Here is a 72,089-nt window from a genome sequence, read left to right as displayed (position 1 = left end):
AAGATGAACTCAAAGAAAGGTTTGAAAACAGCCACAATTTCAAACTCCGGCAGCCAAGACTCAAGCCGTGCACTGCAAGACAGCCAGTGGCATGACAATGCCACAGCCTGTCATAAAGGACACGGAGAACGTGACCCCCATGCCACTGACAGCTTCCACACCGACAGCTGGAAAATGCCATGGGACCAGCCACACTTCTCAAGAAACCCACCAGAAAGAAACATCTGGGATCCAAACTGGACAGCCAAAGTCCACCAACCAACACATTCAAATGCATCCACTGTGGGTAAGCGACAGCGGAACCCACCTCTGCATCACTCAGTTAAACAAAGCACTGAGAACAAGAACGCCCAAGAACAAGACAGTTCCACCTCAGAAGACATGGAACAACTGATGAGGCAAATTACAGCGTTCTTTGCAAACAACATAAACAGCGACGATCACAAGGATCAGTCACCCTCGTTATGACTAGAGACGGAACGGAAGGTCAGTGATCACCTGATCCACCTTCCAAATGGAGATGACTGCCATCTGTTCTACAACAGCACAGAACGAAGCGGTCTCTTGCAGCCAAACACCGCTGGAAACTCAATAGTACCAGAGAACACAGTTCTGGTTACTCATCACCCACCAATAAACCCAACGAGTTCCCATCTCAAGAACCATGCTTGTGCAACAGTAACAACAGTAAGCACAGAAGGTCAGACAGTCTGTCACAACCAGAAGGCATTACAAAAGGAATGCAACGTAGGAGACAAAGTTTTGCACCACAGCTCAACACAGCCATGTCAAACTTCCTCCTACCTTCTGCCAAAGAACTTCCTGCCTCACTGGACTGACTCCCATCAAATTAGGGATGATCTCTCATCCCAAGTCCAAGATGCAAAGAGCCAATCTTCATCTAAGCCCTTCAAGAAAAGGGGGGAGCAAGACAGACTGAACCAGATCTGACCATACCTACACTGCACTACATTACATTTTACACTACACTACATTAACATACTCACCAACATGCTCTTCCTACAGACAGATATTAGTGTCAGAACCTAGCTCAACATCGACTTAGCTACATTCACCATAAGAAACATGCAACCATCTGCCCAACAAGTAGAACACCTTTCATTAAGCTGGTACAAGACATCTTAGATGCACGCAGTAGTGTTAGCCATACCAGGAAACACTTAAGTGTTTTATTGTGTTTTGTTTTCCTCTTCCTCTCTTTCCCTTCTTCTTTATAAGGTAAAATACCTGTCTGCCCCATAAGGGTCAAGGTCATGACATTAGGATTGACGCACCACGCCTAAGGTCTGAAAGCCATTTGAAAATTTAAATGTGAGCCCGAGAGAGCTCCATGATGGGTCACATCATTTTTACCACAAATGATGTCACCAGAACAACCTAGAACAATTTAGAAGATAAGGAAACAAACAATTTAAATCACACAATTTGATCCAAGCATTAACATACTGAGACAATGTAAAATAACAATCCCAAAATTGAACTTAATCCATCAGTACTCAGATAATCTAATGCCCTGCACCAGTATAGTGGTCAATCATGGAGGTGTTGTTTTGTTGTTGCTTTGTGTGTGTCTGCTTCTGTCCATTTTTCCACAGTGTCCGCCGATGTCTTCATCTCAACACATCGCCGAACAAAGGGGGGATATGTAGCAACTGTGGACGAACCAGACAAATGAATGATGATTCTTTCAAAACATAATTCTAATTCAGAATTGAGGTTCCGGCTCCGGACCGTCTGCAGATAAAGCCAGGCTGATTACTTTTACGACACATGCTTCCTGATAGCAGAAGCGACATACCAAAGGGTCACCCAAGAAGACAGAGAGACAATCCAGACCCTTTTGTTTCCTTACTTCACAGGAGAGCCAAAGAGACTGTTGAACAAATAAAACTGCTTCAAAATTGTTCCAACAATTTTAACGGACTTATCAAACATCTTTTAACTACATACATTTTGCATTATGTGTCCACAAGTACTACCTGTAAACAGTTAGGCTTTAGAACACTCACAATTCGTGTAAATGCATTAACTCTTGACTGAATGACTGGAAGTATGCCTTATTTGGACTTAATTTGATTCTTTCTCCCTTTCCTATATTCTGACTTGAATGAAATCTGTTTAAAATGTATTGTATTCCATTTAATAGCAATTATGTTAAAGTGGCACTCTGCTAAAGCAGAGACAGACCGGGATGTAACACTTAGGTTTTATTGGGGGCAGAGGAAGGCCCTCTTGAAACGGGTCAATGTCTGATTGGCCAAGACTCCTCTGAGGTGTGACAAACAACTCAGTTTAAATAATCATATGGCAAGATAGAGAAGGAGAGAAGTTGGTTAGTAAACGAACTGGAGTTGGTTAGTTCTGGTAAGAGAAACCATGACCAGAGTACCAAGAACAATGGAGTAACAAGAAGAACAGACCAGCCGCTCATTCAAGCCATCCAACCTTCACTCACTTTTCTTTTCTTTACCGCTGAAAGTCTCGTGTCCTACGTTTCGCCGCAAAGTTCAACCAACGACTTTTGCCGCTTCAACTCCAGCGACAAAGAGACTTCCTTCATTGTTCCACACGGACCTGATCTGGACCAATCATCGACTTGGGAAACCCCTCTCTGCACGACGAGGGAAATTCACCTTTAAGTCAACGCAAGCAAGTACCTCCAGACCAAAACTGAACTGGTGCATAAATGAATGATTCATGGTTCGTTCTGGTCCTTGAAATGCATTGATAGGAATTCGGTTAATCAGATCACTCTCTCTCTCTCTCTCTCTTTCAAAACTCTTTCTCTCTCATTTCCTTCTTACTGCAACGCGTATGAATGTGTGTGTGTGTATGTGCGTGCCTTTGTGTTAGATTAGTTTGTGTTAGAATAAATAAAATCTCTTGTAGATTTTAAAAGGAAAGTGTCTTGTATTATGTGCTTTATGATTTAATGTCTTAAACTGTGATCAAGTTACCGTGCTCTAATCAGTGTTTTCACGATTGTTGGATATTTATATCCGTTACAAGAGCTTATTACGGCTCGAGCAAATGAACGCTGGACGAATCAGTTGCTCGGTCGTAATCTAAACAACTCTTTATAATTCCCTAAATATTTCATTTGAGCTAATTTTACTTCCTAGGGTGTTTTCCCTACATCTGCTAACCCTCCTTCACCCACGCAGTCACAGCATGTTGCCAGTTCCGTGGTCAATCCAGCACCCTACTCTGGATCGGCAGAGGACTGCAGTGGTTTCCTTCTTCAATGTTCTCTAGTGAGCATCTAGAGATGCAGCCACACCACTTCCGCACCAATCGAGCCAAAATATCATTCTTAAAATCTCTCCTCACTGGTAAAGCGATTTCAGTGGACCCAGTCGATTTGGCATTGGGATGGACCAGTAACTTAGTCACTTGATAATTTCCTCTCTCACTTAAAAGAAATGTTTGGGCATCCTGTTGGTGACTCAACAGTGAGTGAGCAATTATACAATATTCTGCAAGAGAAATCTTATATAAATCAACTATGCTCTCAAGTTTTGCACTTTAGTAGCTAGAACGAAGCAGCATTAATGACCACCAATCCCCAAGGTTTGGAGCCTTCGTTGCGGCTGCATTATGCGGCTGCTTATGATGACACCACGGGTCTAGAAAGATTTATCAACTCTCCATCCGTGTTGTTCATCGTATGTCCACTTCCGTCCAGGAATCAGCCAATACTCACCATCTATGAGCTCTCCAGAACCAGGACATGAAGCTATGTACTCATTTTGACCCTCCCCTGCAGAGCATCACCATTGGCTCACCCAGACACTCTGCTTGCATTACGGTGGTTGACGACACACAGTGTCCCATTTGAGCTCCATGTCTGCTAGTGAGTTTTGTAGCCAGTCCCATTGTTACACTCTTGCCTTTATTAACCCGAGTGACTCTAAATACTGCTAATGTATATACTATGATTGTGTCACTGATACTGTGATTTCAGTATCCGCTCTCCTCAAATCGGTGTCAGTCTGCAATTTCATCTCTGGGGAGCTCTGCCACAAACTCAACCTCTGGAAAAGAACCCATGACTCTTCGTTCCACATATTAACTGGTCAACCCTTAAATCGAAGAACCATTCACCTCTTTGTAGGACCCATCAGCCTTTAAGTTGGTCTGTTACACATGAAGAATATTGTGCTTTTGGTTCTGGAAAGCTCCACCACAGATGTCATCCTGAGGCATACTTGGCTCATTCACCATTCATATGTCAGGATGTCTTCTGCCCCCAACAGGCCACTTAATTATATCCTCATTGACCTTGTGACTGTGCAATAAATCTTCTGCTTGGTGAGACAGTGCCCTGCTGAAAGATTTATCCATTATCAAAAAGCAAAAGGCCATGGTTACATCCAGCCATTGTCAAGGTTATATCCATCCATCTACCTCCTCTGCTGCTTCAAACTTTTTTGTTGTTGTTGCAAAAACAGGCAGAGGCTTGCGACCTTGTATAGAATACCAGTCCCTGAACAAGGTAACTGTCGAAATCTCTTCCCCTTGTTTGGCTGCCCTGGAACTACTGCGTGGAGTGACCTGGATCTACACAGTGCATACAAATACCTCATTTGGATCCGTAGTGGGGATAAATGGAAGACCGCCTTTGTGACCATTAAAGGCCACCATGAATCATGTTGTAAGGTCATGTCATGAATGTCCTCTCTGTGTCCCAAGGCTTCATTAATGAGGTGTTCGAGGAGTACCTCCACAAACTGGTTTACATCAATGATATTCTGGTATACGGAAGCTGGCCGAACATCGCCATCATGTTGCACTAGCATTGAGTAAGCTAAAGAAATATCTTCTGTATCTGAATGCAGAAAATTGTTCGTTCCACCATCCAGTGCCATCCAGTTCCTGGGATACAACATCAGCTGTGAGGTTATCCAGATGGACGAGGGGAAATTCATCCATCATCTATCATAACAGTACCCTGACATCTCCCCTAACAACACTTGTCAAATGAAAGCCCAAGTCTCTGTCCTGGACCATGGAAGACTTTGACGCCTTCCAGAAACATCCATTCTGATCTGCAAAAACTATTCACAGTGAATGTCAATGCATCTACTACAGGCTTGAGGGCTATACTTTCTCAGCAGCAGGGGAATCCTCCTCGTCTACAAATAGATGCACTTTCCCATATTCATTCCCCCTCTAAAAGTCCTGATAAACTCAAGCCCATCGTTTCATTCAAGATTTATGTGTCCCTGGATGAGGACAATGCTGAAGCCACCAACACTGAGCCAGCTCCTCCAGGGTGTCCATCAAACCACACTGTAACACAGTTCGCTGATAAGGGAAGTAGGAGGCAGGACCGGCGAACGTTTCACGTAACTTTAATATCAAAATAAACACACAAAAACTCATGGGACAACAGCTGCATACACACATAAACAAAACATAAAGTCCAGACCTGGTCTTCTTTTCGTCCACTGTCGTCAATCCATGAGAAACTCAAGGCTGGTGCGGCACGCAGGTGATGCTCATTAACACCACTGGCCTCGCTCTGCTCTCACGGCTCTCGGCCCCGTGACTATCCTCAAACTTACACTGCTCACTGCACGCAAAACAATAAACAGCACCAAACAATGAGAGTGATTTTGAACTTAAGAAAGCTGATTAATAAAAATACATATGTGGAGGGACATTAGCAAAACAACCTCCAAATACATCTGCATAAACCGGTGCTTGCTCTGTCTAGCTCTCTCACATGTGCGCACACATGATCACCATGTAAAGCACTTGTTAATTGTGGATCGTTTAAAAACAAATACCGGAACATAAAAATCCGAAATCTGCCATTTTCCGGAACAGGATCCAGCTCAAATTAAGCGCTGCCTGAAGATATTATTTCCGACAGAGGGCCTCAATTTATCTCTCGTGTGTGGAATCCTTTTCCTCCCTTCTAGGTGTGACAGTCAGCTTATCTTCTGGCAATCATCATCAAACCAGTGGGCAAAAAGAGAGGGAAATTTAGGTGAATTTTAATCAGGAAGTTTCTGAGAACCTTCTATCATCACCGCCAGAACACCTGGAATCAATTTCTACCCTGGACCGAGTGCACACAATATTCCCACTGCCAACTGTCTACCAAACTCACCCCATTTCAATGAGTATTCGGCTTCCAACCACTGCTCATTCCATGGTCAGGAGAACTATCTGATTTACCAGGTGTTGACCACTAGTTTAAAGTCATCTCCAATGGCCAGTGCAACGCTAAAAAGCAATGCCGATGCCGGAGGTCAAACCCTCCCACATACCACATACCGGAAAGAAGGCATGGCTCTCAACGCAGGACATCAAGCCTCCTATACAGACTTTGGTCCCTTCACCATCCAAAGACAGATAAATCCTGTGACATTCTAGCTTCAGATCCCTCCTCAGTACCAAATTCATTCCACATTTCATGTATCTAGACTAAAACCTTATCAACCCTCTATCTCACCCTCTTCCACAGAGCTTGGTCCAGTGGGGGCTGCTCCTAGAAGATGGTCTCGCCTACATCAAGGAGTACCTTGTAGACTGGGAGGGCTATGGACCAGATGAATCCTTGGTACTTCAAAATGACATTCTAGATCCATCCTACTCTGCTTTCCACCTTCCAAGAGTCACGTCCATACTGTCCTCCACGGGGAAAAGGTCGACCATGGCTTTGGAAGCATCGGTCCACAAGAGCGGCCCGTGGGGGGGATAATGCACACCAGGCTCCACTGCTCCAGATATACAAACATCAAACTCTACAGTCTAATAACCAACCATAACTGTTAGTTAGTATTACTCCAATTCACTCCACAATAAAAATAGGTCTCATGTATCAGTCAGTGTCTGGCCTCATTTGGGATTACAGACTCACCTACCCACATCCTTTCTACTCCAGCGAGGTCCCTTACATTTCTCTAGTTGTCTCCAGTGTCTGCTCCTTACCTTTTGTCTCGTCTCCTGGAATCCTTCAGTCATCGTCTGCACCTGGTGAAAAGAAATAAATTAATGTCCAGTTGTTTCATGCAAGTGCTGCTTTACAATTAAACTGAATTTTTTCCTGTGTCTCCAATTGTACAAATAAACTGCTTGTGGTTCACTTACCTGTGTGAGTCTGTGCTATCCTTACAACATGGTTTTGTAAGCTCAGAGTACATCACACAAATACAAACATCTTTTGCACTTGTACTCTACATCAAAAATATTAACAAACACGCTATTAAATTTTGGCTTAAGTTTTGACACTTATTTTCTGGCTTTTATTTACAAATACAAGTCAATTGACTGGTTGCATTCACAGTACAAAAGGGTTGCATTGGTGTCTTATATTTAATTTATGCCACCCAGAAATACAATCATTACATAGGAACAATGATCTTGGTGAAAGCTACGCAACACCCTCAAACTCTTGCAAAAGAAAAACAAACACTCACTTGTATGCATTAATGTGTCTCTGAAATACAGCTGCACAATTAATCATTAAAATATTGCAATCTCGATTCAGGGGATCAAGATTGGATCTTATTCCGTGGGCATCTGACAACAATTCACAAATGACAACAATTCACCTGTGTCTATTTAAACATTTGACAATGTTACTGGGATATTTAAATCTGCATTTGCGCTGCCACTGCCACCGGGCAAAGCAGTTATATATAGGAAACAGCTTCACAAACAGTCTTTTTTAACCACACAGTATTGTTATTTCTGTGTTACAAATATTCAAATTATCACAGAAGTACTGGAATAAAATTATAGTTTGGATACACTTATGTCTACGGTAGTGATCAAAATGGAGCAAATCACTTTTTCAAAATAACTTGATGCTTCAGATAAAGATTGTACAATTACATCGTTACACCAGTAGGTAGCAACAAGTGACTGTTAAAAAATGTATTTGTCATTGAATCATTCATTAAAGAGATTTGCTCAAAAAAGCTGATTTACCATGTAATGAAACAAGTGAAGGCTTTATAAGTGAGTTATTAAATCATTCAAACTGTTTTTTAATAATTCATTCAAATTAAACATCTTTAAAAAGACTGCAGCAATCAACATTTTGTCAGTCCTCTAGTATATCCTGTTATTTTGTTTAGTTGTGTTACGAACCTCTATTTAAATTAGCCAGAAAGGGGAACAACATAAAGGACACGTGAATCCAAAATACAATGCAAAAACAAACAAACAAACAAAAAACATTTATTTATATAACAAAACTAAACATAACACAAAGGAAACATATCAAAACAAGAAAGAAAAATTAAAATGTTTCCAAAATAATTAACGAAAGATAATAAACACAAACAGACAACAGAACAACTCCAAAGTATAAATGCAACAAAGATTAACAAACCAAAATTAAGAGAGAGAAAAAAAAGGGTAATAAAGCTTGTTTGCCGTTAGATCTCCTTCCCTTGCCATGCTCGGCTTCAGCGTCCTAATATAGTTAATCAGCACTCATGCCATGAGACTCAGGTGCACAGGGGTGGACCTAAACAATCAGACTCAGAGAGAAAGATTAGGGGAGACATGACGTCGAACACACACTCAAGGCGTAGGCAGTAACAAGTTATCTGTTCAGAATCACTGGAGAATCTCTATTTGAAACAAACAAAAAATGTGATTCCCAATTCTCAACTCTGAACTAAAGTACAAGATCTCACAGTTTAAAACATCTTTCATAGGAAAGTGCCACATGCTCTCATGAATAATTAGAAGACATCATCTTCTAATAGGATAAGATCACAGTCTGTAACCTAATCACTCAACACGGTCAATCACTTGGGCTCTCTGGGAGATCCTCACACCACATTGAAAATTCATTACTTTTAGATTAAAATATTGTGGATGTGCAACATCACATTCTTGATAGCCCTCATTTTGTTGATTTTTTTTTTTTTTCTACTACATCTACATATCAAAGCAATAATCTGTTCCAGTTCATTGAGAACTGCATATCACACTAAATGTGCCACCACAAAAATCTATAAAAAAATTGATGAAATTTAGAATATTTGGAAGTTGTTCTTTATTGCTTTGTACTAGCACAGGATGGACAAATTTCAGATCATGTCTCCATATTCTCTTATGATGTCACTAATGGAGCTGTACAAGTGTGCAGTCGTATATTTCCTGTCCTTTTATATATAAAAAAAAAAAATAGCTTTTTGCTTTTTCCTTTCTATCACCATAACATATAATGCCAATAAATGGCAACTGCAACCGTAGGTTAGTGGTCTCAATTCGCCGTTCTGAGGGGAGTTTCCTTCTTTATAGTAGAATAGGCTAGTTGAGAAATGGAGAAAACTGCCAACATGTGTAATAGATGTCAGAATAGGAGAGCAATTTACAGTAAGTGGGTTTAACTTCTTTCTGTCTTATCTTGGTGAAATGGTAAGAATCCGGAAGATTACCACCTAAAGCGAATCTCAATTGACAGCCAGTAGTGTTGTCACCGTATCCCTGACAATGCTTGATTACTCACCTCTATCAACTTGAGAGACACTTACCTTCATGTTCTGAGCGTCTATCTAACTGACGTCTGCCTTTGTGCTGATAGAAATACCTAATAGACACATGAAACTCAAACAAAGCTGCCTTTTTTCGATGTGGACACCACACAGCTAGAAATAGAAAAGATAATTTAGTGGACCATTTGGATGAGGGTTATGGGAGTGTGCAGTTATTTTTGAACGCAGTGACACCTGTGTGCTTACCTTGTGGACAAGCCTTCATTATGAAGAATGTGGAGGAGCCCATAGAGAGAATCGCAGCGTTGAAAAGAAGATACAATGAAACAGAGATTCAAGATTCCACCCAGTGACCAAGTAGATCAACCTATTGCAGTTAGCAATAGGTCTTAATAGGTCACAATTCCACACTTGTGAAGCAGAAATTTCGATAGATCTGTTCAATTTATGGTCCCAAAACAGAAGAGAAATAGTATTTTTCAAGCCATGAGCTTCCTTAGTTATACCTTATGGGTTTTTAGTAGGGCTGCCCCCAGCTAAAGAGTTTTCTGGTCAACTATTAGTTGTTCATTTAAGCCATTAGTCAACTAATTGCATGTTTATATTAATTTAATTACTTAAATATATACTGAAGAGAATGCTAAACAATAATGAGTGTCTAATATATATATAGGCGTAATATATTCTATTCCTGTACACGTATAAAGCTTTATTTATTTATTTATTTATTACAGGGACAGTGCATATTAATAAACTTTTCTGCCAATATGCCAGAGTTAGCCAGAAGGCTATTTTTCATCTGCAGTCCCAGGACAGATGTTAAAAGTCACCCTAAAAGACAGTAAGAAAACATATAACAATAAAAAAATTACAATACAGTTTGCCGCAAAGCACCGGCAAAAGTAATGATTATGAATTTGTTGGGGAAAAATAGCAAGTACACAAAAGTATACAAGAAAAAAAAAAAATACACAAATAAAAGTAGATCCTTTCGAAAGACCGTTTCGAATGATGTATTGACCAAAAATGACAGAGTATTTTAAGTTTTTTATGCTGTTATCAGAAAAAAAAATGCCTTGCAGTAAGCATGCTAATACTTCAGCTTCCATACTCCACACAAACACTTGGATATATTGAATAATAGCGCACATTTATCCAAGTTAATGTTAGAGCGAGCAGCCATGTAGAGTTGCTAAGTTGCTACTACAAGTTTCAAATTATAAGCTATATTTGATCTCAATAGATGATAGGCGAAAGTTTGGATTTCCTGCCCGATATATTGTTATTACTAGAAGGACCCACTGTTAAATATCTATCCCTCACAGACTGCGTGACTTCGCCAAAAATGATTTTTTTTTTTTTTTCTGCGACTAACTGACTAACTAAGCCCCATCTAGTCGACTAACGATTAATCAACTATTATTGTTTCGGAACACAGACTCACAATGTCAAAGTGAATATGAAGCTTAATTGATCAAGGCAGGTATGACAAACAAGCAGGTGAGTAATGTAAAATGAGCAGGATAGTAATAATGAATGAGTATACTGACAGTTCTTTGTTTTGCAGATGGATGGAGGAGATCGTGAAGCTGAGCAGTCAAGCTCACAGTTCGGTGAGTATGGTGGAATGGAATGGAGTCCTGGAAGTGATGATGCTAGAGAGAACGAAGACACACAGGAGGATGCTGGAGACACAGAGGATCGGGAGAGATGTAGGAACGCTGGAGCATAGAGGTAAGTGGATCTTGGAGTATGAAGTAAGTCCTTCTCGAAGCTGAGACCAGACAGAGTGCTGTGGTGAAGTGTGTGCTTAAGTACTGCTTGTGATGATGATGATGATGGTGATGATGTTCAGGTGCGGGTGATTAGTATTCTGGTGATTGTGACCTCTGTGATTGGGTGGTGATGAAGTCTGGCCAATCTCTGAGAGTACTCTGACAGTACTGGTGTCTCAGCTCTTTGGGCATCAGCCTGGATCTGCTGGCTGCGCACTGCCCACTGCAGGTGGTGATGTGCAATGTCCCAGACCCTCTCACTCTCTCGGAACCAATGGTCGACGGAGTCCGGAATCCGAGGCTGGAATCCGAGTACGCACTGGAAGGGAGGCAATCCAGTGCCAGCTTGGCAGAGAGAGTTCTGCGCGTACTTGGCCCAGCCTAAGAATTGGTTCCAAGAGTTCTGGTGGCCGTGGCAGAAAGTTCTCAGGAAGCGCCCAATCTTCTGAATCTTCCTTTCAGCTTGCCCGTTTGACTGTGGATGGTATCCTGAAGACAGACTGGCGGCCACACCTAGGATCTTGAATATGGCTTTCCATACCTGGGTTAGGGTTTGATGAACTGCAGGCCTCTGTCTGACATGATGTCCTCTGGGATACCGTAATACATGATTGAAGAGGAGTTCCGCTTTAGTCATGGCAGAAGGTAAGCCCTTCAGAGGAATCAGACGACATGATTTAGAGAATCGGTCAACGATGACTAGGATACATGTACTACTTTCCGATGGAGGTAGGTCGGTGGCAAAATCTACTCTTAGGTGTGACCAAGGGTGTTGTGGCACAGGCAAAGGAAGAAGTTTACCATTTGGAAGATGGCGTGGGATTTTGGGGATGGTGCAGTCGGGGCATCCCTGAATGAACCTTCTCACATTCCTGGCCACGTGGGGCCACCAGAAGTGATCTTGCAGCAGTGAGAGAGTATGGTTGGCCCAGGGATGGCCAGTTCCCACAGAGGAATGAGCCGAGTGCGTGAGGTTGTTACGTTGAGCTCTGGGAACATAGGTGTGGCCGGGAGGACACCCCAGTGGAGATGGCTCGGAAGCATTGGAGGAGGAGATCTGTTGGTCGGGGGACCACTGGATGGGAAAGAGAGTTAGTTGTGTAGGCAAGATGGACTCAGGCTCTTCGGTGCTCTCCTCTGGGGTATGGAGATGGGATAGAACATCTGCCTTAAGGTTCTTGTTGCCTGGGCGATAGGAGATGGAAAAAGTGAACCGTGTGAAGAATAAAGCCCATCTTGCCTGTCCGGGGTTGAGACGTTTCGCGTCCCGGAGATAGTGGAGATTCTTGTGATCAGTGAGAACGGTGAACTTCTCCTTGGCTTCCTCCATCCTCCACTCCTCCAATGTGAGCTTGATGGCCAGTAACTCTCTGTTCCTGATGTCGTAATTCATCTCCGCCAGGGAGAGCTTCTTTGAAAAGAAGCCGCATGGATGGAGTCCTGCTGGATTCCCCTGCTGCTGAGAAAGCACAGCTCCTACCCCGGTGGTGGATGCATCGACTTTGACGATGAAAGGCTTGTTGAGGACAGGATGTATGAGGAGCGGTGCATTGGTCAAGGAGTCTTTGAGGCTCTGGAAAGCCTGGGTGGTGGCTGGTGTCCAGGATAGAGACTTGGGCTTATTGCGGAGAAGGTTGGTGAGTGGAGTGGTGATGGAGCTGAAATTCTGTATGAAGCAACAGTAGAAATTTGAGAATCCCAGGAAACGTTGAAGCTCTTTGATGCTTGAAGGTGTTGGCCAGTTGCGTACTGCCTCGACCTTCCCCTCGTCCATCTGGATGCCGTGTTCACTGATGTTATAGCCGAGAAACTGGGTGGAGGATTGGTGGAAGGAGCATTTCTCGGCTCTGAGGTAGAGTTGGTGTTATCTCAGGTGTCGGAGGACCTCTGCAACATGCTGGCGATGTTCGGCCAGGTTCCGGGAGTAGATTAGGATGTCATCAATGTAAATGATCACAAAGCAATGGAGGAACTCCCAGAGCACTTTGTGCATGAAGTCCTGGAATACGGAAGGGGCGCTGACCAGGCCATACGGCATAACAAGGTACTCGTAGTGTCCAGTAGGGGTCACGAAGGCTGTCTTCCACTCATCCCCCTCACGTATCTGGACGAGGTTGTATGTGCTGCAGAGGTCCAACTTGGTGAACATGGCTGCTCCACAAAGTTGTTCCAGTGCTGCTGGGACGAGGGGAAGAGGGTACCGGAATTTTACGGTGATCTTGTTGAGTGCTCTGTAGTCAATGCAGGGCCGCAAGCCTCCGTCCTTCTATGCCACGAAGAGAAAACTCTAAGCAGCAGGGGAAATGGAAGGGCGGATGTAACCCTGTTGAATAGCCTCTTCTACGTACTCCTCTGTGGCCTTCTGTTTAGGGAGAGAGAGGATAAATCTTTCCGTGGGGCACTGGCTCATCCGGAAGGACGTTGATGGCACAGTCCCATGGCCAGTGCGGAGAGAAAAAACAACGACGCCCGTATGGGGCAGAAGATGTCACTAAGAAGGGCGTAGCAGGCTGGACCTGGTAATGAGTCTTAATGGGCCTCTTCTTGAGGTTGAGCTGGCGGCAGAGGGATTCGGAGATGAAGTTTCCAGCTGACCCAGAGTCGAGAAGGGCATGTACTGAAAGGAAAACATTGGAGGCAGTAAGAATAACTTCAGCAGTGAGTGGCTTGTTATTAACAGATACAGAATGGATGACACTCACCATAGGCCAAGGTGGATGAATGGGACAGGCTGTGATAACATGTCCCCCAGAACCGCAATACAAACAAAGACCCTGGGTCAGCGTGGATAAGGTGGAGAGGGCTGGCCTGCAGGGCTTCCAGGCAGGGCTGCATACAACAATCGGTGTGGATGGAGACATGGATGAAGCGCTCTAGCCTGATGGTGTCGTTGTATGCAGCCAGATGCAGTCGCAACCGAGGATTTAACCCTTGACGATAAGTGGTGATGAGAGAGCACTCATTCCAACCACTGGCCACTGCTAAGTTCTGAACTGAAGAGCATATTCAGAGACAGACATTTCTCCTTGAGAAAGATGATATAGTTGCTCACCAACATATTAATCGCCGTCAGGAACCCCAAAGACCTCACGAAAATGAGAGGTGAAGCGATCCAGTGTTTGTGTCACCATACCACCTTGATTTCATATCTTTTGGGCCCAGTGGAGTGCTCTTCCTTTTAGCAAGGTAATGATGTAGATGATTTTCGCTCTCTCGGTGGGGAAACAGTGCGACTGCATCTCTAGGGCCAGCGAACCCTGAAGGAGGAATCCATCGCAGTCCTCCGCCGAGCCAGAGTACGGCGCTGGTGAGGCCATGGGACTGGATACCGGCGGTGAAGGTGAAGGCAGTGACGGGTTATGCGCAAGTAGTGCCCGAGAGTGCTCGCTTGAGAGCGTACAGGACCTCCTGGAAGGAATCCGGTGCACTCATATTCAAACGGTAATTTGGTCTGGTCTTCTGTTATGGAACACAGACTCACAAAAATGTCAATATGAAGCTTTATTGATCGAGGCAGGTATGACAAACAAGCCAGTGAGTAATGTAGAATGAGCAAGATGGTAATATTGAATGAGTATACTGACAGTTCTTTGTTTTGCAGATGGATGGACGAGATTGTGGAGCTAAGCAGTCGAGCACACACTTCGGTGAGTATGGTGGAATATAATGGAGTCCTGGAAGTGATTAAGCTGGAGACGAAGACACACAGGAGGACGCTGGAGACATAGAGGATCGGGAGCGATGTAGGAACGCTGGAGCTTAGAGGTAAGTGGATCAGGTAAGTCCTTCTCGAAGCTGAGACCAGACAGAGTGCTGTGGTGAAGTGTGCGCTGAATAATGCTTGTGATGATGATGGTGATGACGTTCAGGTGCGGGTGATTAGTATTCTGTTGATTGTGACTTCTGTGATTAGGTGGTGATGGAGCCTGGCCGATCTCTGACAATTATAGGGCAGCCCTAATTTTTAGAAAGGTGGGTTTTGATTTGTGCAAAATAAGGTATACATTTGGTTAAAGTCATGAGCAACAAAAGTAGCAACAAATCTTTTCTTATGATTTGTGATGTACACCCGAGTGTAGCAGATTATCAAAAAAAAAAAAAATTGTAGGGACTTATATGCATCAGTTGTTGAATGGACTTCCATTTCCAGGTCCAGTTATGACATTTTGAATAAACATTATAAGGTCAATATTTTTGAAACATGCACAGATGAATTTTCACAATAAGATCTATAAAATGCATTCAGAAAATAGATAAGGTGAATTTCAATTTAATGCTGACTTTAAAATTACTTGAAGAGACCTTCAAATTTTGTTGTAACAAATTACACACAGTCAGACCACAAACCTGTGTTCTCAAATCTAGGTTTTTTAATTAACGAACATTAAAAATAAACTTTATTTTTACTTTATTTTTTATTTAAACTGAAAATTGCTAAAATCTTAAAGGAAACTCATTAAAGGATCCAGATTAAGACTTTGTGGCTAGCTTACAAATTGACCTCATGGCAGAAAAAAAGAAGAAGAAAAAAACGCTTTAGCCTGTAATAATAACAGTGGCAATGGAATAGCATGGAATATTGTTGTTTATTGATGTGCGAGTATTTTTTGGTTATGAAGTCAGTCAATGCTTTATTGTTAAGTATATCGGAAATGAAATGTGAAATGGCTTCTCAAAAAAAGCAGGACGTGACTTGATTTTGTCTTGACATGACAGTTTGAAGAGAATCGTATGAATGTTTAAGGGTGTTTTCACACCTGTAGATCGATTGCATTGTTCCGAAACAGGGACTTAATTTGTTACAATGTTGCCTTTTCTTCTTGGTTCAGTTCTCTTTCACAAGGCAATATTTCAAAACACACCAAAATGTGTTTATGCAAGTCACATGCATGTACAACTGTCCCCTTATTGATCAAAGTTTCCTCTGCGTCATCCATCAAGATTATTGACTAGTTCACTTCATGAGCTTATTGTGGCTTTTTTTTTAACTGTCGAGACACAGGCAAACACTATATGAATGTAGCCGTCATTCCTGCTGTTAAATCATATTCTACATTCGTATTAATTCAAGCGCGCTCTCTGTATCTCACAGAGCTGTTTTTGTAGGCTGTGTCGAAACCATATATGAATGTTATAATGCAGCAGAGCGGGAATCAAGGCTTCGTCGGGACCGCATTCTTGCATGGAGAAATGCAATTACACAACATTTTAAGATGAAAAGGTGCTCTTTGGTTTTTAACTGCAGTAATTAATGTGCTCACTCACAGAATTGGACACTGCTGCATTTTACAGTGCTCAGCACAAATGAGTACACCCCCTTTAAAAAGTAACATTTAACAATTACACCTAACAATATCTCAATGAACACAAAAACAATTTCCAAAATGTTGACAAGACTAAGTTTTATATAACATCTGTTTAACTTATAACATGAAAGTAAAGTTAATAATATAACTTGGGAGAACAATATTTTCAGTTTTACTCAAATTAGGGTGCTGCAAAAATGAGTACACCCCACTCAAAGTCTCTGGAGCAAAGCTAAATTTTAGACTACAAATGTCTAATTTAACAAGAATTCAACCACAGGTGAGTCTAATTATTCATTACACAGGTGTCCAGCAGACAGTTGACTATAAAAGGGTGTTAAAACCCCTTCCCATTTCATGCTGTCAGCAATGGCACCACATGGAAGAGAAATGTCACAAGACATAAGAAAGAAATGAATTTCTTTACACCAGAAAGGTGAAGGCTACAAGAAGAACAGCAAAGCTTTACTTAGTCAGAATACTGTAGCAAAAGTGGTACAAAAATTTAAAAAAGATGGAACTGCAACCATCTCACAGAGACCTCCAGGTCGTCCACAGAAGTGGTGCTGTCATTAAAAATCATGGAGGCCATACAAAGTACCAGATGTAGTAGTTTTTGTTGTGGGGTGTAGTCATTTTTGCATCACCCTAATTTGAGTAAAACTGAAAAATGTGTAGTCTAAGTTATATTATTAACCTTACTTTCATGTTATAAGTTAAACAGATGTTATAAAACTTAGTCTTGTCAACATTTTGGAAATTGTTTTTGTGTTCATTGAGATATTGTTTAAAATGTTACTTTTCAAAGGGGGTGTACTCAAGGGTATGCTGAGCACTGTATATAACACATTTCCCTTTATGAAATATGATATAGTTTGGTTCTTTGGTCAGTTGGGTCGGATTGCTTTCACACCACAAGCAAACCACCTCAGAGTTCGTTTGCAATCGGGCCGAGACCACCTCATTCAGGCAGTCTCGGAGCATTTTATTTGGTGTGGGTCCGAGCACGATTGCTATGTTCACATGTCTACAAGAACCGAGCCAAGGGAGAAAACGCACCAGGTACCGAAACAAACACTGAGTCAGCAGGACCCATCAATTGCATCTGGTCCCTGTAAAAAACAACAACAAAACAACTGTGAACATGCTGATATTGGGAGCAATTAGGGCTGCACTAGGGCAGCCTATAACTATAAATTGAGTTATAGTTTGGAGTTTGGAGTAGAAACGTAATGTTTGGCGCATTTTGCGTAAGTGACTCAAACTCACAGTGCTTACAGAGAACATTTACTCTATGAAACATTATTGTTTAGTACATTATAAACACATACGTTTGAGCAGATATCCACAAATATAGTATTTCACAGTAAACACTGGAACATTCTAATTTTCATCATCTTACAGTGTACACACTCATATTACTTTTTTGTCCTGTTTTACATTATAGAGCATAAAAACATCATCGTTACATACATGCATATTTATTTAGAATAGAAAGGTTTCCTACCTGCCAATATTTCATATTTCAACATGTTTCTGTTGACAAAATTTATTCTGGTGATAGTTCAACTAGTAAAATGTGTACAAGTTTATGTAATGATAACACACTCCCCCGGTTTCACAGACAAGTCTTAAGCCTAGTCCCAGACTAAAATGCATGTTTGTCTCTGTCTGTGAAACTGGGCCATTAAGTAATACTTTACCTCCACTTATTTTGTCTTCCAAACTCAATGAAAAACGAAGATGAAGATTGATGGTTTATTTATCAAGGTGATGGGGGTGTTTACAGGTTAGCACATGGATGATTGGCGTGAATGCTGCACAGCGCGTGAATGTGGTCACATTATAGATAATTAGCAGTCGCGTGAGAAACCGCACCTCTCGTTGGCTTCATACAGATTATATAAATTTGTTTTCAATATGACTTACTTCAAAAGTTGACATTTCAAGCTTTCTAAAGACATCTTTCATGTCAGTGTTGCAAGTATTCACTGAGTTTCAGTTCATTTTTGTGATGCGCTTCAGATACCAGACAAGGAATAAGGGTCTTATCTAACGAGATTTTCGACAAAAATACAACTGTATGCTTTATATACTTACGGAAAAAAAAACTAAACTGGCGCCGCGTTCGTTCCGCAAGTAGAATTGGGAAGGCGTAGGACAAAACAGCGTAAGCATTTTGAAGAATGCAGAAAGCGGAAGCACGTGCAAGGCTATATTTTGTGTTTATAAGGAATACAGTTGTATTTTTTTTTTTTTTTTTTTTTTTTAAATGACCGATCGTTTCATTAGATAAGACCCTTATTCCTCGTCTGGTATCGTTTAAAGCCCTTTGAAGCTGCACTGAAACTGTAATTTTGACCTTCAACCGTCTGGAGGCCATTGAAGTCCACTATAAGGAGAATAATCCTGGAATGTTTTCATCAAAAGCCTTAATTTCTTTCCTACTGAAGAAATCTTGGATGACATGGGGGTGAGTAAATTATCAGGAAACTTTTATTTAAAAGTGGACTAATCCTTTAAGGAGAAAATACTCAGCAACGGTGTTGACTGATGGATTTGCACATGGTTTTCAGTCTATGGTGGCTATGATTATACAACTAGCCTGGGGTGCGTTTCCCAAAGCGAACTATGGTCGCAAGTTCCGTCGTTACCAATAGAGTTCAATGGGACTTACGACCATAGTTTGCTAACGATGCTTTCGGGACACACACCCCTGGTCTGGTGCATTCAGTCATATACTATTTAAATCAAGACCGCAATTCAACTCAGTAAAAGTTGGAAATCGAGGTTTTTATATAAAATGTAGCCTATGCCTGCAGGAACAATTGATCATAACTTTTCTAGGTACGTTAGTCTTATGAATCATAATTTCCCTTAAAGTATTCAATTATATTACATTACGTCAACATGTTTTGTAAAATGTAAGAATAATGGTCTTTGTCGTTTTTACCTTTTATTTCGTGTGAATGTCTGTTGCAGAGTAAAAACTTGTCATTTGTATCTATCTTTCATCTCGTGATAAATGTTAATGTTTCTGAGGTAAAACGTGGTAACGTTAGTTGTACACTTTATATCAGGTTAACGTGGTTAACGTTAAGTAAAATGTGTCTTTTTTACCTTTTCTCCCCGGTTTCAGCTGTATTTCTTTCCGAGGTAAAGTGTGTCTCGCACCGCCTCAGAGAAATTCGCGCCCTTCAGTTAATCTAACTCTCTCGCGCGGTTTCCTGGGTAACGGTGCGTATGGCAACCACTGTAAACAACGCGCCCTACCGCACTGAGCTGAACAGCGAACAAAACCACCAGCTATGGCTTTCTGCAACACCGAGTATTTCGACCATATCGGAAATATTCAAAAGAGCATACACGAACGGTAAGTACGCAGTGTACTCTTTTCTTTAGCTTATTCTCAATAAATGCTCTATTGTCTCGATTAAATGTTAGTAAATCAAAGTGGGCCTTGAATGAGGCAGCGCGGTAGATTTCTGCTGTCGCGGACTGTAGCTGTCGTGCTCGGTGAGCACGAGAGTGAAAACCAATGGGACTGCGCCGAACGACTCTATAGCATATAGGACTATTTTTTTAATAATCATATCATCTGTGTGTAGTAGTGAGCTCAAGTAGTAGGCTATGTCGGATTTCTTATCTGTCTATATCTTTTGGATATCGTCTTATCAGAATTAATTTACTAACGTACATTTTAGGAAGATTGATTCAGAATCCGTATATCACAATATTTGTTCTATCACTCACTCGTTAGTTTTTTTTTTTTTTTTTTTTTTTTTTTTTTGTGAAAGATGTAAAGTTATACTTCATGTAAAGATGTAAAGAACTATTACTCTACTATTATAAAGTTCGTAAATATTTGGTAACCGTCCCTGGATTCCTCTTGTTATATCTAGCTAACGTTATATATTTCATAAGATCTTATACATCGATGTTGTTCATTGTTTGTTTGTTTGTTTGTTTTTGATCTAATTTAGTATTGTAGTATAAATGGAAAGTTTTTTAAAAATAATAATAATAATAATAATAAGTTACATATGAGCTCTGATAGCTGCAGGTGCTATATTTTTGTGTTTAGGGAGAGAAGAAGACATGAATTGGAAGAAGAACTGTTTGCCTACTTAAGATCAGAGGAAAGACTGTAAGTATAAAAACAGTAGACCCTTACATTATGAAATTAATAGTAAATATCTAAAAACATATATATATATATATATATATATATATATATATATATATATTTGTGTGTGTGTGTAAATTGTAAATTTGTATATGATCATTTATAGTCTACCCTACACCACCAATAAAATAAATGTATATATTTACTGTACAGACATAAAAAAAGCCTGTATCTTGATGAATCCTGCTCAAGAAGCAAATGTATTGATGTTTTCAGGGCATCTATCTCCCAACACCGACTTTCAGATGACATTTTTAGGGATTCTTTTACTACCTGAAAGAAGTCAGAAAGAAATATTTATCATCTTTTACTATGGTATTATATTTATTGTGTTTTCACTTATTTCTTTGATTTATCATTGGCTTTTAATCCTCTTGTGTATTTTTATTTTTTTTTTATTTTTTTTTTATTGAGTCTATATTGTAGTGACATACGCCTTTTGTTGCTACTTCAATTTTTATACTTTTTTATTGTTTAACCCATATAGCAGGTGTTCTGCGTAAAAATGGTTATTTCAGGATAAACCAACACACTCACTCATTGATGATTTGGGGTCATCTGTTTCTGTTTAAGTACTTGAGACCAGTTTGTTTTTATGATGGCTCAATTAAATGCATTTATAAAAATAAAGAATTTTGATATGGGGCCATGATGGTCAAGGATGTGTGAGAGGTTAGTAGATCAGCATTTATCATTCATTTTAAAATTTTAGCCATCATTATCCATTTTCGCCCTTTGCTAGTCACAAAACTGCATCTTAGCTGTGGAGAATCCATTAGTACTACTGTAAAGTGGCTCTTGACAAATATGCAATTTTTTAGTTTGTCCTGCACAGTGAGGAGCAATTAGTAATACTAATAAGCTAGCATTAACCTATTTATAGTAATGTTTGACCTATTTGTTACAGGTTTCTATTTATTTATTTCCATTAATACAAAGTCAGTGCAGCCTCTTTCTAAAAAGAGAGTAGCAAAGCTGTCCGTTTCATGTCTGTCTCCTGCTCACAGGACTAAGTCGAAGTGTGCCAAGATGCGCTGCTATTACAAGGAGCTGCACGAGAGAGAGCAGCAAGCAAAGACACGCAACCTTGAGCTTCTTGGGAATGTGGAGAACTTGGCATCGAAATTGAAAGAATTCTCCATTGATTGTAGCAGGCTGCTTCAAAAGAGGGTAATAACCTTGAGCAGCTGAATCTGTCCCAATATTCATCATATGTGCTTCCCAAAATAGTACTGACTCTGTGTGAATTATGCAGTTTTTATCTTTGAACATTTACTTTTGATATGGTTTAGACAAAATACATTGCTTTGTTATTTTAGTTTTTGTTATGCTCATGTCAAAGCACATGTTTGCGTTGTTCTGATCAAAGAGGTGAAATGAAATGCGTAGTCTTGTGCGTTATAGTTCTCATGACATGCAGTGACCCAAATGATAGCTGCTCGGTACCAAAAATGTTAGTGTAGTCTGAACGTTTGCATTTCACAAAACAAATAAGGCTTTCTTTTGAGGCACAGATTTTTTTTTTTTCCGTAGACATATATTCTGAGCCTCAATTAGACCATTGCCATAATCCTGTAATTGTCTGTCTAATTGTCTTCCAGTGTTTAAACATTCACACTTATTGTTGTTTGGGAACAATCATAAACACTCCAGCATTCATTTATCACTGCACGCAAATGAGAAAAAGAAAACAACAGCTCCGTCAGATTGTCACTTAAAACTGAACAGTGCTCCACAGCTTAATATCAAATTAGACAAATTGTTTAATTACACTACCACAAATTAATCGCCCTGTATTCAGATAGTGAAGTGCCTCTGAATTTCCCTTTTTGTGAAAGGAACCCGTTTTTCTACTTTTTGAGCATGTGTGTTGTATTTTGTTTTGTTGCTGCAGTGGTAGCTTTGAATTGCAGTTGTAAGAGATACCTGCTAATCTAGCTGCCAGTCAAAGAATATCACTTTTACTACACTAAATTGAATTCAATTGCTTAATTGCTCAAATTCATCACCTCATATCGTCAGACTCAAATTACTCTTTTCTTCCCTGTCGTTTTTCATCCCCACTCTGATTTTTACAATGCTAATATTTGTCTGCTTGTAACTGCGTGGACCACTTTGGGTGTTATCGTGTGTAAAATTGGTGCAAGTGGTAACTCTGGTCCCTTTTGGGAGTGCAGATATTGTCTTACGGGAATGAAGTGGGAGGTTGGAGGTAATCCCAGCGCCCTCATCGCTGCCACTGGTTAACTCGCCAAACTGATTAAGAGCCTTGGCAGGCACTATTAAGGGCACTCACAAAGGAATACACACTCTGATTGGTGCTACATTTAGGGGCATAAACATAATCTTTCTCTTCCATTGCTTTGTTTGTAATGTTTAATGAAAGAACAGGTTATAGATTTTAGTAAACTGAAATTGCTTGTGTGATGTGTCTCGTAAGTGTGGTCACTCTGGCTGCCATGTTATTAAGCCGGTGCCGTGTTACAACTAGGGTTTATAAGCAGATATTTTTTGTAACTTACATAGTTGAAAACGATCTATGTTAGTAATGATTTGACTTGAATTCATTTCAGTTGGAGTACAAGAATCATATTACCAGACTGAAGAAAGACAAGAAGAAAACGGGGAGCAGGGGGGAATCAGAAGCGGACGAGGTAAGAGGAAATTATCATGTCATCTATGGAAATTACAGTTCAGTGAGGAATTTACAAAGCTATCTGTGTGCCTTTGATAAAACTGCAGTGCAGTGATGGGATCCAATGGAAGTGTGTCAGGGTTTTTTTTTTTTTTTTTTTTTTTTTCAAAAGAAGAGAGTTGAGAGTTGTAGAGAAAAATACCACAACCATTATTCAGCTCAGCCTCCCTCTTCAGGAGACACTTTTGACAGTTTATATGGGGTATCAGTGTTCAAAGGCCACAATTAATTTATAATCAAAAGCAAATTGGAAAGTGCTTGAAGTAATTACTGTTTTGCTCAAATGACTTCAAATGACTGCTTTGGTTTTACAAAGGAGTATCACAGTCTTAAAACAAAATGATATTACACATTTTTAAAAGGCCATTTAAAATTAGAAGAAGAAGAAAAAAAAACAAATGGAAAGGAAAAAGTATTACGGAAGCCGCTAACAGCTAATGCAATCCAACTGACCGTGTGTCATATTTTTTCTTTGTGACAGTCTGCAGTATTGCACATCACATGTATGACAGCTAAAACAATATGCGTCCAAACTCTTTCTGTCAGTCGCTTGAATAAAAGTCGCTGTTGTGTAGATTGCTCAGCGGTGGTCGTGAGGCTGTTCATTTTTCTCGTCGTATCTGTAGTGCCGCAGGTGTCTAATCCTAGCTGCTTTGCCTGCGCCGACAATGTAGTTCAAGCCCGTGGCTGTAGCTTTCCCTCTCTTCAAGCGACTCGAGCTCTCTCGGATGAAATGTGGAAGACAGCTCATAATGACTTAGAGCATTCCATCTAGAGCAGTCACTTGTGACTGTGCCGCATCCCCCCCTCCCAAATCCCACCCCCCCTTGCAGCCTGCCGATATTGTAATGAGCAGAGATGGGAGGAATCACTCCATTATGCATAGGCGCCACCACTGGCTGCGTGCATGTCCCCGAGGCTGCAGCATTCATTAAGGGGAGCTTACCAGCCTGAAAGCTGGGAAGCCATGATAACGGGATATGATTTTCATATTTAATATATTCCTTGGAAGAGCAGGCGCGTGCCGCAGATTGATAGAAGAATCAATTGCTACTTTAGCGAAACACTTTCTACTTTGCCCTGCAGCTAGCGATGGAATCACTCAGCCAAGAAATTAACTTTTCCTCTCACTCCATTTCTTTTTTCCTTTCTTTCTTTTTTTTTTTATTTTTTTTTTTACTTCTACACTGGATCTGCCAGACAGACCGCGTGGTTTACAGTGGATGTTATTAAGCAGCTAACGGGTTGGTATTTAAGACCCTTATCAGAAAAGAAACAGAAGCCATGTTTTTTTTTATTATTTTTTTTTTTATTATGTGTGCTGATTTTTTTCCCCTTACCCATCCGTAACCATAGTGCAGTATTTCTGTCATGAAGCAGAGTTTAGGAGCATAGGATTGTTAATAAGATTAAAAGTTAAGACACTGATCTCAGTGCACTCAGCTGAACAGACAGTTGGAAGAAAATCTAACCTTGACCAAAAGAAATCTTTGTCGGTGTGTAAAAAGCTCCAAAAGTGATACCTTGAAATGTTTAGGATTAAAGTTTATTTGAAAAGAAGCCACTGTAACCTGAATTGTCAGGGTTGCGTTTTGGGGCCAAGGACTAGTGGAAGTAAAGCAATGAGAGAATGATGTAGCAGAAATGTAGCTCCCACTTACTGGCAATGAGATATCCTTGACCGCCCAATTAATTTTAGCACTTTGTAAACCTCTTGACTCGGTGTACTTGACATGCTTTTTTTTGTTGTTTTTCTGTAGTTCTACTTTATTTCTTTTCTGTGAATATAGAAAAGTAGGATATTGCATTTCTACAGATGTATTTGAAAAATGTTTAACTTTTTTTTTTTTTTTTTTTTTTTTGTCAAAACTTTCCTAAAATCTTCCCATGGGTATTCAAAAGGACATGCATCAAATGGTTAGTTCCCCTCAAAATGTTAGTTTATCCAAAAATGAAAATTCTCTCGCCTTCCTGTTTTTTGTTTTGTTTTTTGTTTTTTTCAAACCTGTATGACTTTATTTTCTCTGTTGTACACAAAAGAAGATGCCAGAACATTCACAATATACAATAGAGGGACTATTGGGACTGACTCTAAGGATCTGAAAAATGGCACAAAAAAACACACACACAAAAAAAGTACTTCACATGACTAGTGTGTGATATTCCAAGTCTATCTTAACGGGTTGCTACATACCAGTTTGAATGTGCAGAATGACGGTATGACAAAGGGGAGAATTTTCAGTAAATACCTTAAATTTCTGTCTGTTTATAACACAAACCTATGGCTTTAGAAGGCCTGAAATATAGTACACAAATCTTTTGTAAATTCGATATGTTTTTTTGTCATTTCTGGAGTTTGAAAGCATCCATTCACTGTCACTTTAGAGAGAAGAGCAATGGGAATATTCTTCCTAAATTTTTATTTTTGTGTTCCACAAAATACACTGTACGAATATACAGAGTTTCCAGCTGTTTGCACATACTATTCTCTACATTGCTGCTTTTCTTTGTTTCAAATAGCAGACATAATATTTATCTATTTCTGGTCCTAATTAGGAGATGACGAGTACATGAACCGCTGTGCTGCTTATAGGCTATTTATCAAGCAGTAAAAATGCTCACAATTCCCGTGTCCAAAACAAGGCATCTGTGGATGAAAATCCGAAACAAGGACTGATGTGCTGTACTTTCCCGTTTCAGTTTTCAATATGATCAAGTGTTTACATGTCCTTTTGATCGGATTAGAAAAGGTTTAAACCACCACTTAAAATCAGAATTTCTGATTTTTAAGTGGTGGTTTAAACCTTTTCTAATCCGATCAAAAGGACATGTAAACACTTGATCATATTGAAAACTGAAACGGGAAAGTATTCATCGGATTTGGCCAGTTCATTCTTTTTGACATGGTTACATGTGACGCATGTGTGTCCATAGTAACGCATATACTATTAAAGTTTTTGTTAATATTTTGAATTTGAAAAATTTGAATTTAAAAAAACTGCGTGATCTGCTGACAACACACAAATTAAAGAACACAGACTTAGCCGGATCATTTCCATAATGACCAACGCAATCTACCAAGAGCAGCACAGATTAGCGTCTGGTTTAAGACATGTTTTTTTGGTCGGTAAATGATGCAAAAATACCAGTAAACTGACTTGCGTAAACCTTAGTAAATCACCTTGCATGATTCATTTAAATACTCTCCTCCCATAAATTTTGCGTCTAAACAGGAAACTCCTACAAATGCATATGCAACAAGGTCAGCTGCAAAAAATACTAATAATTATCCACGCCTTTTCAGCACTAATTTTTCACTGCTTGTCTTTAGTAAATCCTGACAGTATTTTTATTTTATTTTTTTCAGGCCAAAAGAGGATTTTCGCTGGCACAAGCTGTTATTGAATCTGGCCCTTAATGTATAATATCCCACATTTCTGCCACAATCCCATGGTTTCCGTTAGTGTTACTACAGTAAATCATGGTGGATTGAAATGCCTTCTCACTGTATCATTGTGGTTCAGTGTTTCTCCTGTTTTCTGTGTCAGTGTTGTTGAGTGTCAGTGCTGTTTCATCTGTCTTTAAACTAGTTGAAATCATGAGGCATTTGATTTGTGAGTCGTATGTGAGAACTTTGCACCGAACGTGAGCGCTTTTCACTGGTTTCTTAAAGCTCTGTTTAGTGGTTGTGTGATTGAGACAGTCAGCAAGTGAACGCATTCGCTCTAAGCTTGCGCTGCATTGTGTTTTGAGTCGAACTGATAAATGTTCCGTGTGGCACACGGTTCAAACTATCATCTCTTTGTCATTCCTCATTTGGTGTATTTGGCGTTTATGTTTCTCATATGCAACAGAAATGGCAGCACTTATTAATTATTGCCACCAGTGCGACCGTCTGCAACACGCATGCGCAGCATTGTTTGCATAGTGCAAAAACATTACATTGAACACTTATATAACTCTTGTTATAATTTTATCAAGGAAAATAATATCGTTCAATCGCCCCTCCCTAATTGCCATCAACTCCTGTCTGCCGCCACTTACATCTACCATATCTCTTGTTTCACTTGCACAGCACCTGAGCAGGTTCCAGCTCCCCAGCACACGGGGATCATCACAGAGTGCTGTCATCTTCACGGGTCACCAGACCTCCAGCCACTCATCAAGAAATGATGTCGTCACAACCACACGTTTACCATCTCAGACAGAGCTGATACCTAATCATCCTTCACTCTCTCCTCTACAAAGTGGCCTTTGTATGCACTCCCATCTTTCAAAAGCCAGCGGCACTGCCATTTTATCTGATGACATTCTAAACTCAGGTGATTTCCTTGAGGGCAGATGTTTGAGTGACATGCATGAAAAGCAGATGGAGTCTGATTGGGACATCTCTCAGAGGGCAGGAGAGCAGCATAGATGGGAAGAACTAAACTCACCTCACACAACCCTGAAGGATGCTGAAGTGTCCTCTCGATCTGTGACCGTGAAGAAGCCTGCAGACATTGTGTCATTTGAGCGGTGTCCGACCCGCAGTCCTTCCCCAGATACCACTGATCCAAGAGATTCCTCACAGTACATGAACTCTAGAGATGAGGATGAGGAAGTGTCTGCAGAGGATGAAGGTGACTCTGTGCCAAGACATCAAGCTCTTCCAGGTTTGAAATTCCTGCTCAGTTACTTTTAATTCCACATTGCCAATAAACACATGTATTGGCATGTCTTGCCAAGATTCATCAATGTTTTATCACTTTTTATTGATCAGCACATTTAAAGAATTATAAGTACTCATAGTGTTCTTATACACATTTCAGATCACACTAACAGCAAATGTCCCAGCATTCTCATTCCAGCTGGTGAAATTAAGCCAGACCTCTTGATGCATGAGGACAATGATGTTTCAGTTTCACCAAGTCAAAGTGGGCATAACACCTTGAAAGGAGATGATGTAATTCAAAAGCAGAGTGTAATACCCATTCAAACCGATGGTGGCACACACAAGCAGGCTAACACACGGCAGCATGGAAGGCCTGACTCTCTCGAATCCTCAAACAGGTACAGTTGCTTGAATTGTATGACTGTTTTCTTCCTTCTGAAAGCAGCTAGAAACTCTATAGACCTAAAGACTGGCCCACTGAATGTTTGCTACTCAAAAACAGATTTCCCATTATCGATGCAATCACAGTATTGTGTTAACTTATCTAAGTATTATCATATAGATGCACCTGATTATTTCTCTAGTTTAGAAGATATATTGTCAGGGTTCGCACAATGTGCCTAAAGTGCTTGAAATACTTGAATTTGACTTTTTGAAATTTAAGGCCTGGAAAACCTTGAAAATAGTGATATTCCTGAAAAGGTACTTGAAAAGTACTTGAATTATTGGAAGACGAAGTATAAATGAAATTCGTTTTTAATTGTTTTAATAAACATAAAATCTTTTAATGCATAATTAATCATGCTTAACACTGAGAATTTGAATAATTGTAATGTGATGATCAAGTGCAGATATCTAAATTACAGAATATCATTGTGCGGTTGGCAGGTGGATGATTTATTTTAAACAGTGGATTCAGATACAAGTCAATATAGTATTTTTCTTTGTTCAGTTTGGACGCTGAACATGGGTTGGAGCTCTCAAAGTGCACCAGATTAATGAATTTATCTTTTAAAATGTACAAAATGTTCTTCCAGGGCGGCATGCCCCCAGACCCCCCCAGAGGGATCAAGGATTTTACTACATCTGCCTTTTTTTAAACATTGCCATAAGCTTTATTTGGACAATCACTTTTTTTTTTCATGTGGAAGTCTGTAAAAATTACTTGTTCACCTGAATGCCAAACTCATACATTGGGGTCGTGATTTATTCACGGTGGAAGAACGTGAGAATGTGTGCGCTGCTCACATGGTCAGTAGCATGATTGTCTGCTGTGAATAAAATAGCACATGCCTTGAAATAATGAAAATAAATTCATATGTAACGTAATAAAAAATATCCTATTTATAACTTGATTATTAAACCTCCTGTTTAAAAACGGTGATATTAGCAGGGAATATGATAATGCAGAAAACCAAAAAAGTAGTGCTTGATGATGCAGAGATTGAGCGCAGAATTGTGGGAGATGTCGTCTTCACCTCACAGCCAGGGGAAAAGAATCCAATGGGACTCGGGCAGAAATCTTGTTCATGGATAAAGTATGAAGCAGAGCAGGGCCTAGTGCTGTTGGAGCTGAACGAGGCCGCTGGAGAGATTGCTAATGAGAGACATGCACAACAAACGCCTCGAGGGCAGTGGAGCTTTTATTATGCCACAGTCGCCGCTTTTGCTTTTTCCGGTCAAGCGTATGTGGGGTAACGCAGTGCTGTTTATCATATTAGATACATTTGAGTGTGTTGAAAATGATGTTATAACATTACTCTGTGCGTTCGCTCAGCAGCTTCTGTGAGACCCTTGTTCTACTTCTGACTGTATTAGCTTTCATACAATCAGAATTAGAGTTTCTACTAAAAGCACAAACCACAACAACTGGGAGGTCTTTTCTCTGTGTGTGGTTTTCTGGGATGGGGGATGTGTGTACATGTGCACATGGGTGTACAGATATAATGAACTGGGGTTCTGCAGCCAACAACCTCACTCAGCGGGGCTCAGTCTTGGCTTTAGGACACCTTGTAAGGATGGCTCAGACCTTGAATCCAACATTATTGGCCTAATCCCAGATAATGCTGTAAGGGAGCAATTTTCTCCTCGGGAGATTTGACCCCAAGTCCCAGGAGACTCTCTATTTCTTGACTTCATAGAATGTTCTGAAGAATGAAAGTCTGAGCATCATGAAGGCTCTGCTCAGGCTGATAGTTAGTAGGTTTGCATGATGTGCATGGACTTATACTACTTATATTGTGTATATAAACAATACTAGTTATAATATATACACAACATAAATGCATGCACATCTTAAATGGATATAAAACATTTGAAAATAAACAAACTTATGAAATATTGTGATAACTCTAAAAATACTATATCTAACTGCATGCTTTCTTCCCTCAAAATTAATAAGTAACTAACTAATGATTCCAGTAAATGGCAAAGCTTATCGGTAGCGGCGATATTTTAAAAACCTGTTCAGTAGAAATGTGTGAATATTGGTTAAAAATATTGGTCAAACCGATTATCTGTCTATTTTTACTCACTTTTTATCAACAGTGCCACTCATAAAAACAATTTGTAGAGTATAAGCATAAGACTTGCCAGTGAGTTGTTCCGTCAACCCAATTGTAAAACATGTTCCTGTGGTTATAGACATCACATTAGAAAAAGAAACTATGGAATGATATGCATCAGTTAAAACAATGTGTCATGATGAACTTCATAACCCTCCAGGACAATGTAATTTAAGGTTTATACTAATTACTCCAGTCATAATCCTTAGAGCTTTTTGCTCTTTAATATTTCCTTTGTATTTCTGCATTGAATAAATAGATTTATGAAGCCTGCTTTATCAGTATTACCCAGTGTATACATGGAGTGGATTATCCACTTTAATGAGATGGTTGAATACATACATAGCACAAAGGTATGCATTCAAATTCTGCATTTTTGGCAAAAAAAAAATGTTTTGCTTCATGCATAATAAAGGTCCTGTGATCAAATGAGATGAGTATCAAAACTAACATCCCCTTCACTTTAGATGCTAATGTGCATGCAAAGCCCCAGTGGTTTCCTATGGAGGTGATTGTAAAGTGTTTCCTCGTAATTTAAGACCTTTCAATAGATTTAAATGACATTTTATTGACAAAACGCACCACTTGGGCTACTACATTTATCCATTTTTTTTTTTTGTTTCCTGCTGTCTATGATAAATAAATATGGTTTATAGTGATTTCTCTGGCATGTTATTTGTCTTTGCGAATGTTTGCTTAATCATGATTTTGAGAGTTTTTTGGCCTTGTGAAGAGGCCTGGCTAAGAACAAAGCTCTTGTAACATTATTGTGCATGTAAGCGAGAGAAGGAGAAACCATTAGTATCAGTCTTAGCATTTAGTAAATACTGTGTCGCGCATGTTGTGATGCGAAAGTGGAGTCAAGGCTATCGTGCGCTCAGGTCTAGAGAGGAGAGTGTATCATTGTATTCTTTTGAGCTTTCCCTTCATGAGGCTGTCCTCTCAGCCTCTCAAATGACGGCACGATGTTGTGTTTTCAAAGATCTTGATGTGCTTCAGTTGATCTTTCGACTAACCCATTGTGATTTTTGTAAAAGGAGAGACCTTGTTACATTCTGTTTCTAAGGTGGACTAGAATATATGCTAGAGGAACCATTATTGCTGTTACGGAGCAAACAAATAGCTGAAATATTGAGAACATGCTCCTCATAAATGGTCTCAAGAGCAAACACCTATAGATGTTGCCAACAATACTCTGTAATCAGCTGCTGTTTGGGTGTGTTTGGTGTTTTGAAGAGCCCTGGCGAATAAACTGGGGGGGGAGATGATGACGGAGCAGAGGGTTGTATGGGGGGGAGGCTGTTTCAGCCGCTCTGAAGAGGACTTTGCCCGGATGGATTGTGCTCGACAGAATGTCATGGATATAATTCACACAGGCAGCTTAATCAGGGTGTTTCCAGGAAACAACCTGCCAAAGAGAGGCAGCGATTGTTTAGTGGCCCCTGACCCCAGGGCCCATTATAGATTGTCATAAATTCTTTTTGGCCATTTTATATGGTGGGGGTTTTAGGATTTGGGTTTAGTTTTTGCAGAAGCTATTCTATAAGGGCCACCCAGTGCTTAATACGTCAGTGTGAGAGATATGAATTCGCTAGAACAAAATGAGCCACAAACAATATTTCACATTTCTGCAGCCATCCAATGCCAGACAAAAGTCTCTCATTTAAAACCTATGAACAATGTTTTTTAGACTAAATATTAATTTATTTATTAAAATATTTAATAAATATTTAATATTTATTAATGTTTTTGTTCTTGATGCAATATGTTTTAAATATACTTAAATGCAATACAAAATCAGAATTTACACTAATTTCATTTTTGGTACACATTCCTGGATGATTACTGTGGATGAGTGCATGCAGACATTCAGGGGGAAAAAAAATATATTAAAATGTCTTTAATTACATGCTCCACATCTGAAATGCTTTTCTGTTTTCACCTTGACCATGTGGGCTATTGGATAATGTTAAACAATAGCCAAATAGCTATTTGGGCATTGTCTTAGCCTAATATTATAGATAATGCAACCTTTATAAATCTTGTCAGTAATTAACACAATAATTTTAAGTCAGTTATTATGATTAAAGGATTAGTTCGCTTTCAAATGAAAATTACTCCAAGATTTACTCACCCTCAAGCCATCCTAGGTGTAAATGACTTTCTTTTTTCTGACTAACACAATCAGAAATTTTATTAATAAATATCCCGATGCATCCAAGCTTTATAATGACAGTGAGCTGAAGAAATTGCCTCCATCCACATGCATCCATCATAAACGTACTTCACATGGCTTTGGGGTTAATAAAGGCCTTCTGAAGTGAAGTGATGAATTTGTGTAAAAAATCCATATTTAACAATTTATGAAGTAAAATATCCTAGCTTCCACCAGACAACCTTCTGTATTCAACTTACAAAAAAAAAAAAAAACGGAACTGGCATTGCGTCCGTTAAGCTTTTTCCGTAAGTTGAATACGGAAGGCAGTCTGGCGGAAGCTAGATATTTTACTTTATAACTTGTTAAATATGGATTTTTTTTATTTATTTTTTTACACAAACGCATCACTTCTCTTTAGAAGGCTTTATTAAACCCCCGGAGCCGTGTGGAGTACGTTTATGATGGATGTGGATGGAGGCACTTTCTTCAGCTTCATACTCATTGGTATCGCTCGGATGCGTCATGATATTTATTAATATATCTCTGATTGTGTTCATCAGAAAGAAGAAGTCATATACACCTAGGATGGCTTGAGGGTGAGTAAAGCTTGGGGTAATTTTCATTCGAAAGTGAACTAATCCTTTAATGTGAATGCATTAAAAGCAAATGAAGGTAGATATGAAAAAGAAAAAGTCGAGGGTGAACTTAACCTTCAGCCTCCCCATCCTGGTACCAAATTTCCCTCATAAGTGGGTGCTAGAGGTTTTTCAGGGCAAAAGTATTCCTCCATGATACACTGCTAACTCACTTTCAGGTCTGGCACCATTCTGAAATGAAATGTTCACTGTGATCATGTCAATTCCCAATGGATAATACCAAGTCCCACCCTATATTTAAAATTTCACATCCTATTTGACTCTAAGAAGAAACTACATTTGTAGACAGTTTTACTTGTATTTTAATCTCAGTAACATTAATGCAAGAGGAAAGACAACACAAGTTAATAAGGCTATATACAATAACAGTAAATATTCAATAGAAACCAATCATTTAACTTCTTGTTCTTGGAAATTTCTCCAGGCTCTCCATGGAAGGATTTTGTCATCTTCTGGACAGCATTGAGCGCCGTCTCAGTGCTAAAGACGTGAACCTCTACAGATGCACAGTCAATGAGCAGAAACTCCGTGATATCATCAGGTCAGAGAAGGAAGATGTTTTGTTCCTCTGTTTGAGTCTGCTACCTCTCATGGTGGTGTAGTGTTCACAGATTCAGTGGAAATTGCATTATCCTGCTTTTAAGGGCTCTCGCTATAAATTAAGTGCCATTACTTTGGCACCAACAACACTCTAGCAATAAATCTTGGTTTCTAAGGGGTTTGAAATCACGCTGAATTGTTATAGTAACCATTTTGCAAAGGCGTACATGCGTGGCAGTTTATTGCTCTCTGTGTTTATTTGTGTAGATTGAAAGAAGTGGGGAATATTTGTAATAATATTAAGTGTTCTTAGTAATACTGCATTAATAGTGAGGTTTTTAAAGGAAGCTGAAATGTGTGTGCCTGCACTCCACATATTCTCATTTTTAGCCTGTTTCTTCATGTATTCCCCAGTATATGTGGTCAGTGTGGGCGTCTGGATGGTGTGGAACTGCATGCATGTGGTGCTGTGGTTCTGCAGCAGCTGCCCCTGCTGTCCTACAGTCTGTCTCCTGGATGCCTGTTACCCAGTGATCTGATCAACACACACTGGTCATCAGCTACAAAGCCAGAACACATCAGGTATAGTGCTTTACTGTTCTCTGAAGTCATAGCATCTATTCAGGTTGTTTCACTGTTAAGTATGTACAGTATACTGTAGCAAGAGATTGTTTGAATAATATCGGCAGCTAATATTGGCAGCTTTAAATTTAATTAAAAAAAAATTTAAAAGTATTCTTGCAGTCCAAGAGTCTTATTTTCCCTTTCTTTTTCCTTTGGGAATGATTTAAAGTGAGTGTAGTTTTAATATTTTGCTGTATTTGATTGTGATTATTTGCAGGCAGATTTTTCAGTTCATGTCCACTTTATTATCTTCATACTATCCTAAATAGCTAAGATCATGGAAATTATGTTCCTGTGTTAAATTTGTTTGTCCTGGCTTTGGCTTGTAGGTTGTGTCTGTCAGCTGAAAGCGCTCTGCTGTGGGATTGCTGTTTCAGACACTTCCTTCAGCTTCAACGACAGAAAATCCTCAGCACTGACCACATCATCCAGCTTTTTACTCCACTCCTGGTGCCAAACAATGCCACCTACACTGACAAGGTATCACTCTCACCTGCTCTCTCCCAAACTTAAAATTTGTAAAATTTGATTCAAAGTGTGTGTGTGTATATATATATATATATATATATATATATATATATATATATATATATATATATATATATATATATATATATATATATATATATATATATATATATATATAAATACACACACACAAACTATTTTGGGAGTGTAGAGAGATCAACTCAATTCTGTCATTCAGAGTGCTACATGGGAGAGGGCGGAGCTAAAGAGCTATTTTGGCAGTGTTGCTTTTTTTCGACTCTGTCTTGTTGGTGTAATTGTCTGTACAGCATCATAAGTAATCTAGTTTTTGAACCAGGAATTCCACTGTTAAACACAGTTATTTTAAAAAATAAGATGAAAAATTGCGGGCTGATGGCTAATACCAAGCAAATACCATAGATTAACAACCTTGTTCATCTCGCAGAAGGGCTTATCATTCAAAATCAGTTTCCCTATGGAGAAAATAAATGGAGTTTTTACTTCCGGAACCCGACTGTTGCACTCTATTGAGCCCATTTCATTATATAATGTATGGAACTTCCATTATGAAGTGCCAACATGATACTGATAACAGGGCTGTGATTATGAGGATTACAATAATTTTAGTGCAACCAGTGTTAGGCGTGAATGTCACAACAAACCTTAAAAAATCGATTGCTTGATTGATTGATTTTTATTTATTTATTATATATATTTTTATTATTTAATGATTCATAATCTATATTTATAGTGGGATACCATTCTTCTAGAATAAAAAAATATTCTTTAATGAATTAAACTGGAAATTTACTTTAGCAGTGCTGTAACTGCTCTCAAAGGTTCAGTATTTTTCATAAAACCACTTTTTAATGCTTGGTGGTGTATATGGAGACATTATCATCCTGGAATATGGAATAATTACGAGGAAAGAATGTAGAATGTGATGCACCTGGTCCAATAAAATGACCTCATCCTGCAAATGTAGATGGGCTTCGAAAACGGACTTTCCTAGTGGCAGCCCTGCCATAAATTCCAGCTTTATAAAGTTCTCTACTTTTTTGTTAAAATGAGGTCATGGGGGTGGTGATACTCTCCTGTTGTTATGAGACTGTGTTATGTGGCATTTGGCCTGTAAGCTGTAAATCTATTGCTAGGGTATGATAATATTTGACATCTGACCTCCATTCCTTGTCATTATTTGTGATACGTTTTTTCGTCACACCCCAGTTTTGTTTTGTTTTTGTCAGTTTTGAGTTGAGAGCAGAGCTTTAAAGAAAGATAATGATTTTAATTTTAATTTCTCCTGGTTTCATTCAGTCAGTGGATTCCATCATGTAGTTCATTGTGTGTGGTATCATCCATCTAAACTTCTATTGTTTTAATGTAAAAAACTGCAGGTTTCTTAATCTTTAGATTTTTGCTGGAAATCTGCTTGATTTCTGGAGATTTGCAAAATTCAAATAAACGTGAATTGTACTCAGTAGTACTGCCAAAATGTATAATGAACAAACACTGGGTGCTGATTTTACATGGGGATCCTACATGGGAATTTTCTGCAAATTCAAATTTTAAAAACAAATAAGAAATAAAATCACACATCTTGTCAGTTGCAATTTGGACACGGTAAACACAATCATCAGAATCTGAATGGCATGGTCTAAAGGTTATGGGAAAACCTGTAAATATTAAGGATTTTTAAAATATTTTTTTAAATTTAAAATTTTCTTAGGCTAGAAATTACGAATTCTCAGTGTATGTCTATAAAACGTTTTTAAGAAGAAATCATGAATGACTGCAAAAATAATGGAAAATTCAAAAGGTGTGAGAACCCTGAAATGAAGATAAGTCGTCTTTTTGTCATGCAGGCAGGAGAGCTGTTGAAGAGGCTTCTGACCCACGAATTTGAGACCCATCAGCCGTCAGAAAGTGAACTCTCATCTTCTGGCAGCCTGCCCTCCCTTCTGAATGACAGTGTGGAAATCAAGCCCGCCAGGCCTTCCAAAAAAAATGTCCTAAGCGTTGGAACACAAGGTAATACGCTTGCTTGACATTTCAGCTGGCATTTGCTAATTCCGCTTATCGCAAATATCTGTTTTTCCGGGTTCAGATGAATAGTCTGTAATCCACGTATTGCTGAGCAGTTTAAATACACACAGATGTTAAGAGCCGTGCTCAGCCAGACAGAACAGATCAATGAGAGAAACTGAGAGGGACGCCCCAAAAAACACCAGGCAAAACACATTAATCACTCATTTTCAGTGCAAAGCAGAGAAACATCAGCTCGGTGGCTCCGTTCTGACGAAGGAAGAGGGGACCTTGAGTACTCGCAGGATGCCAGCGCTCTGACCCTCATGAGAATACACTTTTGCCCAAATCTCATTTCTGACAAAGCCAGCCAGCCTTCATTCTCCCTTTAAACCTGTCTCAATCAGTCCTGCTGTTCAGATTCGAAAAGCTCCCCACCCCCACCCCCCTTCCCAGATCTCACTCTCTCTGTCTCTCTTTCTTTTCTTTTCTTTTCTTTTCTCCTCTGTCTCACTCTTCCACCATCTCTCTCTGAGCTGCGCTTTCCTTCTCTTTTCTTTGTTTCAGGAATTCAAAGTGCTGAAGAGGACAGTGCCGACCAAAGCCCAGTGGAAAGTATTCCTATTAGAGGTAAAAAGGCAGATCGAAGAAGCGCCCGTTCGGGAGTTCTTCTGTGTCTGTTTTGTCTTTCTCCTCACGCAGTATGTAATGGGGTACCCTTTTTTTCCCAACTGGATAGCTGTGAAAGGATGATCAAGGTGAATCAGAGGTCAAAGTCCCACCTGAAGAGTGGAACAGTTCCTCTAATTATCGGCAGAGAAAACAAACCCGTCTCTTTTCTTCTGCCCTAGGTATGGGTGAAACTGAGATTCTCAGAGCGCATAATGCGGAGGTTTAATTGTCCGCCGGCCGGGTTGGGGGTGCCGCACAAGATCTGTCATTGGTTCTCATTATCTGCTAAACAATGCCAGCCAGAGGCGGACTTGAAAAGACTGGATGTCAAGGCATCCTTTGAAAAGCCTCGGGTAGCAAGTCCCAGCGCCAGCTCAGAAATGTAAAACTATCCATTATTCCACTTGGCTATCTGATTTCAAACTGTGCCTTTCATGCACAGGGCTAGCCCAAGAGCGCCACGGAGAGAGAAGTCCAGCTTCTCACTGCAACTAATCAAAGGCATTATGGTAGTAGAAAACCGCCTCTGCTGTCCCTGGCTGCTTATGAGCTGTTTACAGGCGGCTAATGAAGACTGCATTGAGTTCTGTTGCCTTTCGTATTACATCACTTTGCAATCATTCGTGGAAACGTCGTCCAAACGTTGGCCTTCCACCGTCCGTGTCAGTAAAACGCCGTCGCGCACAATAGTGTTTTATGTATATGGCGAACAAAAAGGAATTCTTTAGATGCTCTCTTATTTTTTTATTTTTTATTTTTTTTTTTTACATGGCACTGATGCCTATATTTTGCAGTCATTACACTGAGAGAAACGAGAAACAAACAACATGTTTGTTGCAGCCATACTACAGATATCTGGATAACGAGATGCCGGAATGTATTTTGTCTTTGGGGGCATAACCACTTTGCAATTTGTTTGTCTGTTTGCTTTCAGCATTTAAAACTGACATATTTTTTTTGTTTTACACGGCACGTTTCTTTCTCTTCGCTCATTTTCAAAAAGTATTTTAAGCCTGAATGCTCGCTGGTTAAAGATCTCAATTTCGAAAGTTTTTAGAACATAAAAGACAGTGTTTTAAATGGAATCCTACAAGATGGTGCGGCAACACAAAAGCCGGCGGGTTCTTTCTTTTTTTTTGTAGACGGCAGCCTGTATGTGTGCGTCTGGATTTGATCAATAGTTTAGTGCTCACTCACTCTGTTTTTCACCTCCTCTCTTTGCTCATCAGAGGCCTTAAAGAGCTGATGTTGGTTCATCAAACATCAGGGCTCTGGAAAGTTGGAAGTTGAGGTCTTTAGCAAATATTTGACTAGCTGCTCTCGCATCTTGTTTTTTGTTTTTTCTGTCTCACTTTTCTATAGAGACCAAAGCATATCAGCTGCTTAAACAGTCTGTGGCACAAGAGAGGCACTGGAGTGACTCGGAGGAGGAGGATTCGGAGCCGTCAGGTAACGGGGAATAATAGCAAATATTCTAAAGTTTGACCAACAATACGCTTTGTTTGTTTGCAAGGAAACGTTTAAATATTTTATATAAAATTGATTTAGTTGAATATAAACATCTTAATATCTGAATATCACTGTACTTGAATGTAATGTAATTGTTAAAATTAATTATTTGACAGGAGAGTTTGCAGGTTGTGTGTTTGTAAATAATTATTTTTAGATGGCCCAATCTCAGGAAACTGTGTTTTTTGTGCCCAAAGTTTCAAGTTCATTCCCCCCTCCCACCTCAGGCCCAAAGTACCAGGGTCATAAATGCCATAAACATTTGGGGGCAACCATAAAATAATGATTTTTTTTTTTTTTTTTAAACAGCAGCAACTGTTACCTCTAATTTTAAATCAAATTTAATTGTAAAAAAAAAAAAAAAAAAAATATTTAAATAAATAGCCCATTACCCTCCACTTTCCAGTTGTTTTGTGCAATGGCCATTTAACCCAGTTACATTTAAAACATTTTAGAGAGTTATTTTATTTTTACATAAATATTTTTATATACATTATGATTACACTGATCATACAAGTGAACAACACTGTGTACACGTGCATACACTGGAGTATAAATGTTTGATAATAACGCACCCTTTTCCTTCTCTTTTTATTTAAATTATTAATTTGTTATGCAAAGACATCAAGAAATTGAAGAGGTCTGAGGTGCTCCGGGACTCTGTAACACAAAATAGCCAGTAAGTACTCAAAAAATTATATTTTTATTTCCATTTGTCCTCTTTTAATAAAAAAGCAGTGTGTGTTTGTCCTTGAAACACTCTTAGCATCATTAACACAAGTTCACGTGGGAGGCATCAGTCAAGCTGTATTTCCATTCAGGGCTTCCTCTCTCATCATCGGCATTATTTGATTGCTTCAGTAAATCAGGACTTTGAATGATGAAAAAGGATCTTGAGGGTACATTGTTTAGGTTTTCACATCAACACAAGTTCACACAATCAGCTAAGACACGCAGCCCTCCCAGCAGTGCCTCTCCTCCATGAATCCATTAGGGCAGGTAATGGATGGGTAAACCTTGTGAAGAGTAATCGTCTCTGATTTCACATGCTTTTCAGAGCATCACGCTGACACGAGGGTCGAAAGTCTCTCTCCCTGTCTCTCCGTCTTTTTTTTTTTTTTTTCTCTTCTGCCCAGTCTTTATGCCCACTCTTTGCCCGCCTCCCCTCGCGCTCTCTCAGCTAGTTTACACTATTTGCAGAGGAAAGTGTATAATGATTGCACTCTGACAGAGCTCTCTGATGGATGCCACAGTCTGCCCAATGAATGGCCTCATTAATAAACATAAGCCGTCTCTAGTGCGAGATGCTTTTGGATCATCCCAGAACCTCGTAGTCACACAGAGCTCCTGAGAGAACCCTGCCGGAGACCCTCTATCAGGTTAGAGGTTGTTTAAAGCTCACAGCAAAGATAATGGTTAGCATTACAGCGTTTGCTTTGCTTTCAGGTAAAACATGTATTTTTTTATTTTATTTTTTTTTATTTTGCCATGTTGAAGAATTCCTCTTGCCAGTCACTTCTTGCGCTTTATTGCCTCTACAAGTACCCTGCACTCGAGCACCAGTAGAACACTACATGTGCTGTTCCCCCGTCCTCCTCTCTCCTCTCTCGCTCTCTCTTCTCCGTCACTTACTGCTGTCATTCTGTCACTGAGCCGATGGGCACATTAAAAGACCCTCTGGTTCGGACCAAAACTCACAAAAAAATAGTAATAAAGCGAAATAAAATAAATCAAGTGCCTCTCTTTCTTAGCCATAATTATGATTTTGCGCTTAAGCCGGGACCGTAGCTGAAGAATCAGAGTTTAAAGCAGGCGCTTTGGTGCAAAAAATGCATTTATGGGCCTTTGTGCGCCTCCTCATTATGTGTGAGGCTGATTCATTAAGTAATTGGTTTGCAGTTGTTTACATGAGTATTAAGGCCCCCTATTCAGTAGTCTTTGAGAGATACATTGTGCAAATGTTGCATGTTATGAATGCCCAATGAGAGGCGGGGGGCCAGGCCTATTGGCCAAACACCGCGCTGGGCTGAAAAGACCAGAGAAAAGCGTCAGGCGCTGCTTTGCATAGCAATGACTCGCCCATAATAAGCTTTCCAGATTAAATATATGCAGTCCATACAAGATGCAAAGAGATACTCTTAACACATTTATGTGTGTTCATTTCACTATTATAGCACTGAAGAGAATTGGGGTCTTTCATACCCACCCCCAATTTTTTTTTTTTTTTTCTTCTTAATTCCCTTCACTGTGCACTCCTCTCGTCAGCGTGCCATTTTTACTGCTAAATACTTTTATGGAACACACAGCGTTTTATTGTATTATAATTCAGAGGCTGTGCAGACGGTATTTGTTACGCCTGTGTGCTGCAGTGATTCAGGAAGGGGAGAGCCGCAATAAGCAGCTGCACTCCATGTAAAGACCTCTTGTTCCTGCGCTTTGTTTAAGGCTGCATGCCACAGCTTCCTCCTCTTCAGCGGCTATTGTGTCCTCTGCTACTACAGGCATGTAGCGCAGATCTCGTCCGCTTGCAGGATCTTGGTGTCCCGCTCTGTTGCTTTATGAAAAATAACAGGTTAGGAGTAGTAACAGGTTAGCGCAACATCTTCACCAACATTTCTCACATCATCATTGATGAAAACAGTTGTGCTTGTGTAACTGCAGTGGGAGGTTAATATGTAAAGGAAGCAGTTTTTTTATATATAGACTTTGAGTTTTCCCAGTTTAACAAATTTGCATCGAGATACTATTATAGTATTTTGTTTATATATATATATATATATATATATATATATATATATATATATATATATATATATATATATATATATATATATATAATTATTAATTTACTTCAGTTTTAGTTATTATAGTACATCAAGTTAAACTGAAAGAAAATGAGATTTTTTTTTTTTTTTTTTTTGTTATAGTTAACTAAAATATCCCTGTTCCGTGTGTCTTCAGTTGTCTTCAGTGAATGAATGTGTGGGGTGGTGGGTGGGACAGGGTAGCATTAAACAGCAGTAGCCAGTGGGGGTCACTCTCTTTCTTTGTGCCTCTCTTCGTCCACCTGCTTTGTCTAAAAAAAAAAAAAAAAAAAAAATCCTCTGTACACATACCAACATTTATTTCACTGAGCCAATTTTTTTTTTTTTCTTAACCAAGATGAGGTCTTCATTTTTTTCTAAACTAAAATAATACAGTAGTGAGGGGGTGCTGTAACCCAGTTCACTTGAGGTGGTGTCTGTGTGTAGCACATTTAAAAAGAAAAGCCCCCTGCCCGTCCTCCTGCAGTTCTGGTTGTTGGCCAGCAGAGGGCACTCATATTTAGGCCAGCTGTGTGGTAGCGACAGTGGCAGCTGGTGGCACGTAGAGGGCGCTCTCTCTGCTGCTCTGAATCATTACCTCACTCCAGAGCTCTTGGCTCTAACAGGGGTCTAATCAATGGTAAATCAGTGCTGCTGTGGGTCACCGCTGGGACGGGTGTAGGAGGTGCTACTGCTACCTTACACAAACACTGATCCAAAGAGCATGTTTTATTAGCATAGCTGTGGAGGCGTATAGATGTTTATATTCATATGCTATATTTTTATGATAGGTATAGATCCTTTATACTCGTACACTTGGTGTAGAAACAATTTTTTTACTCAGAAATTGCTAGTAAATTTGGCAAATGATTACAAGTAATCAGCAGGTAACAAATTGAGTTAAACATGAAATTTTAAAAAGTGGAAAGACTGGGATAGTATTTTCTTGTGAAATGTACTTCAATAATCAGTTTTATGTAGAACTTTCAAAAAATCGCAATTCATTTTCTACCTTCATTATTTAATTATAAGTGAATATCTGTAATATTTGACATGACATTTGACATGCTTTTTTTCTTTAAGGAAAACTGAAAACTATTTTTCTTAATTTTTGTTTTATTTACAACTTTGAGAAAAAAATATATATTTATGTGTGTGTGTGTGTGTGATGATTAATCTAACATAAAAGTTTATATAATATATGTCTATATAATATATTATGTAAACACAAGCTTTTATGTTAGATGTGATTAATCATGATTAATTGATTAGACACAATGAATCAATTTGACTGCGCTTCGCATTGTGCCTAACAACGCCCTTCAGCCGTGACTTATTCACGATACAGCACAGCCTCTCGTACCTTATTGCTTTTATAAAATGATTACCACACAATACGAATATTAAAGCCAAAAATATGTATCAATGCAACTTTCATGAAGTAAACTTTCACTAAAAGCCTTCCTTCCACCAGAAAAAATAGTCCCTGACTGTGAACAGCAACAGAAGTTACATTATTACGCCATTAGATGATGGCAAAACTGTTTTTATGAGTGCAAAGACTTTTACATTGAAAAGACTGAATTGTTGTGAATACAGAACAGGACACATCTGACAAATGCTTTGACTAGTGCTGTCAGTCATGGGAAAACCCCATAACTGTTAAAAGGACAGGATAATACATCGGACATCTAAACATTTTTTATTATGAACATAAGACTGACCTGAAGGAAAATGCTAAATCTGAATGCAGGTAAACTCACTCAATTGATCTCTTTCTCACAATACTCTTCTAGTTCTACATAATACAGTAAGCTTCAATGAACAATATCAATTGAGAGCATACAGTTTACGTTGCTAAGAGTGGTTGCTAAGGGTTTTGTGTAGTGATACACAGAACCGTTGGATGAAGCGTTCATAGTCATGTTTTATCATGAATAAAACACAGCTATTGACTAATCAGAATCAAGGACATGAACTAACCGTTATTATATTATATTATATTATATTATATTATATTATATTATATTATATTATATTATATTATATTATATTATATTATATTATATTATATTAGTGCTGTCAAAACGATTAATTGCGTCTAATCGAATAATCAAGTCAAGTCACCTTTATTTATATAGCGCTTTTTACAATGTAGATTGTGTCAAAGCAGCTTTACAGTGATAACTGGTATATAATTTTGGCTGCACAGCAGCTCTTAAAGAAAATGGTGTCCATAATCCAATCATGATAAGTGTGTGTATATATATATATATACATATATATGTATATGTAATATTTTTGATTTAATTTTCTTCCTTTATTGTATTTAATAAATATGCTTGAATATTTGTAATTTTTGACTTGACTAAGATATATTTTTTCCCCCTTTATAAACAGAATATTTCAAAAGGAATGATATTACAATGATACACTTTCATCAAAACTAATAGCAGAGCTGTAATCACAGGTATTATGAAAATAACTTTGCCCAGACAACAAATGTAGACTAACCGCAGTCTATTTACATGAAGCGTATTGCTGCATAGGATGCCGAGAGACGTCTTTTATTCATAGCTCAGATATCATGACAACAACCCACACACCCCATATATTAATTTATCAAATGCTTGCCTAAAAACGCACAGGGGCACTTTCCATCAAATATCACAAATACATCCAAATGCTGAAAACAACACGGAACAGAGGGAGAGCGGAAAAAAGTAAACGTTGGAGCGGAGGGAAATAGAGAGAGGTTGCCGTCAAAGCAGTAATTTGCATCATTTTACACATTACATTCACCTCTGTGTATGAGACGCAGCCAAACAGTGGCCAGCCCTGTCTTACATATTCAGATTCGTTGCCTCAATTAAGTGAACCTCAGTGCAAGATGAACTGGCATAAATGTTTATGGAAATGGAATATTAGATTGGAGGGTCAGTGGCATTCACAGCTCTCTGTGATAATAGTGTCTTGAAATCAGACTCGTCACTGTCTGAAGTGGCCCAGCGGATAGAGCATTCCCATGGCAAGCAAGTTATATAAAAGAATAGCCCTATTTACCCACCCAAACATGTATTTATTATTGAGCTCATCATGACTAAAGGGGGGGAAAAGCCCTCAAATTTTGCTTTAGTGTTCGACGTTTGTAAAAGAGAAAGGCCTCCCATGTTTTCAGCTTTCAATTTGATCAGAGAAATGGAGATGGAAAATTGGACACAAGATCATTGTTTGTTAGTTTATTCATTTTTGCAGACAGTTTAGTATTTAAATTTACATAAATCCTGAGAAGCATTTTTTTGTGCATTTTTCTTTTCTGTCAAACTCTGCAGCAATTCTTCTACTTTCAGTATGTATATAACCAGGACATGTCAAAACTTTTTCTGAACATTTATTTATTTATTGGAAGAAGTTAACACTTTTATTTAGAAAGGATGCACCAAATTGATCAAAAGGGACAGTAAAGCATTTATAATGATACAAATGATTTCTGTTTTAAATGAATTGTGACCCTGGACCACAAAACCAAAATAAGTCGCACAGTATATTTGTGGCAATAGCCAACAATACATTGTATGGATCAAAATTTCAATTTTTCTTTCATGCCAAAAATCATTAGGATATTAAGTACAGATCATGTTCCATGTAGATATTTTGTAAATTTCCTAAAGTAAATGTATCAAAATTGTATTTTTGTGAGTGGATATGCATTGCTAAGGACTTCATTTGGACAACTTTAAAGCCGATTTTCTCAATATTTTGATTTTTTTTTTTTTTTTTTTTTGCACCCTCAGATTCCAGATTTTCATATTTTGTATCTCGAACAAATATCGTTCTATCCTAAAAAACCATACATCAATGGAAAGTTTGTTTATTCAGCTTTATTCAGATGATGTATGTATAAATCTCAATTTAAAAAAAAATGACCCTTATGACTGGTTTTGTGGTCCAGGGTCACAATTATTTAGATTTTTATTTTATTTTATTATTATTATTATTTTTTTCAGAATTAAAAAAAAAATATATATATATATATATATTATTATTATTATTATTAATGTGTTTTTTTTTATTAAATAAATTCAGCCTTGATGAGCTGATGAGACTTATTATAAAATTATTTATAAAAAAAAAAAAATGGTACTTTATGTAAGGAATAATGTAGTCAGTTGATTTATTATGCAGCTGCTTACCAAATAAATAAATGGACATGAAATGTTGAGCCAAGTTATTTTATAATGCAAGAAGAATGAAATCTACCAAAATTATATTGTCAGTCAGCATACAAATAATTCCTATGGAAAGTCGTAACTGAGCATTCCAGAGAATCATGCACCATGAACCCACTATACGCTAAAACATGTGTCATGCTCATCGTGTGCGCGTGTTTTTGTGACATATCAGGACACACATTTGTATAATGACATGGGTATGACATGGGAATTACAAGGAGAGGGTGACTTATGAGGACATTACCCCATGTCCCCATTTTTCAGAAGGCTTATAAATCATACAGAATGAGTTTTTTTGAGAAAATAAAAATGTGCACAGTTTCCTGTGATGGTTAGGTTTAGAGGTAGTGTAGGGGGATAGAAAATACGGTTTATACAGTTTAAAAACCATTACGCCTATGGAATGTCCCCACGTGTGTGTGTGTGTGTGTGTGTGTGTGTGTGTGTGTGTGTGTGTGTGTGTGTGTGTGTGTGTGTGTGTGTGTGTGTGTGTGTGTGTGTTTTGAATGTGCTGCCCAAATATGCTCTATCTATGCAACACAAATACCACACCGCCAAGCTCATGTGTTGATCATATTTAATAAAGGTTGTGCTCAGTCCATCATAAAAGTTTATTTTGAAGAAGAGAATGATTTCTGTGCCATTGTTGTGCTGTGCAAGATTGCTCCCTAAATAGTCTGTTTCATCACCTTGCCTGGGTTTTGCGTCTCCTATAGTCATCAAAGTAACCTTCGCGATTAGTGAAAAAGAATTCAGCCGCCAGTATCTGTTTCAGAAAGGTTTTTCATGGGTTTATTCCAGTCATGTCCCTTGACCCTGAGACTGAATACATCTCTGTGGTACTTTTTGTATCTGTCAACTGTAACTTTGATGCTCTGCCTTTCATAAGTTTGCTGTTTTATTCTTATCGAGCCAAAGGTGATTTATGTAACTTGTTCATTCTGACTCTGATCATAGCATCTGCATACATGCATCAATAGAATTTCTGAAATGTCGTGGCTTGTACAGAGATGTTCTGGAAACAAAAGAGCTAAGCTGAATTATGTGAGAGCCAACCTAATTGAGTTCAACTACGTCTTTACAGATCTTTTGGTCAGTGTCAAGGTTGAGCGTACGTGACAGAATTTGCTGTCGGGTCGGCGGGGCACACGTGAATACACATACAATCGCTGTTTTATTTATTCATCCAAGTCCATCAAAGGAAAATGAAATATTCTTACGCTTGCTCCCTGGAATCCTTTAAAGTACATTGATGTGAAAACCAAATCAATGATATGGATATATGAAGACACGGAGGGCGAGGATGAGGGTGAAGATGAAGACGTCATTGTTGAGGTCTGAATAGCCCTGTGCTGATGTAAATGAAGAAGGAAGCCTGTATGAAAAGTAGCGTGAGCTTTTGCATATGCATCAATGCAGATCAAAGGCTTGTCAGGGGTCATGCATTTACATAGAGATATCAGTGATGCTATGGGAACCCGGCAACCCAGCGCTCAGTCCAATTATGAATAGAGAGCCCTGACCGGGTCCTTCAGTGCCATTAGAAAGGAAGTCAAGGAAGTTTATTTGGCCAATCGCCCCTTCTGAGAACGGGCTTAGAGGGGAAATGATGTTCTTCAGGGATTGGTTAGTACCTGACAAAGAAAAGACAATGTTTTTGGTAAGAGATGATGGCTTCTGGGAACATGTTGTTGTCTGTTGTGGCTGAACCGATGTTGACCAACTGATTATACACCATATCATATATATATATATATATATATATATATATATATATATATATATATATATATATATATATATATATATATATATTACAGGGATTTAAATTATTTTTGTGCATCTTCATTTTGTAAAATAAAATGTTGTTCATAATTACAAACAAGTCAGAAAATGTGTAGTCTCACAATCTCTTGTTTTTCATTTCTCACAGGATGAGTGCAAAAAGTAAAGCTTTCTCTGCTGTCCAGTCAAAGGGTAAGGCCACTGTACAAATTACTAAAGCATGTTAGAAATGTGTACAGCTGCCAGCAAATCCTGTGGATATTTATCCTTTATTTGTATGCTTATGTTGATTACATTCAGATTGTACTTATTTACTACTTAGATTTACTGTACTACTAAAATTCTGTGAATACACTACCGGGCAAAAGTTTGTAATAGAGTCTCTTATTTTTACCAAAGCTGTATTTATTTGATCAAAACTTTTTTTTATTATTATTATTTGAATATGTTTAAATATGTTTTCAGCATCATTACTCCAGTCTTCAGTATCACATGATCCTTCAGAAATCATTCTAATTTGCTGATTTGCTTCTCAGTTATCAATTATTTTTAGTGCCCATTTTTTAATAGTGGGTCTTGCCACTATTAAACGTTTGCTGCGTAATGTTTTTTGTGGAAACTGTGATACATTTTTTTCAGGGTTCATTGGTGAACAGAAAGATAAAAACCAGTATTTATTTGAAATAGAAATCCTTTGTAGCATTATAAATGTCACTTTTGCATAATGTATTTATTTCTTGTTTGTTTCTTTGTTTTATCTTCCATACCCCAAAACTTTTGAATGCTAGTGTATCATGGTTTCCACAAAAAATATTAAGCGGCAAAACATTGATAATAATCAGAAATGTTTCTTAAGCAGCAAATCAGCATATAAGAATGATGGTGAATCACAGGAATAAATTACATTAACAAAACATTCTTTTCAGTCGTAATAATATTTCAGAATATTTTTGTTTTTAATATATTTTTGATCAAGTAAATGCAGCCTTCGTGAGCATAAGAGACTTAATTCAAAAACATACAAAAATCACAATTATTCTAGTATGTCTGTTTACGTGTGTGTTTGGTTTTTTGTTTTTATTTGTTTTTTGCCTTAAAGGTTTATTTATTTATTTGTCCCAGTGTCTCTGGAATTATTTACTTGTTTGCAGATCACGCTCAAATTCATTACTTCCCCCTTACCGCAACAGAATGTTAATGGTGTGCGTATATATTTTTGATTGCAGCATTTTGGGGAGAATCAGACGACAGCAATTCTGAGATCGAAATGGCCTTGCGTCCTCAGTCCCACAACACCAGCAGCCATGACTTTGATGATTTTTATGATTGACGTTTCTTTTTTCACAGTTCACACTGTAGCATTTTTTTTCACCAATGAGCAGTTAATATGTTTGAAAGAGATGCCTTTATGCGATCGCAAAACAAACAGAAATCTTCACCGAGGAATGAGTGCCACATTCCATGAAAACAAAAAAGAGCCATCCACTTTATTGTGGCCAAAGACTGTGAAGGGTTTTCAAAACATGTTGGTGTTAACCCTGCTTGAATCTCTTTAGCTGAACAACACTTGGACCTGGTTGAAATAGATTAAACTTGGTTTTTAAAGTGATTCCTTTGCACTGTGTTGAATATTACGCATTTTAGATTCTGCAGGTATCTGGCGGTGAGTTGGAGTGGAATGCTCTGAGTCAACTCCTATGAAAAGCCAGTGCACAATGGCCACTCTGCATGCTGCTGAAACACCTTTGAACTCACTCAAGTACCCATGGCCCATTTAGGAGGACAAAATGCATCGTGCTATTCTCAATATAGAAACAAACGCTCTCTGTATTTGCGGCGGTAGGAAAGCGTTTTCGTCAGCTGAACGCGACAGCGTCTCTCCGACTCTTTTACGCCGACGAGCAGAGCCCACTTAACAATTCGACTGTTTTCTAAATGTGCTCTTATTCATTTTCACACTGTATTCTTATTCCCTTCATGCTCTCCGGTTGCTTTTTAAACATTTCCTATCAAAAATAGACGTTACTGTACAAAATATGTGACGCGCTTGCATCGATTCATTGTTAAAAGTTTTCCTTTTTAATATGCCCCTCTAATGGTTATTTTTAGACTCAAAATGATAGTTAAAATTACGGATAATTATGATTAGGCATTGAAAAGAGCACTGATCAAACACAGCAATATCATTACAGTAATAACGGTTATTTTTCCAAAACAGCCAATCAGCGATAACGACCGTAACCCTTTTTCTAATGGACCTGAAAATAACATTACAAACTAAAATTGCTGTGCACGGATTTCCAGATCTGTTCCCCCAGCCATCAGTAATCTACGTCGCCTGTGACGGGGGACTGTCATTTTGTCTGTGACTCCAAGTTCATTTGGTTTCATCATTGTGCTGGTATATTTAACATGCACACAGGCATGTTATCCTGTAATGATACAAAACCTGCGGCATTCTATCCATCAGTATGATTCCATTAGTTAGCTTTTAAGTAACTTTATGAGGCCGAACCTGCTAGAGTAGGACTCCACACTCATTAGCCGTAATGGCTGCAGCCAGCCTTGACCCACACGCGTCGAAACGCGCCTGCATAATTTGGAGATTGCTAAAAAGCTCCCCTCACATAATATCTGTGTTAAGGATCATGTCAACAGATACTTGTGTGATGGAGGAAGCCGTGCGAGAGAGTTACAGTGTGCTGGCCCGTAACAACACGATAAACACTTTTTAAAGGAACTGTCTTCCGAGCAGCACAGCCCCCGGACGGGGTAATGGAAAAAAAGTAAAAACCGGAGTGTGACTTCTAAATGATGTCACATCAAAACAGAGAGAGTGTTTTGTTTCAAAATAGACCATGCCGAGATTTCTTTTGCAAAAATGTGTGTACTAAGCTTCTTTATAAGCATGCATGAAGGTCTCTCCAGTGGGGAAGGTCATTGAAGCATTCAGATTCAGAGACATTCTCAATTTAAATGTTCTGTCTGAATCTAATGGCGTATCGTGCCTGATTTCAAGGCTCAGTTTGGAAAATCCATTCATTTAACGAATAAAATGAGTCAAATCTACATGTTTAAGTCTTTTATTATTTTATTAAGAAAGCCTGTGTTATTATCTAGCTATTGTCAGTGTAATGCATGGTATGTGTGTGACAATGTCACTCGTACGCCACAAAACTGCCTGCTTTGGCAGAATGCTAAAATATATAATAATAATAATAATATATTTGATTTTTACTATTATGAATTTTTATTATTAATAATTTTATTATTAATTGTGATTATAATTGGTAACACTTTATTTTAAAGTGTTACATCTTACATGTACTTATTCCAGTAATAACAGTAAATTATGCATAATTGCTTGCAACTAACCCTAAACCAAACCCTAATCATTACCCTAACCTATGTTGTTAATTAATATTACTCAGTACTTAAATAATTACACTGTAACCCAATAATCTTATAATTTAAACAATCTAAAAGTGCTGGGTTAAAAACAACCCAAGTTGGTTTGAAAATGGACAAAACCAGTGATTGGGTTGTTCTAACCCAGCGGTTGGGTTACATGTTTGCCCAACGTGCTGGGTTGTTTTTATTTAACTCAACTATTGTTTAAAAATTACTATATTGCTGGATTAAAATAAACCCAAAATATGTTGGAAATTAAAAATCAGACACAGAATTACTAGAGGCAACAATAATAATCAACAGATAAATGTATTATTTATTAATAAGAAATTTAATAAATTAAATAATAATAATTATTCTTATTATACATTAAACTTATTGTGTACATTTATTAAACATTTTAATAAATGTTAATTTCCATACTTTTTGGGTTCATTTTAAGCAATCAATACAGGAATTTTTAAACAATAGTTGAGTTAAATAAAACTACCTAGCAGGTTGGGCAAACATTTAACCCAACCGCTGGGTTTGTCCATTTTCAACCCAACTTGGGTTGTTTTTAACCCTAGTGTTTTTTAGAGTGTGTAATTAGCTGAAAATGATTGAAAACAATCTTTTTATTTCTGTGTGTTTTCTGTGTGCTCATGTGTGTGTGTGTGTGTGTGTGTGTGTGTGTGTATATATATATATATATATATATATATATATATATATATATACACACACACTTTGCTGAACTCTTTCAAAAGTATATTTTATCACATATTAATTTAGCTGTAAATGATTTTTGGTCAAGGTCTCAGTTATCATGCTGTTCCACTAATTTGCAATTGTGAACAGTCAGTGGGTTTAACTGGAGCCTTTATTGGATATTATCATTTTAAGTGGCTAAATTGTTAGCATCACTGGGCACCTAAGCTAAACTTGTATTCTGCCGATGAACAATATATGCAGCGAAGGCCAGACATGTCTGGTTTTGTTTCTGGAACAATCTCAGACAATAAAAGAAAGGAAGACCTAGATGAAAGCAAGTAGGGAAGTTAAACACTCTCATTAACAATGATATGCCAGCATTGTGCTATTTGCATATTGCATGTTTGTGTAATTTATTCACGCTTATTCGACAAGTTGAAGTTTCAAGTGTGTCCCTTCCACTCTCCCCCTATCCACTTTTATTTTTATCAGGGAATAATGATTTAAAACAAGGTCATTTGATCTTCTGTTTCAATAGACCTTAATGAAATATTCATTTACTCGCCTGTGGTTTCTCTGACAGTGTTTCTGAGGATGTTCAGCGAAGACACAAAGGCCGAGCTTTTCATCATTCAAGCCCACGTTTCACGTTTGATTCATACAGATATAGATAATTAAACCTTATTTTACTTAGAAACATATAGTTTACCTAACATGAGCTTTTATAGGTGCCCAAGCAAAAGCCATTTTATAATATGCAAATAGGACTTGTGGGTTGGGGGAATGTGGGCTGTGCATAATATTGAATCTTTTTCTTAGGATTGTGAAGACTAAATGTACAGTACTGTAGTGTGTTGTGTCTGTTCTAATACATGAACAATCATTAGTACAATATGAATGTTCTTGTACAGATTCGATGTACAGTCGTATGTAGGTTTGTGTATTTCACCTAATGCAACAGGAAGCTGTAATGCTAGGCGTCGAGCCACAAGATGAGCTATGTAACATATAGATGAGAACACTTAGCACTGCGAGCAGATCCATAGCAGAGGAACTCTCAGCATCACTCTAGACCATTGGGCCCTTCCATCTAATGCACAAAATCAAATTATAATTAACCACATTTAAGTTGGAGCAGCAAGTCCCTCCTTATAGGTTTCCTGTGATCTCTGCCTCTTTTTTCCGCTTCATGCCCATGGAGTAATTAATATGGTAAGACACCATGTTCGGTGAATTCCTTTGAGATGGGTTTGCGAAAGCTGTTAAAGCCGAGAGGCTGAATTAGTATTCATGCAGATTTTCTCGCTACTAGTCCGCTCTCCCATTGGGACCGAGGGCTAGATTGGGTAGACAGACAACGTTCATCCTTGATTATGTGAGCGGAATGCCACCCGGCTGCACGAGTGGAGCGGGAAAAAGGCCGTTCCTTGGGCAGCAAATCAATTTCTGTGATCTGCTAAATGGAACAACAACAGTGTGATACTTTAACCCCAGACATCAGGGCACAGAAATAAATAAATAAAGCTGTATGCTGAGGTAGGATGATTACTGCCCATTACCTATAGTCTGGGTTTCTCCATCGGTTACGAACCATTTAGAGTGAAATTTTACATATGCCATGATTGTGCAGTGGCATTAATGTACTGGTCATATCTCAATTAGTGTGAACTCCAAATCCAGCTATTATTCAGGTCTAAAACAGCCAGCCAGGTTTCATTTTGCTGATAATTGGCATCGCTCACATAAAGCGATATATATTGTATAGCAAATCTCAACTGCTTGACTTTTATTTTGCCACATAATCTAATGCCCGGCTCTTTATATATAAGTTTGTCCAACTTCATCCCCATACATACAGTATACTTGCATTTGACGATATACACTACATAGCAAATCTCAATCACCTGATTTATTTTAAGGAAAATTTAACACCCAGCTCTTTATAAAAGTATGTCCAGCTTTATCTGCTTACAGTATACTTGTGTAGGCCACTATACACTATATAGCAAATCTCAAATGCTTGATTGCTTGTATAGTTGTGAAAAGTAAACTATATTATCGTACTGCTCTAATATGCTATAAAGCATACAACTATAAAGCATGAAGATATTAAAGGTGTCTTCCAATTGAAAATGGAATTTACCTCGGCACAGTTAAATAATTAGAGTTCTGTCCATGGAAATGACATGCAGTGAGTCTCAAACACCGTTGTTTCCTCCTTCTTATGTAAATTTGATTTGTGCAAAAGACCTCTGAAGAACGAGCGAATCTCAACATAACACTGACTGTTACGCAACAGTCGGGATCATTAATATGTACGCCCCCAACTTTTGCATATGCCAGCTCATGTTCAAGGCATTAGACAAGCCAGTGTTAACGTCTGGAGCAGCACAGAGCCAAATCAACAGACTTTATGCAGGTAAGCAAGCAAGGACAATAGCAGAAAATGGCAGATGGAGCGATAATAACTGACATGATCCATGATATCATGATATTTTTAGTGATATTTGTAAATTGTCTTTCTAAATGTTTCGGTAGCATGTTGCTAATGTACTGTTAAATGTGGTTAAAGTTACCATCGTTTCTTACTGTATTCACGGAGACAAGAGCTGTTGTTATTTTCATTTTTAAACACTTGCAGTCTGTATAATTCATAAACACAACTTCATTCTTTATAAATCTCTCCAACAGTGTAGCGTTAGCCTGTTAGCCACGGAGCACAACCTCAAACTCATTCATAATCAAATGTAAACATCCAAATAAATACTATACTCACATGACCCGATGGGCTGTATGATGAACACTTTGTAAAGATCAATTTTGAGGGTTATATTAGCTGTGTGAACTTTGTGTTTATATAATGTATTATAGAGTTGCGAGCTCGGGAGGCGGGGAGCGCGAGCATTTAAAGGGGATTCGCGCTGAATCGGCACATATTTAATTATGTCCCAAAATAGGCACTTAAACAATTGAATAATAAAAAATCTATGGGGTATTTTGAGCTGAAACTTCACAGGCACATTCAGGGGACACCTTAGACTTATGTTACATCTTGAAAAAAAGGGTTCTAGGGCACCTTTAAGGTATTATCGACGTCAACATAATGCTTTTTGCATGGTCACTTGTGAAAAGCGCTATACCAAAAAAAAAAAAAATAAATTGTATGACACAATATAGTTGTTGAGATACTGTGTCGCACATTTCATGCTCAGCCACTATGTTCTCATTATGTTCTTTGTTCATCTTAAATGTGTATTTGCTGCATGTGCATTCCATCAAATGGTTTCAAAGGCAGATGTGAATTTTTTGAGGGCTTTCTTCACTCGGGATCTGTTGTGCGCCCTCTGCTACCGGCTCTCGTCCAAGGGTGACCCTGCCCTCTTGTTAAGTAGCCCAGATTGTGAGCTTTGACTTCCCATTGGATAATTAACCCAAAGCTGAGTCTTATTACAGCTGTCTGGCAATCTGGCACAGGGTAATTCACTGCTCCCTGAATGCAGGGCCAAAGCACTGGCACCTTATGCTCCATGATTGAAGACAATCTCCTGAGATGAACAGAATTAATCATCACGGATAAAGGAGAACTAGTTTTTCTTGTGTCTCTTTGGCTTGCGCAACTATTGACTCTTCAGTCCGCAGCTCTGCGCGCAGACGGCGTCGTGGGCTCAAAAGGGGTCACCTCTCGCCTTCACCCATCACTTGCATCCTGTGCACGGATGTGGCAGTTTGCGTCGTGTTTTAACCTCTGTACTTCAAGCATACAGGCGCAGTTCATAACCTGCCGTTACATCTGTAGCATTCACTTCATCGTTCTTTGTCTGTCTTACCATAGGGAATACAAATGTTTATAGACTGAAGGGTGCAGACTCCATCTGGGAAAGCAGAAGTCACATTACGGTAATCTCTGCCTGGATTAAATCTGTTGTTCATGGAGATGTTAACAAAGGTGATAAAACAAGATTAGCCAAGACACACAGAGCGGGGATTGTGGAGTGTGTTCTTATTAGCATTCACTGTGCTCTGGAGAAGAGAGCACGCTCAACTCTCCTCACGGGGGGAACAGGGTTCATCCATTAGCATGAATAGGAAATGCTAATTTAAAGCCTCAGACACCTGCTCCTCAGCAGCGGTCCTAGCTGTGCGTAGTGAGAGCTTCTAGCTCAGAGCAGTTAAGGAAGTGAAAACGTTTCATGAAGGTATACAGGGGACCACCATTGCGGAAGCTTCTTTGAAACCGTAGCTTACCAGACTACAAGCTAACAATCTGGGAAGCTACTCTTTTGAAAAGTAGCTAGTTACCAACAAAGCTAACTACACTGAAGCTATTTGAGGATACAATATCTTTTTAATCATATAAACCATATAAAGCCTACTGTATCATATTTTATATGCAAATTTCAAAGGACTCTAAATTATCAAGATGAGCAAAACTTTGCTGGAAAACCTGTTACACACAACCTACTAAATGTCTTTTATCATCTGATTGATAGATATACTTTCTTAGCAAGTAAAAGGCCTTTTGGTATAATTGTAAAAATGTCCCCCCTTCAGTTTGTGGTTTACATGTCTTTTTGCAATGAAATCTTTACTGTTTTTTAGAAATAAAAGATAAGAATAATGTGTATATTGTATTAGTAATATTTCAACATGAACACTTGTCACAAGTTGTGTTGTCACAATCCAAGACGCTTGACGTAGATGCTTTACCCAGATACAAAATTCAAGGAGAATGTATAGAAATGAGTGGAAATGGGTAATGAGTTTATTCCTGCTATACGTATCTAGTTTGAGGAGTCCCGTGGTAGGGGGCGGGGTAGAGTCTGGCCTATATAATAGCAGGCCAGACTCAAACTTACCAAGTCGAAGTGGGAGTGCAATTGCAGTGCTTCGAGCAAACCTGTATATTGTGGACACTTACCTGTATATATTTTTTCTTGGATTATTTCCCCTTTATTTTGCCGTTTTTTTTTTTTGTACTTTGGGTTTTGTTTTGTTTTTTTTCCACGCTTTTTTCCATCGTTGTTGTGCACCTGTGTATATATATATTTCACCGTTGGACTGTGTATATTTTTTGCACAAAAGTGCTATTGCGGGCTGAGCCATCATTTTAGCAATCTTTTACAGACATTCACTTCATCCCCAAGCGAGTGGTGGTTCTCGCTTTACCACATTGATCAACGATGATAACCGACAAATGATATAACTAAACTGGGAGTATAAATACACAGAATTAAATGACACAGCTGGGGATAATCGGTAACTATAAAAATGAATAAGGACATCATCAGAAACCAAGGAAACTGAAACTAAACAGACCGGGGAAACAGGAACTAAAGGGAACAGAACAAAATATCAAAATTAGAGTCCACAGAACAGAACTGTTACACAGTATTCCCCCCTTCCAGAAGGCGCATCCTTGTGCCGTAACATACCTAGTTTAACAGTGGAGGGAGGGTGGGGGTTTTGGAGGTGGAATCAGAACTGGTGATGGATAGAGAAAGGGAGAAGCAGGAGGGAGAAGAACCCACGATAGAGCCAACAGAGGGTGGAGCTTTGGCGGAAGGTCCTGGAAGAACCTGGGGAATGATTGATGGAGGTGGAGCTGGAAAGAATGGAGGACAACAGACCAGGGGACCAAGGTGAAGATCTGGGCTCGACAGACCGAGCCGGAGGAGCCCTATGAAGGCGAAGGGGTAGAGGGCTGAGACACGACCAGAGGAGCCCAGTGACGCCAAAGGGGTAGCCAGAGCGATGTGGGACCAAGGCGGAGCCTGAAGGATGAGGGAGCCCAGTGGAGGGCTGATGGACCATGGTGGTGCCATGGGAGCATGAAGCCGATGGGCTGAAAGGCTAAAGTAGAGCCATGGGCCTGGAGATCCGAGGTGAAGCCAGGGAATCCACATTGCAGAGCCAAGCTGGGGATTGGGAGGCCAGAGGTGGAGCCAGAGTGCTGGATGAAGCAAGCGGTGAGGGCAGAACTGAAGAGTTGAGTGGCACCAGCCAAGACGGTAGAACCAGGGAACTGGACGGAACCAGCAGGGAAGACGGGACCAACTGGCTTGAAGGAGCTAGGAGACTGAATGTATCAGCAAAGAAGGAAGGACTCTGGGCGGGACTGAACATTGTAAGCAGTCAGACAGGACTGGCGGAGAAGGAGAGAGTTCGAGGGAGGTACAAGGCTGGGAACTGGCTCTGTTGTCTCCAAATTGATGAGCCAGAGCTCGGCTTCTGGCTCAGAGATGATTGTATTTATTTCATCTGACTCCATAACTGACCTGGCGGCAGGCTCTGGCCTTGGGAAGAATGTAGCAACACTGTGGTAGGCTCTGGCTCCATGGTGGGAAGGGACTCTAACTCGTGGTCCATGGTGGCCACTGACTAGGGCTTTGTTCTGTGGTGAACTGCAACATAGGAGTACTCACAATAATTTTGGCTACTTTGTTGTTTTACTGTGTATCAAAGATATTAGCAATTTTTATATCTGTGTGACTACAAGTATATGTGTTCTTTACTTCAATACATTTGTGATGAGTGATGCAGTTACATCTACTTGTTTTGTACATAGGTCCCACATTTTGCATGGCACCTACTTTCTCTGCAGCAGTTTATTTCTTCTACAAAAGAAGATATATCACTATTTACAGGGTATTGAAGGTACTATATCTTCTGCGTTTTGCCCTTACTCTTCCAAACTTGTCAACAAGGCTACTTTGCGCAAATGCAAGTGCGTAAGAAGGTAGTTGCTAAATCGCAGGTGTTCCATATACTGTATGAAATGAGGACATGAGGGCCAAACCAGCACGTCCAGTGCAAGTAGGCTTTGACTATTTAATTTTACTTAATATTATTTTATTTATCTGTTATATTGAAGAGATCTTTTTCTGAATGATATGAGTTTACTTATGCCCATTTTGAGCACTTGAGCTTAACTGAGACTTGAGTGTTTGTAGACGTTTAAGAGGCTGTTGTGTTGACCTTGAATTATTGCAATTTTTATTTTTATTAAATGTGATTGCTCTCATCACAAAATGTTTTTCACTGGCATGTGTCATAGATGTTGAGGACTAATGCATCTTTGAGCCTACATTCAGTATGAGTAGATACTTAAATATTGTTAAAATCAGATGTTTTTTACTGAAGTCATAATGGAATTGGTGACTTATAACTTGTAATTGAGTCATCTTTGCTTTATGGTCTCTGTACTTTTTCTTTAGTATGGTTTTCAGGTGCTCCTTACACCTCTGATTACACACACACACACACACACTTTTTGTATTACTTTTAGATTTATTTTTATTTAATTTGTTTATCACATTGTTTTGAATAGGATAATCATGTGCCATATTCATATAAAAATACAAAGAGAATTATATATTATATATTCCATCCTTTCTTATCGACAACAACATGAAGTGCATTAAATATTACATTACATTAGGGTTTCCCAGAGTGGGGTGTGTGAGTTTAATGAAAACCTATTAAGTAATTCAATCATAGAAATGTAAAATTAAAAGAAATAATTTTAAAATCAAAATAAAACACGGTCCCACTTTATATTAAGTGGCCTTAACTACTATGTACTTGCATCAAAAAATAAGTACAATGTACTTATTGGGTTCATACTGAATTGCAAAACACTTTTGCTGCTATTGAGGTGGGATACAGGTAAGGTTAGGGAAAGCTTTGGTGGTATGGGTAGGTTTAAGGGTAGGGGTAAGGGTTAAGGGATGGGTCAACAGTGTAATTATAAATGTAATTACAGAAATTAATTACAGATGTAATTACATGCAGGTATTTTAAAAATAGAAGTACAACGTAAAAACATGTATGTACACAATAAGTGCATTGTATCAAATTATTAATTTAAATGTAAGTACATTAAGGCCACTTAATATAAAGTGGGTCCTAAAACACTAACTAAAATATATTTTATAATATATATTATTTACCTGAATGTCATGTGAACATTGTATTATTATTATTATTATTACTTCAAGTAAATATATTAGGTCAAAGACGTTCAGCTGACAAAATTTGGGGAATAGCTGATGTGAATTTGTACATTTTAATTTGTTTTAAAGACAAAAGCTTTTCAAAGACAGCAATACATGGATAAATGACTCACTGAGTAATAATTCAAATAAAATGTTGAGAAAACACTTCTAGTGGCCGGTCTGTGTGTGTAATTCCACAAATCTGGAAGACCTTCTGAACGTATATAAGCAGTAGGGTTTATTTAGAAAAGCAAATTTAAAAGATATTAAAGAAATAGGGAAAGTGAATGATAAATAATTTATTGCCATAGTGAGAATAACATTCAATCATGCAATCAATAAAAAAGTAACTCTAGTCTGATTATGAGTATTTCAAAACATAATGTAATCTAATTACAAGTACTTATTTTTTGGAATGTGATTACATAATCCAGATGACTTTTTTCATGTAGCTACTAATGCAAGTTACTTTGTTTTCCCATTCATTGACTGACACCTCTTCTGTCCTCATCTTGACAAATCTGGAGTAAGTGCAGAGGTATTGTGCGCACTGCGCAAACATGATGGTTATTCTACTGTAAATGGGAGCATGCATTTACTCATCTCATTGGCACAAAAACAGATTCAGTATTCCTCAAAATGAATAAAAACACACTGTAAACCCTATCACTCAAAATAATTAATTGGTTTGAGTAGGGCAAACTCAAATTAAACAAATTAGTTCAATCAAATTAACTTTTGTGAGTATTTGAACTTTCTTTTTCCTTTGAGTTCACGAAACTGACACATTTTAAGTAATCTAAACAGTTTTGAGCTTTATGAACTTGTTTCATTTTTGAGTTTTACCAACTTATTCAGGTGAAATACAATCTCTGAATATTATGCAATCCTGCAATAATTAAATATGTTAAATAACACAAGCATACTTTATGTATTTAATCTTACTTTATATATATTTGTTTACATGTTCAAGAAACCTTTCCACTACAAAGAATTAGATTTTTCTGACTACTGTTTTATGTCATATGGCTTTACAGGGTTAAATAAGATTTTTAATTGTCTTTCTAGAGTACAAAAACTATATTTAAATGTGTCATTGTTACAGTGTGATTACATAGTAAGTACTGAGTAAAATGAATGGGCAACATGCACTTTCTATAGAATTATTAGTTTAGGTATGGTTGCTTGTAATTATGCATAAATAACTATAGTAAGTGTGAATAACAAGGACACTGTGAAAAGTGTTAACCAAAAACAATAAGGATATTTTAATGAATAAACATCTTAATTAGCATGAAATTAGCATGAAATCTTGAACAGATACGATTAGATTAAATACAACCAAAGTATAGTGATGAACGACAACCTTAACCTCATTACGAGGCAACGCTAAAATGTATCAGACATCTCAATGCTATTTGAAAGAGGCAGACTGCATTTGATTATTGCCTCAGATTTTTAAAGCTGTTAAACCAGCAATGAGGCATTAGTCACGCCACACCACTAATGTTGGAAAAAGCTACTTTGAAAAACTGCTGAGCTACTGAAAAAAAAAAAAAAAATGTAGTTAAAGGGTTGGTTCACCCCAAAATGAAAATTCTGTCATTAATTACTCACCCTCATTTTGTTCCAAACTTGTAAGATTTTTGTTCATCTTCGGAGCATGAATTAAGATCTTTTTTCTGTCCCTCCATTGACTGCCTTTGCAACTACCACTTTGAATCTTCAAAAAGATCAAAGAGATTGGAAAACTAATCCAAATTAATTTAGTGGTTTAGTCCAAATTTTCTGAAGAGACCCAATCACTTTTTATGATGAAAAGATTTAATTTAGGCTTTTACTCACTGTAAACATTGACCAGTGAATATAAACAGAAGCTCAACCGAACCTGAATAACGGACAAGAACAAACATAGCACGTTTGAGCTTCCAGAAGAGTTTTGTTCTTTATGATCTTTTTGAAGATTCAAAGTAGTTGCAAAGAGAGTCAATAGAAGGGCTTTTTTGATTAAATCATCTCTCAGATTTCATCAAAAAGTCTTAGTTTGTGTTCAGAAGATGAACAAAAGTCTTACAGATTTAGCAAGGCGTGAGGGTGAGTAATTAATGACAGAATTTTCATTTTGGGGTGAACTAACTGTAAGACACATCTGGCTGAGATTCAGCTTGGTCCTCGGGCCAGATGTGGTCCAGAAACTGCTAAATGTATTTCAATTAAGCAATGAAACACATTCAACCATTTAAAAAGTTTAAGGCATTTTATTATAAAATTAACAAATACTCTATGGGTATTAACAATGAATATACTATTAACATTTATTAACAACAAACATTTTAAAACACTAAATACCAAGTTAATTATTTACTGTATATTATTAAAGGTGCTAAAGGATTTTTTTCGTCGAGTTACTGAGTTTTTGAAATGAGCGCATGTGTAAGAACAATCCCCCTCCTTCACAGCTCATTTTAAAGGAACGCCTCCCAAAACTCGTGCACGAGTATTGGAACACGAGTGTTTACCACCGGCATTCGCTGTGTCGTGTTAGTGGATTCATTATGTCAGACTCACCACAGGTAACTCATAATCTGCAGTTGTTACTCCTGTCTCCTGACAAAAACATTGCATGTGGCGCCTGTGGAGTGTGGAAAGTTACTGAAGAGCGCAGCCACGCCAGTTTCTCACAAGGAATGTCATGGCAGTGATTGACAAGCCAGAGGGCCAATCGTATACGCGATGATCGCGTAAACGATTGGCTGATGTCTTTAAGGCCCTACCTCGTGCACAGATGATGTATATTAATATTATTCTTTTCAGTGCACCTAATAAATAGTCTTTTATCAGTTAGTAAAGACAGTTTCAAGTAATATTGCAAAAATGTATAAAACAAAACGTCCTCTTTAGCACCTTTAAGTTAGTAGCTTGCTACTTTTATTTAGTACTCCCCCAAACTGCATCAGAATCAGTTTGCAATTTGTTAAAGGGTTAGTTCACTCAAAAATTAAAATTCTGTCATTAATTACTCACCCTTATGTTGTTTTTACACCCGTAAGACCTTTGTTAATCTTCAGAACACAAATTAAGATATTTTTGATAAAAATATCAGATGCCCAGAAAGCTACTAAAAACATATTTAAAATAGTGGTTCAACCTTAATGTTAAGAAGCGGCAAGAATACTTTTTGTGTGCCAAAAAAAAACAAAACAAAAAAAACAACAACAACAACAAAACAACTTTATTCAATAATATCTAATGATGAGCAATTTCAAAACACTGCTTCATGAAGCTTCTGAGCTTTACAAATCTTTTGTTTTGAATCAGTGGTTCAGAGCGTGTATCAAACTGCCGAAGTCACACCCCCCAGTGGTTAACCATTGAAATTTTGAAACACTTATGACGTAACAAAGCCTCGTTTACTGAAATCATGTGACTTTGACAGTTTGATTCACGCTCCAAACCACTGATTTGAAACAAAAGATTCGTAAAGCTTCGAAGCTTGTTTTAAAATAGCCCATCACTAGATATTGTTGAATAAAGTCGTTATTTTGTTTTTCAAAAAGTATTCTTGTCGCTTCTTAACATTAAGGTTGAACCACTGTAGTCACATGATCTGTTTTAAATATGTCTTTAGTAGCTTTCTGGGCATCTAAAAGTGTTGATTATCTTGCTGGCAATGCAGGCCTCACTGAACCATTGGATTTTATCAAATCTATCTTAATTTGTCTTACGGAACGGCATGAGGGTGAGTAATTAATGACAGAATTTTCATTTTTGGGTGAACTAACCTTTTAACTGCATGAGCAATATGGTAAACAATACATTTGGATACATACTTAAAAATACATTTGCCTATACTTAAAAATATCCCTCAGTATAGTATTATTACAGTTTTTCATTATACTTACTAAAGCTGGAAGGTTTGAATGTGCATGTATTAGGTAGATTATTAAAATAGCCATTTAAGTAATGGTCATAATTCCTCCAAAGAGGAGTAAATACACCCAGAAAAGCTTCCAGTGTTTACTGCAGTGCATAAGACATTCTCTTAGAAATCCACCTGAAATATTGATGTGCCCCAAACTTTGAAACATCACCCATATGACTTCAAAGCACAATAAACAGACCTTGTCCTCCCTTTAAAGCAGAATAAACAGACTTAAGGTGCATGTGTGAAGAGAAGGGTAGCATTGCAGAAGCAAACTGTTCTGCACCGTACTTGAAATGGGGAACAAGTGCTCTCAAGTTTCATTGCTTTCCATGTACTAAGAGGCCACCAATGTTGAATTTGTGTTTATGTGAATGTCACATACTTTGAATGAGATGTGAGCACTATCAGTTTCCTTATAAAGGATCCACATTATCTTACTCGAGTGAAAGAAATCTGAACACTTGACTGATGCAATGGGGGTAAGATTTGGAGGAGAGACACTGTTGCCGATCATCCAATCAACAACATTGATGGCTACACTTGAGTATGTTTTTTGTTATCGTTATCAAATTAATTCCATGTAAAACAGCATATGAACAATAGCACCTTGCTGGCCTATAGTTGCAAATTGTTCTCACGAAATATTAGTCCTTATTTAACTTACCGCATTATCCACTGAATGTGGCTGATCAGTTTCAATTTTTACTGAAATTAGAGAAACCTGAAACCAGCAAAAGATGCTCCAATTCGTCAAAAATACCTTTCACCTTACATTCAACTCTACATCGAGCAGAAGCAAGGCCACACATTTTCGATTCACAGCATACGATTGAAATAGGTCGGCTGCCCTAAAGTGCAGCGTTTTGAAGCATTTCTTTTACGCCCATCGCTGGATAGCTGCTTGTATGGTTTGTTTAATTTGCCAGCGATAAAATTGGGAATGGCTAGTCCTCGAACGAGAGTGTCTTTCTGTTCAAATACACACATCTCTGTCTTTTATTAATGATGGACTCGTACAAGTGCAGTGAAAACATGCTATTCAGGTGATGATAAAAGACCGTCAAGCGATGCCGGAGCAAAAAGAAGGCCAAGTTGCATTCATGTAGTTGTAGAAGCGCTGACTATCTCCTGTTTGGGTGCTACCTTTCAGCTGCAACCATTCTCTATAAACTCATTTCATTCATTTCCATTAAACAGAATTTAATGTGACCCCTAATCTTTGAATTTCATTCCATTTCATTTCCAGTTTGCCAAACTGTTCTTCACCCATGTTTCTTCTTGAGCTTGACTCTGAAAGGAAAGGTCATTCATGGAACTGAAGCAGAGCACATCTCAGTTCTAGTATTTTGGTTTATGTAGTTTCTCAGTTGGAATGCTCTTCTAAGCATCATTGTTGAACATTTTGTTCATTGTGTCTTCAGTCAGTAATTAGATGTATATGGTGTTGTATTACACCTCCACCTTTTCTTTTTTCAGGACTGCTCTTGTCCCATGATCTTTAGAAAACTCCTTGCAACTTAAAATTGAGATTTCAATACTAATATTAGTCATGGTGCATAATGTTTTTTTCCCGGTCTGCTAGAGTTATCAATTTCGTGAAATGTCCAAAGCGTGAGCGGTATATCCTAATTTTATAAGGAAAAACGGGGCCAGATTTCATTCGCCATCTAAATGGCCATTATCTGAATATAACACTTGTCCAGCAGACAAATGGGCCTCGGTAGGGGTTTAAGCATTGTAATGTCGGTGAAGACTCTGGAAGGGCAATGCGGTCAATCAAAGGCCACCTAACATCTCTCAGCCCCGGTGTTGGGTGTTCCTCTCCATAATTCTCTGATTTGACTTTGATGTGCCAATTTGCTGCTGATGAATAATTGTCTGGTTTGCTGATAACTTGTGGGAGTCAAGAGCATTCTGGTGGCACTTAATGCAAATGGGATATTTAGGTTCGGCAAATCAGGACTGTGTCCCCTGCATGTCTGCCATGTGATTCGCTGGATAAACTTACCAATTAGCGGTGTTTGAAGAAGCTATTTTTGATTAGAGCAATCAGTAAACAGCACAGCCTCTCTGTGATTGTCCTTGTGATTAGATGAGTTGTCACTTGAGAAGTTGTTGGAGATTTTAATGTATGGCCTTATAGTCCTGGAAAGTACAGTAATTACCTGATCTGTTTTCTGCAGCACAGCACTCAGAATAAAATGTGGTTGCTTGGAAAATTCTGGCCAGCTCATTTGGCCTTTTTTGGAGGAGCAAAGTAATTGAGCGCAGTTAAAGGGTTAGCTCACCCAAAAATGAAAATCCTGTCATTAATTACTCACCCTCATGTTGTTCCACACCCTTAAGACCTTCATTCATTCATTGGAACACAAATTAAGATATTTTTGATGAAATCCAAGAGGTATATGACTCGTTTATAGACAGCAATTTAACCGGCCCTTTCATGATAACAAATAATTCAAATACTTACTTTATTTAAAAATTGGAACTGTTGTTATATGCAGTTGACGTAGTGAACACAGTGAAGGCGATCTGATGTAGAACCTGGAAGCGCTGGACGTAAACAGCATATGAGAATGACAGAAGAGAAGATATTGTTGAATAAAGTCGTTATTTTTGTTTTGTTTTTGTGCAGAAAAAGTATTCTCGTCTCTTCGTAACATTGAGGTTGAACCACTGCAGTCACGTCGACTGTTTTAACGATGTCTTTAGTACTTTTCTGGACCTTGAAAGTGTTGATTATATTGCTGTCTATGGAAGAATCAGATACCTCTCGGATTTCATTAAAAATATCTTAATTTGTGTTCTGAAGATGAATGAAGGTCTTACGGGTTTGGAACGACATGAGGGTGAGTAATAAATGACAGAAATTTCATTTTTGGTTGAACCAACCCTTTAAAGTCGGAGATATGAATTTTGTAAGAAACTGTATCAGTTAGAAACATCACAGGCTCACTGGAAATACATTCTGCAAAACCTGAAATGCGTTGCTTTGGGTACAACTCGCTGCACTTTTCAGGTGACGCATCCACAAGAGGCGCTATAAGCAGTATCATTTTTTTTTTCTCCATTGCAGATGCGGGTTTATTAAAAAACCCAGTGTACTGGAAAAACAAAATTATATTGCATTCCTTGTATCACATTTCAGTTTCAATATCCAGTGACTGGCATTAAATAGCGTGCAACTTTACTATGATAGAAAAACCGTACATATGGAGCAGATTATGTGATACTAATATCAAAATTTATTAATTTACAAATCATACACCATGGTAAAAGTGTTTTAAGGTCATGACATAGTACTGTGCAAGAAAAAACTCTTTATTAATCGTTCATCTGAATTTGAATGAAAAAGAACAAAAGTTGCTGGTGTTTTATTGCCTCTAAAGTTCATTCCAGCTGGAAACTGCAGTTTTGCATAAATGTCACCGTATGAGAGTCGTGTATGAGACTGGGTTGGTTAGAAAAGATGACATTTTAAAACTGATTAGCCTACTGTCTATTTGCAAATGCAAACCCATCTATGTATTTTTTTTTCTTTTTTCTTTTATGGAAATGATCCCTGAAATGATCTTCCATAGTATCTCAAATTGCTTCTGATGAAAATGGCCGTTGAAAATCGAAATCCTGATGATGCCCAAAGCAGCGATTGATCAGGGGGGAGGAAAAAAAGTCCCATTCTTAATACAGAATCTAATTATTAGGATGTACACATCTTAGCAGGCACTTATCGCTTAATCAATACTACTAGAGAGCGTCCATCTCTGGTGAGAGTCGAGGAGAAAGATCAGGAGCACACATTCAGGATTAGGCCTGATTAGGACAGGTTTAATGTGCTGTGTAATGATTAGGCAACTGCCCAAGCTCGGCTAATTAACCATTAAGTGCGGCTAGACCGAGGATTTGTGGGAAACCTATGTTGCATGACATCTTTGTTTTCCCTATCATCACTGACCCCCCAGAAAAAGTGAATGTTGAGCTAAAACTTCTTTAACTTTCTCTTTGAGTGTGTCGGTACCCCCCCTGGAGCAGAGTGAATATGTCCAAGCCTAACCTCTGTGACCATCTGCTTAAATCGGGGCAAGCAAACACTCCACCGTCTGCCGTGGCCAAGAGGCTAGCCAGCTGTAGCGCACCTTTGTCTCATGCACTTCCTGGCCTAATTGGCTTTATTTGCATAATGTACATGGATCGTGTGCATCTTACTATTATGCAGGTTATAGATAAACGCAGCGGGGAATGGCCCTGAAAAGTGATGCAGGACGCACAGATACATTTGCATACGATCAGATGAACACTCTCTGTTAATAATTGTCAAAGAGTTTGGAAAAGGTGCCGCAAACAGACAGAAAGAGTTAGAAAGCGTGCCACTGGGAGTGCACTGCAGGAGCCTCGAAGAGAAATCTGAATTTCTTTCAGTCTGCAGCTCAATCCTGTGTTCTGCTGATTAGCCAGCTCTCAGTATTTGACATCCTGGGTGACTTAGGAGGAGGAGCAGGAGACAGAACGCGGGATTTGGGGTGTAATCCTGTTTGTCATCCGGGGCACATGGACTGCCAGCTATTGATTCCAAGCAACAGTCTAGAAATTTATTAAGGGGAACAACAGGCATCTAATTGTAATGCCCTCTTTGGAGTGGTGCGTCTATTGATGAATTGTGAAGAGTAGACAGGTTGTCGCAAGATGATAATTGGAAAGAGAGTGGGTGGTCCTGCGCTGCTCTTTGGCCTTGTGTACGCAGCATATTAGGCCTGTCTTGCTCTGTTTGTATGAGGGGATTTCACACAATAACAAATGTGCCAACATTCTTAGGTTCATCTCCACTTAATGAAGCAAGCAGTGGTCTTTTAATTTGTTAGACTTAATTAAACTTGATTAAGCTTATTAGTGGACACAAGCCATGTGCAAACAGATAAACAGTGTCTTTAAACGAATTAGCCATGTTCCCAGAGCGATGGACTCACCCTTATGGGTTAGGAGATACTTGTTTTGTGTAAGTGCAAATTTACACAGTCATGTATTAGATTTGTATTTATTATATTTCATGAATTTTAATATATTTATATTTCCTTTTATATATATATATATATACAATAATTGATTGTACCTTCAGGGGTATAACAGCTTGTCACTGGGGAAGTAGTCACACATATTTTATACATTTTTTTAGCAAGTAAAAAGATTTTTAGTATAATTGTAAAAACACTTACTGGACTGAAGCAACTTAGGTTTACTTGATACTTTTTTTTTTTTTTGAGGAAGGTTTATTTGTTTATCTCTCAATCATCATTGTATTGCATTACAGTTGATACCTGATATGTATATGCATTTTATGTAAGTGGTCTGCTATACAGTTCCAAAGATCTCATTGATTTACATTCCAAGCTATCAGAATTAAATTTTTCTTTTTGGTCATTAGATTTCCACATCACCAAATTCCTATTCCTAAATATGTGTGCCTAAAAATAAAAATGGAGGTGGTTTTGTCCCCTCGAGTATGAGCTCCATATTCCCACTATATATCAGCCATAAAAAACTGATGTATCAAATATGATACTCAATAAAAAAACACATATGCAAACTCTCTCTCTCTCTCTCTCTCTCTCTCTCTCTCTCTCTCTCTATATATATATATATATATATATATATATATATTACAGGGTTAACGGTACTACAGTACTCCAATGAAGGTACTTCATTAATACATTTTTGCACATGTTTTTCAGAAAGTGTATGATTGTGAAATTATGAGAATCATAAAGCTCTCTTTGGGTTCTACCATTTGACTATGCCATGTCATAAAATTTAATATTTTATATTTTTATGAAATGCTTAGACCTTGACACACAAGTGTGAAAATCTTCTTTCTAATACAAGTTAATATTTTATGTTTTACTTTATTTTACTGGGTTATTTATTTATTTATTATTACAAACAAACTGCTTTTTAATGGTATTTTAAGTACAAGATTATTTCAAACAGGTTTTTTTTTTTTTTTGTAATTTCATCCATTTTATGAATACCATGTTTACACCAACCATGTTTGACTTTTTGCTCTACAAAATATCATGAAAACATGTTCATAATAAAAGATGTGAAGTCATTTTCTGTATAAACTGCACTTAAAACATATTTCTAAAAAATGAATATTAGTGCCTCACAGCAAGAATGTCCCGGATTGAGTCCCACTGCACAAGGAGGCCTTTCTGAGTGGAGTTTGTTCACCCACCAAAACAAGCATTATGGATGGATGGATGGATGGATGGATGGATGGAAGGAAGGAAGGAAGGAAGGAAGGAAGGAAGGAAGGAAGGAAGGAAGGAAGGATGGATGGATGGATGGATGGATGGATGGATGGATGGAATGGATGGATGGATGGATGGATGGATGGATGGGTGGGTGGGTGGGTGGATGGATGGATGGATGGATGGATGGATGGAAGGAAGGATGGATGGATGGATGGATGGATGGATGGATGGATGGATGGATGGATGGATGGATGGTTGGGTGGATGGATGGATGGATGGATGGATGGATGGATGGATGGATGGATGGATGGATGGATGGGTGGGTGGGTGGGTGGATGGGTGGATGGATGGATGGATGGATGGATGGATGGGTGGATGGATGGATGGGTGGGTGGGTGGATGGATGGATGGATGGATGGGTGGATGGGTGGGTGGATGGATGGATGGATGGATGGATGGATGGATGGATGGATGGAAGGAAGGAAGGAAGGAAGATGTATGTATGGATGGATGGATGGTTAATAATAATAAATGCTGTCATGTCATATGTTGGATGTCTGTTTTTATAGTATATGTACCAACCTGATCTCAAGAGAAAACATGACTGTTTTACAAAGTGGCGGTTTCATTTGCATACATATGATTTGATTAAACATGAAGGATTGTTAGAAAAAGTAAGCAAGAAGGTCCACACTTCACCCCACCCCTAAACATAACCTTCTGTGGGGAATAACAGTAAGAACAGACAACATCATACAAATCAGCCATCAATTCGCCAAATTGTAAAATAGTTACAAATTACCATGAGATTGCGTTGTATATTCTCAGGTAGACGAATTTCAGCATGTTACAGATTCGGTCCATCCAGCAGTGTTATACACATAATAGAGCAGGACGTAAACATATGCAACATCAATCCTCCCTTTCACACTTCTCAAGTGGTTGCACGCAAACAATTCATGCTATTGCCTGCCTCCATTTGAACCACCATCCACCCCTGCCCTTATAAACAAACAAGACCCAGTCTTGCAGCTGGCCATCGCCTTGGCAACTGTGGATTGGGAAGAAGCTGTGTGCTAGTTAGAAAGTGTAGCATTGTGTCTTGCAGGGACCTAGAATACTTCAGCACTTCACAATGTGGCCCATTCAACCCTGATTTGAATTTTAGGAGCCGAATACAAATCAGATACTCTCGGCTCTTGAGAATCCCATTGTCATCTGAAGCATTTTCATCAAGGCATACAAATTTTCACAATTGTCTCATTCAAAGCTCATGCTAAAGAAAGATCAGATGTGGATTAATGGTAACACATTTCATTAATGATTTAGCATATACATTAAAAACGGATATTTTCACATTGGAAATAGGGCTATGCGCTGCTTGAACAGGTTGGATTTCCAGTAGCAAGAATTCACAATGCATTCATTGAGTCATTAAGAACTCATTAAGAATATTTGCATTATTTAAACTCCATCACACTTTGACAGTGTGGTTAGTACACAATCAAACATTTTGAAACCGAGTCAGAAACTATTAACTTAAACAAACAAAAAATAAATAAATAATTCACATAGAAAAAACATTACAAAGCCATAGTTGCTTTAATTGAGATTTATACATCATCTGAAAGCTGAATAAATACATCAATCCATTGA

The 72,089-nt window shown here is 38.4% G+C and overlaps 1 protein-coding gene across 3 annotated transcripts; it reads left to right on the top strand.

Moving 5' to 3' along the window:
- Nucleotides 1-19,832: 19,832 nt before the first annotated feature.
- On the top strand, nucleotides 19,833-51,166 carry kiz (kizuna centrosomal protein). 3 transcript variants are annotated; one of them, XM_067367410.1, is made up of 16 exons: nucleotides 19,900-19,942; nucleotides 20,654-20,716; nucleotides 20,972-21,070; nucleotides 21,763-21,925; nucleotides 23,329-23,409; nucleotides 27,526-28,105; nucleotides 28,262-28,502; nucleotides 33,907-34,023; nucleotides 34,437-34,604; nucleotides 34,976-35,126; nucleotides 37,001-37,166; nucleotides 37,728-37,790; nucleotides 39,195-39,281; nucleotides 39,963-40,020; nucleotides 48,311-48,354; nucleotides 49,389-51,166. In XM_067367410.1, exons 4-16 carry the CDS (start codon nucleotides 21,785-21,787, stop codon nucleotides 49,490-49,492), a joined length of 2,001 nt encoding a protein of 666 aa, XP_067223511.1. In that variant the 5' UTR covers nucleotides 19,900-19,942; nucleotides 20,654-20,716; nucleotides 20,972-21,070; nucleotides 21,763-21,784; the 3' UTR covers nucleotides 49,493-51,166. The 3 variants fall into 3 exon arrangements, with proteins under 3 accessions (XP_067223508.1, XP_067223510.1, XP_067223511.1); XM_067367407.1 differs by lacking the exon at nucleotides 20,972-21,070 and having other exon boundaries at nucleotides 19,833-19,942; XM_067367409.1 differs by lacking the exons at nucleotides 20,972-21,070; nucleotides 37,728-37,790 and having other exon boundaries at nucleotides 19,833-19,942.
- The last annotated feature ends 20,923 nt before the right edge of the window (nucleotides 51,167-72,089 follow it).

Source organism: Chanodichthys erythropterus, chromosome 18 (assembly GCF_024489055.1).
Source record: "Chanodichthys erythropterus isolate Z2021 chromosome 18, ASM2448905v1, whole genome shotgun sequence".
Lineage (NCBI taxonomy): Eukaryota > Metazoa > Chordata > Actinopteri > Cypriniformes > Xenocyprididae > Chanodichthys > Chanodichthys erythropterus.
This window is presented reverse-complemented; position numbering and strand designations above follow the sequence as displayed.

Bases quoted from the DNA above. Each gene is read 5' to 3' on its own strand.
- kiz (XM_067367407.1), top strand. From the start codon at position 19,878: ATGGCTTTCTGCAACACCGAGTATTTCGACCATATCGGAAATATTCAA. The intron at 34,024-34,436 runs GTCAGAGAAGGA...TGTATTCCCCAG, and splicing joins AAACTCCGTGATATCATCAG to TATATGTGGTCAGTGTGGGC. The intron at 37,791-39,194 runs GTAAAAAGGCAG...ACTTTTCTATAG, and splicing joins GGAAAGTATTCCTATTAGAG to AGACCAAAGCATATCAGCTG.